This window comes from Alosa sapidissima, chromosome 16 (genome assembly GCF_018492685.1).
Source record: "Alosa sapidissima isolate fAloSap1 chromosome 16, fAloSap1.pri, whole genome shotgun sequence".
Taxonomy (NCBI): Eukaryota; Metazoa; Chordata; class Actinopteri; order Clupeiformes; family Clupeidae; genus Alosa; species Alosa sapidissima.
In genome coordinates, this window is record NC_055972.1 from 21774858 (window position 1) to 21842077 (window position 67220).

General features: G+C 41.6%; 4 protein-coding genes across 10 annotated transcripts in view; 3 read left to right on the plus strand and 1 right to left on the minus strand.

The window, feature by feature from the left end:
* Positions 1-3627, plus strand: part of LOC121685547 (phytanoyl-CoA hydroxylase-interacting protein-like) — a 13686-nt gene extending 10059 nt beyond the window's left edge. The window contains exons 3-5 of the mRNA XM_042066140.1: positions 1-15; positions 134-251; positions 449-3627. The exon at positions 1-15 is cut by the window's left edge and continues 160 nt beyond it. Coding sequence (XP_041922074.1) covers positions 1-15; positions 134-251; positions 449-986 — 671 coding nt within the window. The 3' untranslated portion in view covers positions 987-3627. The remainder of the gene's footprint in view (positions 16-133; positions 252-448) is intronic.
* Positions 3628-6384: 2757 nt separating this feature from the next.
* Positions 6385-17003, plus strand: exo1 (exonuclease 1). Of its 4 annotated transcripts, none has more exons than XM_042066428.1 (14): positions 6385-6485; positions 7040-7235; positions 7325-7444; positions 7547-7670; positions 8279-8416; positions 8621-8833; positions 9149-9336; positions 10644-10746; positions 10920-11145; positions 11488-11719; positions 12405-13032; positions 13781-13921; positions 15561-15754; positions 16733-17003. In XM_042066428.1, the coding sequence occupies exons 2-14, from the start codon at positions 7075-7077 to the stop codon at positions 16818-16820; spliced, it is 2556 nt and encodes an 851-aa protein (XP_041922362.1). In that variant the 5' UTR covers positions 6385-6485; positions 7040-7074; the 3' UTR covers positions 16821-17003. The 4 variants fall into 4 exon arrangements, with proteins under 4 accessions (XP_041922362.1, XP_041922365.1, XP_041922364.1 ...); XM_042066431.1 differs by having other exon boundaries at positions 15564-15754; XM_042066430.1 differs by lacking the exon at positions 6385-6485 and adding an exon at positions 6528-6566.
* An 8956-nt stretch (positions 17004-25959) lies between these two features.
* On the plus strand, positions 25960-36465 carry si:ch211-125o16.4 (neuroblast differentiation-associated protein AHNAK). Of its 2 annotated transcripts, XM_042064951.1 has the most exons (6): positions 25960-26037; positions 28365-28423; positions 30767-30890; positions 31066-31202; positions 31335-32804; positions 33447-36465. In XM_042064951.1, the coding sequence occupies exons 2-6, from the start codon at positions 28421-28423 to the stop codon at positions 36147-36149; spliced, it is 4437 nt and encodes a 1478-aa protein (XP_041920885.1). In that variant the 5' UTR covers positions 25960-26037; positions 28365-28420; the 3' UTR covers positions 36150-36465. The 2 variants fall into 2 exon arrangements, with proteins under 2 accessions (XP_041920885.1, XP_041920883.1); XM_042064949.1 differs by having other exon boundaries at positions 25961-26037; positions 31335-36465.
* A 327-nt stretch (positions 36466-36792) lies between these two features.
* Positions 36793-53085, minus strand: edaradd (EDAR-associated death domain). 3 transcript variants are annotated; one of them, XM_042064954.1, is made up of 6 exons: positions 52731-53085; positions 42735-42793; positions 42105-42147; positions 41069-41139; positions 39719-39770; positions 36793-38659 (listed from the first exon to the last, which is right to left on the minus strand). In XM_042064954.1, the coding sequence occupies exons 1-6, from the start codon at positions 52786-52788 to the stop codon at positions 38271-38273; spliced, it is 672 nt and encodes a 223-aa protein (XP_041920888.1). In that variant the 5' UTR covers positions 52789-53085; the 3' UTR covers positions 36793-38270. The 3 variants fall into 3 exon arrangements, with proteins under 3 accessions (XP_041920888.1, XP_041920889.1, XP_041920890.1); XM_042064955.1 differs by having other exon boundaries at positions 41069-41133; positions 52731-53081; XM_042064956.1 differs by lacking the exons at positions 42105-42147; positions 42735-42793; positions 52731-53085 and adding exons at positions 41175-41204; positions 41248-41771.
* Between the last annotated feature and the right edge of the window lie 14135 nt (positions 53086-67220).

Genomic DNA, 67220 nt, shown 5'->3' on the forward strand with positions numbered 1-67220 from the left:
AGTTTTGTACTGCTGGTCAGAGACGAAAACAAAATCAACCACACACACACACACACACATGTACTGTAGGTGGACACACATTCAATTTATTAACTGAATCAATTACAGTACGATACTTTGTTCTTGTTTCTAGATTATTCCACAGTGCATCTGAATCAGCTGATGCAGAAAGCGGAGGCCATCGCTGGAAGAATGCTTAAATTCTCAGTGTTCTACAGGAACCAACACAAAGAGTACTTCGACCATGTTAAGTATGTTATGCTCAGCCCATTTCAAAACAGTGTGTAACCCAAGGCAACAAGCACATTGCTGTAGTTAAATATTGAGTCATTATAATCATATTATAGTTTCAAAATGAATATTGAATTTTCATAAACAAATAGTATTGCTTAGGTCTACAGTCTAATGCCATTTCTTTACCCATTCTCAATTGTTTCCCTGTCATCAGGGAGGTACAGGGGAGTCGTATGCTCCCATCAGTGAAGGACAACAGTGGCAGCCACGGCTCCCCCATCAGTGGCAAGCTGGAGGGCATCTTATTCAGCTGCAACACAGAGTTCAATACGGGCCAGCCTCCCCAGGACTCCCCCTACGGCCGTCTGCGCTTTACTGTCCCCGCCCAGACCCTGTTCGGCCCGCACACTCGCCTTTACTTCGGTGACTTCTACTGTATGTACACGGCTTACCACTATGTCATCCTGGTGGTGGCCCCCAGGGGGTCACCTGGCGACATCTTCTGCCAGGACCGGCTGCCAGAGCTCAACGTGGCTGACAACCGCTTCCTGACGCGCGTGGCAACTGAGGACGGGCAGCTGGAGTTCCGACATGCCCAGGACGTGATCCTGGAGGTCATCTACACTGAGCCTGTGGAGCTGGCTCAGGGGACTGTAGCCGAGATCAGCGGACACCAGCTCAGTAGCCTGTCCACTCTCAACGCCAAGAAGGACCCAAGCTGCAAGACGTGCAACATTAGTGTGGGTCGCTAGTGCTAACGCTAAAGCTAAGCTAACTCCGCTAACGCTTAGCTAAAGCTAAACCTCCGTGGTTTCAAAACCTTCATTCTTGATCCTATGCCCTTATAAACTCAGACATTAGTGTTGGCTGCAAAAGATGGATCCAGCAGTCTCCATGTTGCCCATTCTTGCATTGAAAATGCCAACTGATCTCCCTCAACTCTTGTGTAATGTTGTCGTCAGTGTGGAATGTCTACGCAATTTCAATGACTGCATTGGAATCTACACCCTGAACAGGTCTTAAAATATGATATATGTGAAAAGCTGAACATGCAATCCCCTCTCCTGTTACAAAGCAAAAAATAAAGAAACACCCTCCTGTCTTTTACCTGCAAACACCAAAATGCCACCTGTAAGTTACCCCGTCAGCCCTATCCCTTAGTTGTCCCAGGAATTACAGGAACATGCTTAAATGGTTGACAGACACACACCGCCCCTTTAAACGGATCTTTTGATACCCTTTATGTTTTCCCTGGCTGCTGACTGTGTTAATATTATTGTTTTGTTTTGGAAATCAAAATGCAGCTCTCTGTACTTCTTCGCCTGCTTTATTTTCTCTTCCATTTTTAGAGGGGATTGATATGTTAATGTTTTCATTCCTCTGTACATAGGCCTACCGGTCTGTGTGTGTGTGTGTTTGTGTGTGTGTGTGTGTGTGTGTGTGTGCCTGCTGATCTTGTGTGAGAAACAAGACTGAGAAACAACATTGAGTGAATGTTTAGTCAATTCTCTCTGCCTCAATGTGTGCATTGTCTTTTTGTCTCCCCCAAGTGGCCGTTTGTGTGCTCTGAGTGGTGCAGTCTCATGCTTTATACCAAAGGCTCAAAGACACGGAGACACACCCTAAGAGCCACACTGAGAGCAGCCACATCAAGCTTCTATGATGGCTGATTCTGAGAACTGGGGAGGCCTATTTGTCTGTCCCTGGTGACAGAAGCTGTTATTTCCGGTGTCATGTGATGAAATAGTATGCCCATGTGTTGTCACAAGCATGAACTGTAACCAAATGCAGACATCTATGTCCTTCCATTCAAACTGTATCTCCAAGTCTTAGTCTTAGTCAGTCCACAGGCTTATTTACCAAGGATTAGTTTCATCTTATGCACACTTCAGTTGTTAGTGAACTTAAGGAGTTGATCCCGTTGTCACATTTTGCTTCCTCTCAGCTGCAGTCAATGAGATGAGAAGTACGTTCACAAACTGACATGTTTCTAGGGGTATCCATTTTGTCATCCAAATTACAAGATGATGGAATAAAACATGCCAGTGCTGTTTAAACAACTGCATGTGATTTAAAATGTGATCATATCGTGTCATAATGCTCTTGACAACTTTAAAATGGAAAGAGGTTGCTGTTGAGTGTGCTGAAAAAAATGGGAATATTACATTTGATCTCCAATTCTGACGGAAGGAAATAACTTTATCGTGAGTCTTATAAAGGAATGTGGAAATAAGCAACTGTATCGGCATTACACTTTGCATGTGGTGCAACTTTAGCTTTTTTATATTGTGAACCAAACAAAATTGACTTATGAAAGAAATCAATTGAATCTTTTGGAATTGACACCATCTCATTGTATTGAAAAAAGAAAGGATGTCATGCATTAGTGCGGTAATTATACAAATGTAATTTATGACTGGAGTTCAGACAGAAAAAATGTGAAGAACTAGTCTTCAAGGGTAGCCTGTGTGTTAGGAAATAGACAAGCATTTAACGGCAGAAATTTGCTATTTGCATCTCCATAGAGGCAGTTACTCAGCTACCGAAGACCTTCTGACCTGCCAAAAGGTACCCGCTACGATTACCAGTTATCATATGCAATTAATGGGCAAAGGAAATCATTCATACATTTATTTGGACAGTTTCTGACCGTCACTGTGATTATTGTGTTGTCAAAAAACATTATAGATGGCTTTACAAAGTCTACCCCCGTGAGACACAAGGACACACGTCTGAGTTTTTTTTGACATCTGGTTATAGGCACAATGAAATATTACAATTGCTGCAATTTGATATTTAGTGATAAGTACTAGGACAAAATGGAGTTTGCTGTGTCTAAAGTCTAGAGAAGGCTGAAAAAGGGGCAAATTAGACGGAAGTGTTGCAGATTCTTCTTTAAATTAGTTCTGTAAAGACCTTGTTACTCTATCATATTGAAGTGTCTCAAAAAGCCTTATTTCTAAGAGTAGGTTTCTGGTCATATGTTGTGCAGAGTGTGTTGAATTGACTTAGCAAGGCCTATTGTAGTGCACATTTGGCTTTGAAGCTTCCGAACCAGCTGTGCTGTTGTCACATTTCACTTCACCAACAGTGAACAGAAGCTGCACGAATCCAGACAGCCCGCCCTTCCAAGGACGCTCCCCTGCCTTACTTGAAATGTTTTGTACAGTACCTGTTCTATTGTCGTTTTAACCTCAATACGTGAACATATCACAGAGGAAAGCAGTCATTCTCTAACCTTTCTTCTTTTTGTTGCTCTCAGCTTCCCTTTATCATTCATCCTGTGTGTATCATGCTGTTGTGCTCTCTCTCTACTTTTTCTTTATCTGACAGCAGTGGTGATCAACACCAAATGTGACTGTTTATTAAAAGACCATTCAGGTGTGTACCTACTTTGTGTTGGGTTTGCTCTTTAAAAACTATGTGTGTGTGTGTTTCAGATGGGGGGTGGTCTCTGTTTAAGTGGTGCTAAAAACATTTTGCATTTTAAAAATGTATACTGTAACAAACCTCCAAGTTACTTAGGCATACTTAATCATTTGATATTTCACAGTTTTTCACTGTTTAACAAGACATACACAATATGTCATCTTTGAGAACACTGATGGGGAATATTCAAGCAAGCCTAATGACTATATCCAAGCATAAATCACATTTAATCAAAAATCATCCAGAGAGAGCGACAAAAGCAGGTGACGTGGTATGCACTGAGCAGATCATTTGTCACTTTTATGTCAGTTTGCTTGAGCAGCTTTTGGCGCTTGGACTATAAATTGACCTCAGAGAATCAGAGAACACAAACGAGACCTCACTCGCCATGTATCTTAATCTGCCAGCATGTGGGGTGAAACTGTTGTGGATGACAGGCTGTTGCAAGCATGCTTGGTCTTAGATCAGCCAGAGTGGACACATGTTAACCCCTCTGCTAGTCACCATTCATGGTAACACTCTGATGGTAATTTTGATACCATAGATTTAAGAGACCCAGTCAGACCAATAGTATGAAAAATCAGGAACAGAGTTTATTTACAATGATGCGCATCAAGGGAGAGACAGCATGACTTCACCTAAAGATCCATCAGCTGCTCTAACTAGACAAGGAAATATAGGGTTTAAGTATCCTTCCAGGCTGACGGGAGATGGCGTTGGTCATCCCATCTCACGTGGACTACACTGAATCAGACCCTGATTAGTGGCAGCCTGGCAATCCGGAGCAGATACTGACGCAGCCATGCAGAACAGTGAAACACTGCAAAGTCATAATATTCCCGCTTATCTAAATACATAGTCACACACAGATATACACAGGGACAGTACAGATATTATTCAGTCATTACATAGAATCATACTTTTAGTATCAAAGTGACCTACTAATGAGAAATGCAGAACATTAAACCACATATTGGAATATTGGAAATAATGCAGAACATTAAACCATATATTGGAATATTGGACATAATGTTCTATTCCACTTTCTCTCAACTCTTTACAATTATGATACAAAAATACTTAAGTAATGTATTAACAAATGATTTACAGTAAGCAGAAAAGCTGCTCTGGAGTTCTGTCAAAATGTTTTCATTTGCAATTGGTAGCAATTGGAACTGTCAATATGCAGTCCAAAGAGGTGTTGCGAATGAAACTAGGGTTATCAGACAGATAACAGAACATTAGGAGTGACAAAGTCAACAATTTGGGTACATTCTTGGAATGCAGAAGGAATGCAGTGCACTGGCGAGTTCAGTAACTCACGTGGCCTGGAAGACCACAGAAGACAAGTAGAGTGGATGATCAGGGAATTCTGTCATTGTTAAAAAAAGCATTCACAACATTGGGCTAAGTCAAGGACAGCTCTCAAGGGGGTATGCGTATCCTCATCATCATAGTCAACAATCAGCAATATACACCTGCATGAATATACGTAAATACAAAGGGTTTATGACAGGATGCAAACCACTGGCATCAAAGAACAGGAAGGCCAGACTATAAAACGTCTTCAAACGATGGTCCAGTACTGAAGCAAAATTCTTTAGACAGAGGAAACCAAAATGAATTTATACCAGAGTGAAAACAGAAAATGGAAGGAACAGCTCCAAAACAGCTGTGTCAAACATGGTCGAGGTGATGTTATGGCAGGGAAATATAGTTGCCAATGGGACTGGGTCACTAGTATTTATCATTGATATGGCTGCTGATAAAAGTAGCAGGATGAATTTGGATACTTTGCTCAGATTCAGCTAAATGCCACAAAACGGCACTTCACAGTATATATAATGGCCCAAAACATACTGCAAAAGCAACCCAAGGGTTACTCAGGGCACAAAAATAGAGTATTCTTCAATTCTTCAAGTCAGTCACCTGACCTTAACCCAACTGAGCATGCTTTTCACTTTCTGGAGACTAAACTATAGACTGAAAGACCCAAGAACAAGCAGCAACAGAAGGAAGCTGCAGTAAAGTTTTGGCAAAGCATCCCAAGGGAGGAAGCTCAGCATACGGTGATACATGAACTCAGACTCCAGGAAGTAAATATAGCATAATCCTTATAATTATGGTTATGTCATGCTTCTCCGATTACGTTTGAACCTCTGAAATGAGGTACAGTGTAGAAATGGCTGTGATTCCTAAATTATGAATGCTATATTTTTGTTCAACCCCTTGAATTAAAATGGAAAGACTACACTAACACCTCTTGGTTACTTCATTCCAAATCCATGATCCACCTTACTCATGGACTTGAATGTAGGCTGACTGTTGACTGTTGGCTCTTGGCATATTTGTATATCCACAATTTGATGCAGGGCAATATCAAGTGAAGTGTCATTTATCTTTGTAATTAATGATTATGGGAATGCCATTTTAGGACTTTTGCACCATATATGTGACCTACATATGGTGTGAAAGCTTGAGCTGGAATATACAAACATAGTTCTTGATTAGCTTTGATTGGACACACTCTTTGGCCTGTTTGGCTATCCTAGACCTAAATTATGACATGCACCATTCTATAATGTTCACATAGACATCCACATCCTGCAGGCAAGAACAACTCCTGCATTATTCCCAGTCGCTGGGTAATTCTTAAAAACAACATATCCCACAATCCTTCTTATGTTACGAATCTAGTGCTTGTTTAGTGATTGGCCTGCGTAAAATTACTCCATCCAATCACAGGCGTACGCAATGAAGCTCCAATTTTGCCGCTAAAGTTGAAGACTCGCAGGGTTTTGTTGCAGGACAGTAGACTTTATGTAAGTACTATAAAGTAAAAATGTTTTATCTTTCGTATAGGCTACATTTCACTCACGTACCAAATGTTTCAGCAACGATAGGTATTGATATTATTCGGCTAGTTAGTTATGTTAAGAACGTTACCTTGCGTCGTTATTTTCAACCTTTCATAAACGTTCGAACATAGCATAACCTGGGTAACGTTAACGTTAGTTAAATATCACCGCCTTGTTGCAAAGTTAACTGAAACAACGTTGTCACTGTTTAGCTAGAATAATTAACTAGAACCTAGGATAGCGGACTTAGTTGGCGGTAAAAGCTTAAGTCGTCATTATTAAATTGTTAGCTGGCGAAGTAAGTTGTAACTTTAGCTAACGCTAGCTAACGTTTAAGTTACAACTGAAAAGGGCTTTCCCACAAATCCACCCAGCTAGAACTAGGTTTACCTTACCGTTCAGTCCTACAACACATGAAGTTGTAGAAATGGATGTAATGCAGTGTTTTTTTAGCTGGATAATAGTTAACGTGAATGTTACCTTTTGCTGATTCCTTGTGCGTCTCTATTTTTCTTCAGAATTGTGACACTGGATTCACCCCTCTACTGTGAAAATGGGAATTCAGGGCCTGTTACAGTTTCTAAAGGATGCTACAGAGCCCATAAACGTCAAAAAATACAAAGGCCAGACAGTGGCCGTGGATACATATTGCTGGCTGCATAAAGGAGCATTCGCATGTGCTGAAAAACTAGCCAAAGGAGAACCTACGGATCAGTAAGCAACACTTGAGACCCTTTTTTTGTCAATAATGTGATGTAGTTTGCATTTGACAGGTTGACTGATTCATGTTTTGTCATCTACAGATATGTAACATATTGCATGAAATTTGTGGACATGCTCTTGTCCTTCGGTGTCAAGCCTATCCTGGTGTTTGATGGCCGTAACCTACCATCGAAGCAGGAGGTTGACAAGGCACGTGGAGAGTGAGTATAAAATCCACTCCACATGATGCAAATATGTGCACACCTTTGTTTTGTTATTCTCTCGTCATTGTTTGTTTACTCCACTTGTCTGTCTTGATTAAGGCGTCGACAGGCCAATTTACAGCGGGGCAAACAGCTCCTTCGTGAGGGAAAGGTATCTGAAGCACGAGAATGCTTCACTCGATGTGTTAGTGTCACTCCCTCCATGGCTCATGAAGTAATCAAGGTAAATTGACACTGTTATTGATTGTATACATACTCAATCCTTTCATCTTTGTCCAGCTGTGGTCACAGTGTTGTTCCTGTCTTTACACCACCACTCCTTTCCTCCATCCAGTGCGCTTTAATGGTGCATTCATGAGGGAGTGGGAGAATTCTAGAGTTTAGAGGGTGTACGTCACACCTGAACTGGGCACTTCCCAGCTTGAAGTGGGGGCTTTGGGAGAGCTCCCAGGAGTATGTTTTGACGCCACTCAACATAGTAAACGCTCACACTTCGGAAGTTGGGACCTTCCCACTTCCCAACCGCATGAACGCACTATAACTCAAGTTTTCCACCAGTTGTCACACATATTGGCTAATGTTAACTGTTATGTAGACATACTTTTCTGGCTCACCAGTGAATTTTGATGTTTGGGGGTAGAGATCTCTAATCACAGTTTTCTTAAAGCACTTTGCTTTAAAACACAATACAATGTCATGGTTACCTGTAGAAATCAAAGTGTTTATTGGAAATGTAGATATATTTGGGTAAGTTGGGCTGTTTACAGTGTTAAGATACACTTTTCACACAGACTTTGGTGTCATTAATTTTGCACTGTGTTTGTTTTCAAGGCTGCCAGGATAAGGTGTGTGGACTGTATAGTGGCTCCATATGAGGCTGATGCCCAGCTGGCCTTCCTGAACAAAGCAGACATTGCCCAGGCCATCATCACAGAGGATTCAGACCTGCTAGCGTTTGGCTGTAAGAAGGTACTGTGCCTACAGAGGTATCAAGCAGAGCTAGCAGTCAAATAAGTGGACATGGGAGTGGCTAAACCTTTGAAGTAGAAGCTTCAAGGTGTTAATGGCACATGCCAGTTTTTTTAATAGTTTTTATAGTTGAATTCACTGTCATTTTCCTGTTCATTTATCAACCTTGAATATTATTGTATGTAAAGAAAATGTCTCCCTTAGGTTGTATTAAAGATGGACAAGCAGGGCAATGGTTTGGAGATCGACCAGAACCACCTGGGGCGCTGCCACACCCTGGGGAACGTCTTCACGGAGGAGAAGTTCCGCCACATGTGCATCCTCTCAGGCTGTGACTACCTGGCCTCTCTCTATGGCATCGGCCTGGGCAAGGCCTGCAAGCTCCTCCGCATGGCCAACAACCCTGACATCCTCAAGGTGAGGCCTTTTTCCACCTCTATGTATATTTTTATATTATTTCTATCTGTGTGCTACTCTATGTGACTGTACAAAAATGGCCCCTTTGGGGTAAATAAAGTGTTTTGAAATTAATTAAATCGAAGAGAATCTCTCAATCACATTTCTATAGCAGTAATGGTCTAGGAAGCGAACAAAGCGTTAGCGCTGCCAACATCTCTTCCTTGTATGCTTCAATCACTTAGAGGCTAACTGGGTGGTAGATTGGTTTGTACTAGCGCGTGTGTTTATTTCTCTGGTGTTTAATCCCTGCTGTGTTCATGCTTCCTCTTACAGGTGATTAAGAAAATGGGCCAGTACTTGAAAATGAACATAACAGTTCCAGATGAATATATAGAGGGATTCATCAAGGCCAACAACACCTTCCTCTACCAGCTCGTGTTTGACCCCATCAACAGGAAGGTGGTTCCACTAAACCCTTATGCAGATGCAATTGATCCAGCAACCCTTGGCTATGCAGGAGTGTATCCTTTTCTCACAAATTATAAGCACCCCTGCTGTACAAGCTCTTTCTAAGACTTGTCATAGAATGTAGTCGGGAATGCTAGCCAGCCGTAGAGAACACTATTTGTAATATTTGTTTATTAGCTGGTATGTAGCAGAAGTTTTTTTTATCCAAAGCGACACAGGACACCTTGTGAATCAAGCTTGGGTCGACAAACCATCAGGCGGTGACGTTACCACTGCGGTATTTTCATGTTTGTAAATACAGCTAGGAAGGCAAACAAACTGGGTCATTCCACGTCAATTCAACCAGGGCCCACGCACTTAGGTCTCGAAAAAATTACCAGGTGTACCTATGTTACCCAGGAGACACACTATAAAATTACTCTTATGTAAGATCAATACTTTCCAATATACTGCCAGTTTTACAGGGGGAGGGGGGTGTCGATTTTGTTCGGCCTCTTTTTTTTGTCAAAGTTCACAAGCCCACAGCGCAAGAACTAAACCATGTAGGAGGCTCAAATTTCGCATGCTGGTACATAAATGGGAATAGTATGTAGCAAAATCGTCACGTTTGGTCTGGATAATCCTGCATGGTCATAGCTGTCCCTCAAAGGAAACATATTTAAAAAATCTTTGTATATTCCCACAAGGTGTTTGGGTGCTCTGAAAATAATAACCAAAATTATTTTTCAGACTTGTGAGGTCTGCTGTTCAGACCCTAAAGGGATTTGTTTTCTGTCCATTGCTTTTTGTGAGAGTGTTTCTACTTATCTCAGTAAGGAAAATAAATCAAGAGCCTATGTTGAGTACAAATATGTCTTCTGAAGGCTTAAACAGAGCCCAGCCAAAAACTCCAATAAAATTTGTATCAACTTTGAGGGACAGCTATGACCATGCAGGATTATCCAGACCAAACGTGACGATTTTGCTACATACTATTCCTATTTATGTACCAGCATGCAAAATTTGAGCCTCCTACATGGTTTAGTTCTTGCGCTGTGGGCTTGTGAACTTTGACAAAAAAAGAGGCCGAACAAAATCGACACCCCCCTCCCCCTGTAAAACTGGCTGTATCTTGGAAAGTATTGATCTTACATAAGAGTCATTTTACAGTGTGTCCCTGGGTAACATGGGTACACCTGGTAATTTTTTCAGAATTTTTTGAGACCTAAGTGCGTGGGCCCTGGTTGAACTGACGTGGAATGACCCAACTCACTATGGTGCCTGTGATCTCCCAACTTCTGGTAGATGAAAGGAAACAAAGTTTTTGGTCCAACTGTTTCAGAAGTTCAGGGAAAAAATGTCCTTAATGATATGACCTTAGAAATGTGGGCGATAAGAAAGGTTTGCAGATGGCCCTGGGAAATGTTGATATTCACACGATGGAAAAGATAGATGACTTTGATCCTGATAAAACATCTGTACAGGTACATATGTATTCAACTCCATAGTTTTAAGAAAATTTTAATTTAATTCTAATTTATTCTTATACTATTAGCTCTGTTTATATCGTGCAATGTGCATATTACAATAATTTCACAATGCTTTCAGGTTTGTGTCAAACTGTACGTCATTCACTGTCCTTGTTCTTTCCTGTCAGCCCACCAAACCTCGCAGTCGAGGTTGGAATGATCGGCAAGATCGTAAGGCCCTCCAGCACACCAGTATATGGAGCAAAGGCTATGTCCCAGGCCTGACCACCGCTCCCAGTGCCTCCTCATCTGTCCGGGAGAAGCTCTCTCCCACCAAGGGGAAGGAAAGAGTGGTCAGCATGAAGGGCCTGAAACTCTCTCTTAAAGAACCACAGGTCAAGAGACCCAGACAAGGTAACTTTGGACAACACAAGCTCAATGTGTCCTTTAGGAGAGTTTGTGCATGAGGGCACAAGAGGTGGCCTGCTCCTTAGCTGGTATTGTTCATTTCAAGGTTAAATGTAATTGATAATTAATTGATTTCATTGTAATAGTTCTAGGTATACTACAATTATTTCTTAATGTATCTTACTATCTTCTCTGTGAGTTCTTAAATCATGGACTTACTTTCTAAATCACCCTCAGTCACCGTGCTGAGTTTCTGAACTGCAGATAGTGGTTAGGAGTTATGTCCAAAGATGGCTGATTATGGAAAGTACTTCTAGCAGTAAGGTGCTCCTTGGTTCTCCCTTGCAGACTCCAGTATTTCAGAAGATGACTTGCTGCATCAGTACTCTACCTCAGACCAGAAACGGCAACGCACAGAGACCTCACCCCGTGCCAGCGCACCTGTCACGCCAGAGACCAGGGGCTGCAAGGAGAACCGCGCTCCCGCTGAGAACAAACCACGGAACCGGTTTGCTACATTACTGCAAAGGAGGAACCAAACAGAGAGTGGAGACAAAGAACATCATGGAACAGTCAGCAGGTAAAGCCTTCTAGCCCAGACTCCTAATCTACTACTTAAGAAGGCCATTACGTTTTCTTTACAGGGTTCCCACGGGTCATGGAATTTCTGGAATGTCATGGAATTTTGGAAAGTCTATTTAGAATTTTTTTATGTTTGGGTCAAAGTCATGGAATATCAGGGAATTTTGTTGTAGAAGTTTAAAATTTATTTGCCAAAATACATTAATACAAATATTTCTACGCAGAACTGGTGTATATCTGGTTATTTGCTTTACTGCTTCCTTAAGTATCCCAACTTTGTTTATTCAATGGCCATTTATTCATCTTCCACTCTAAAAAGTAAAATATTCTTTAAGGCTATACGTTAGTTAATAGTATAGTAAGTCATGGAAATTCCGTTTTTTGTCAGGGAAAAGTCATGGAATTTTACATTTGACTTAGAGTGGGAACCCTGTCTTTAATAGTGTATGTGAGCTATGTGATGTTCACATTCAGTTAGTGAGAAATGTATGCTTACGTGCTGTAATCGGTCGTCTTGGTGTTATGGCAGTTAATCCAGTTACCATGGCTAACATCTATGCACCATTACCCAGCAGAGATTTTCTGTTAACGTTTATTTGTCAAATATGTCAATCTATTTTCACACTGGGTTTTATTCTTGTGTAACAATACCCGCTGTGCCAACTACTGTGTGTCTGCTCCAGGTTCTTCCGCAGCAGCAGCAGCAGCTGCACAGCAGTAGAGAGTCCTGGTCCTTCAGCACAGGATTGTTCTTCTCAGGCTGGATCCGCAGAGAGAGAGAGAGAGTGCTCCAACCTGGTCTGCTCCGAGGGAGACTCCACGCCAAAGACAGAGGCTGACGACCCGCTTCTGGTCTGTGAGGAGTCCTGCAGCCCGCCAGCTTCTCCCCCCGCCCAGCGACCCAGCCAGGGCCTGGGGGTGTTCAGCTGGTCTGGCAGCTCTTCCTCCTCTACCTCCTCCTTTTCCTCACGCCAGCCCAGCACCCCAGCCTTGTCGGGGATCGCCGCCCTGCAGCAGTTCCAGCGGAAGAAGGAGATCTGGTCCCGGTCCGGCATCGTCCAGGGGCACCAGGTCCAGCGACAGACCTCCCGCGTGTCAGACGCAGATGAGGAAGAGGAGGAGAGGGCGGACATGTCTGAGAGGGAGCGGTCCCCCAACTCACCGCCCTCCCAGGACAGCGCCTACTTCTCCCAGCCCAATAGCACCTTTGGCAGCCTGGAGGAGACCCCCACATCCTCCTTCACACAGCTCCTGGACACGTCCACTCCCACGGAGATAAAGGGCTCCTCACAAGGCTACTCAGCATATTGGGTAATGTTGGAAATTGTAGTTTTTAGAGGTCAAGCAAAGGAGCTTCACAATTGACGTAAACCCACCTGCATGTCACCTACACATAAGTGCCTTTATCTGTATTGGACTTCACCACTGTCATAACATAAGTCCTGCTTGTATCATACTCCTTGAGGTATTTATGAATGTGTGTGTAGAGTCTTAATTGATGATTACCAACTGCACAGCCCTAACTTTCAGGGTCAAAAGTTAAAATGGTGCATTATATTGTGAAGTGACAATGTTTGCAATGTTTTAGAAATTTGTTCAGGCAAGTTACTTTTTAAAGGCACCCTTAACATAACTTGCTCTCAGGGTCCCCCCCACAGTTGAGAAGTGCAATAATAAACAAACTAAATATGCGTCTTGCAACTAAGCAACTAAATAACTCCTAATAATGTAGAGGGAATGCACCTACAGCAATCTGTAGAAAAATAAAAGGGGGCGGGGGGCAGACAGAGGGCCGCTCAGACGATGGCAGAAGTGCCATTCGTCATGTTACGAGGTTATGTGCCATCAAAATTATTTTGGAAACCTTATGTTAAGGTCGAAAAGGGTGCCTTTAATCTTCATCATCATGCCCTTTGGTTTGTGATTGAAGTGGGTCAAAGTCATTGATGTGTTTTTGGTTTCGGTTGGTGATGCGTTACAATACCTCAGCATTGACCCACTGATCCTCCTTAATTCGGCTCGGTGCTTTAATAATTGGTTTGGCCCTTCTGTCTCTCAGGAATCGTCTTCCCGGCTGAGCCCCGAGGGGAGTCCCACAGACACCTGCAGTCCCACAGACACCTGCAGTCCCACAGACACCTGCAGTCCCACAGACACCTGCAGTCCAGAGAAGGTCAGGTCCACTCCCATGAGACCAAAGGTGGGTTAAAAAGAACTTCCTTCTGTCTTTTACTCTTGTTACTGGACAAGTTACTCTTGTTACTGAGGGCTGAAGGACACCCAGGAGAGACTGGAGTTTAAGACCTTATTTAAACGTATCTAGATATTTTTTAAAACGGATATTTTTTATGTGTTTTTTGTTTGTTTACACGGCATTCAATTAAAAACACATCCCCGTACACACTAGAGCACAACAGTTCCAAACAACTCGTCTACTCATCTGCTTTGGCAGAATTGATCACAACGCAGTATGATAGGCCTACGATATGAGATGGAGATGAATTATCAGTTATGCAAAGAAAGCTGACAGAATGGGTGATCTTGCTGCCCAGTCTCATTAATAGGCCTATATGCCAAAGTCACAAAGAGTTTTACGTTACATCAGACTCTCGCAGGTGTGTGATGAGGTGTGTCGCAAGAGTGCGAACTCCACCACAGACAGCTTTCCACCTACCACCTTCCGATCATTTTGCTCTCATTGCAACAGTGAACAGAGAACTTATTGTTGCACAGTTGTGCATGAAAAGAAAGAAAAATTGACATTTTATTCACGGAAATGGAAGTTGTGCATTACATTAGTTTAGAATATGCCATTTAGGCATTTGAACCCATAGGATGCACTGCATGGTAATATAACCCATCATACTTTTATATATAGGCTATACTGCTGACAACGGGATTATGTCCAGGGTCATCATAATATAGCACAAGTAGCATAGGCAATGGAAGATGACCGTATCGCTTTCATTACCCTCGCACCTCTCAAGCCAAAATGCACCCCATGGATGAACAAAGGCTAGTCTGCTTTAAATCTTGGTGATTTTATGAGCTCTCCTTGTTGTTTTCTCTTATATCAGGCTTAGTTTACCCAAAGTTAGCTCTTATAATGCAAAATATTAAAAATAATTGCATCGGACTCGGTGTGTACACTGAATTTTTTTAGGCACGCACTGTAGACACAGGATCAAACACGTCATCATTAAACAAAAACTGCATTTTGCTCTGTTTACACAGATCCAGAGAATCAGCGTTTTAAGAAATCTTCACTTTGTAGTGTGTTTTAAAAAAATATATCTGTTTGAAGGAGCTAAAACTGTTTACGTGTAAACGAAAGGCCCAAACACATAAAAAAAGTTTATAAAAATATCTAGATACTGTAAATGACTGTTTTTATGTTTAACTGGTGTTTAAAAAGTTTACATGTGTATGAGATGATTGTGGATGTGAAGTCCAAGAAGTGAACACTAGCATGTATTTTTGGCTGTTTGCAGTCTTTGTATAGACGTGTGATTAATATAGGCACTCTCAGATCTAACCACTCTAGGGACTCCTTGATAGGAACTGCCTACTGGGCAGCTCTTCTGAGAACTGCATACCCTTTTCTCTGTTTGCATTCACACCATCAGTAGAAACACTGAAGTGACATTACATTGAGTCACTCTGGGTTCGTCTTGTGCTGGGAGAGTACCTTACCTTGGAGCTGTCGATACGATATGATAAAGGGGTTACTGCACTTCCTCCAACAGTTCTAAGAAGTATGAAAAAGTACCTGTGGTGCTGAAGTACCCCAAAGAACTTCCATTTTCTTTGCCAACGCAATGTGAACTGGTTGGTGTCAGCAGGTAGCAGGCCTTCCTCGCGTGCGGACCACTGACGCGGGCAGAGTGGGGAAGATCCGCACCTCTGCTCCGGCGCGGGCCAGCGGCCTACGCAAAAAGCCCGCGGGGTCTGGGAAGAGGTCCAGTAATGACGAGAACCAGCCGGCCGTGCAGGCCACCATCAGTGGCCTGTGGAAGAGCTTTGGATTCAAGAAGTGAGTGACTACACTGTACACACACGCACACACACTAAGCATTTATTTAGTTATTTGAGGATTCAAATCTTAATTTACATTAATATATCAATATTCAAACAGGTAAATAGTAATTAAGCTACAGTATAACAAGCACTGTGTACTGTATGTGTGTAACCAAAGTGTTGGGGCTTCCAGGAACTTTCAGGAACTATTTGTGGTTTACCAAAATAGGTCATGTGAATTGACACAGGAGATGGAAAAACAGATGATCTATAATATCTATCTTGAGAAATGTGTCGTTTTCATCAGTCACACAAAAGCTGGCCTAGAGTCTCTGTAATGTACTCTATTCCAACTGCCTCTGGTGTCTCAGTTGAAGACAACCCAGGAGGGTACACAAGTGTAACTAAATGCTTATGTAGAGAATGCAAGACAGCCTCTGTCTTAGTGCCACAATGTTTGGCTTGAAGGAGCCATTATCTGCCTCTGGTATGAACGGGGATGGGTGTGTGAGTCAACATATGAGTGTTGTGAGTTGCTACTTCTACGTCTGTCTGTCTCTGTCTGTCTGTCTGTCTGTCTAAGAGTGAATAGAGGCTAAGGGATTCTACATGCATCACAGAATATCTACATAGCAAGGCCATTGTGTTTGCCATGCATCAGGGTTCATGTGTTTTATACAATTTCATAGAGCCATGTGCTGTCATAGGGCTTTCCCTGAGGCCTTTTTCCTTGAACTGTGTGTTTTGCTGCTCGGATTTGCTGCCGCCTGTTCGTAGCCAAGTGGCCAAGTTCGACAGAACACCGCCACACCAGTACACCCACAGCCTGGCTTCCGCAGAGCAGGAAACAACCTTGAGAGATTCGCCATGTGCAAGTGCGTCACTGCATCAGCCCCAGACGCTTCCGCAGACAGACAGACGTAGTCCTCAGTGGTTTTGCAGGAACAAACACAACTCCGTCGTCTGTGATCTAATTGCGTCTTTTTGTACACAGAGAAACCACAAAGATTGCTCCATGTAAGAAAGTGGAACCCATGTCACCGGTGAAGGAGAATGTGCCTGCATCATGCTCCCCCCACTAGCACCACCACCTACCTCTGTCTTGGAGAAGCCTCTGGACCAGCAATATGGCTTTTCTCCAAGGGCCTCACTCTCCTTAACTACTATACTATACATACTATGTATGTTAAAGCTGAAGGGATGAAATGTTATGGGAGCTTTCCTGTTCTTTTTTTTATGTAAATAATAAAGTGAAATTTTTTTAATGGCTTTGCATTACATTGTTCTTTTGAATTTGAATTGAGTTATTGCAGTGTGAAAAGTAATTCCAAAATTAATTCATAGCCCAGCTCAGCAAAACTGAGACTGATGGTGTGAGGAACAGATAGCTCACAACTGATACTGATTTGTTGTTGATTTAATGATTGGTTTAATATTCAGACCTTCCCTTACAAAAATTAAATGTTTGTGGCAGTTTTGCAGCAAAGTTATGGGTGATTTGTGGGAAATGAGTTCATTAGAACATATTGCCAGAAGTTTGCCAAGTTCTGGCAACAATGAGAAGTTTGCCACTAGTGGCAAATGTGTTTGCCAATGATTTTCCACCATACTTAGCCAATAATGGCAAACTCTCAGTGAACTGACAATTAGGTGACAAACCTAATTTACATGACATTGCCAAAAGTTAACCACAACTGGTTGCCAGAAACCTAATTTGCATGTGAAAATATGACCTTTGCCAGAAACCTGAAATTTCTGTAAGGGTTGAGCAACACCAGTTAGAGGGTAAAACTGATGAATGTGATGACTCGATGTTAAGGATCTCAGGGCGCATTCCATTAAATTCCAGTCTATTATTCATCAGTGGTCCCTTCACATCCTGAAGCTATGGTGCCACACATGCTATACATTTTGGAAGGAACCAGGCCTAGCCAGCTCTTTTAGGTTAGCTGAAGTATGAGTGTTTCATTGTGTGTTTACTCAAGCGCTGTCCTATCTTATGTGCATACTGGCCAGGTATGCATTTGAAGTCAGAGCACATGAATGCATGAGGAACCTTCCATGTTGGGTTGTGGTTGGAGTTCTTGTTTCCTTCCTTGTTTCCTTTTGCTTTGTGGATATTCAACACATTGCTAACAACTTTGAGCTTGAACTGTAGTTTATCTCAAAATATCCTTGCCCCTGTTGCTCTTGGGTGCTCCTTGTTGGAGCCCCCCACCTAATCCCAATCCTCCCCCACCTTTTTTATGCAGCCCTTGCCACTTAATCTACTAAACCCCTCTTCTACTGCACTTTTTACCCCCCCCCCCCCCCCCCCCCATTAATGCACAAATAGGCTGACACCAGACATAATTTCACTGCATTTCTTACTTCCAGTAACTATATGCATGTGACAATAAACTTCCTTGTATCCTTGTAGTACGAATAGGCTATAGTGTAATCGTAATAATTTCCGCTACCATGACCGTTGTCTGTCTTGTATACTGTGGGCTGAACAGTCTTCATGGATGGCTGATTTAAAAACAATATTTTGTCTTGAAACATTCTAACTATGGTGAACATGAGCTAACCTGTGTTTTGAGTTTGTCATTGTGAAATCAGAGTATGACTGTCTACACGTTGCATGTCGAGAGATTGCTATCGCAGGAATCTTGACTCTTTCCTTAAGCATGGGGAACACTAACTTTTCTGAATGCCAAGCATGTCTTTCTGTCTTTGTCACACTGACTGTAATAAGCAGACCACATTTTCGATGATTTCCAAGTAGGTTGCTACGTGCACCTTCTGTGCATGAATGCATGCACAGTGTGGCCAAACTGGCCCTGTGTTCAGCTAAATTGGTTTTGTTGTGCACAATGCATATGACAAGTTATGGATCTATGAAGTAAATCTGCGATCAAGGTATACACTTGCCATGTGCCATGGCCTTAACCATCAGGGCTTAAATTTCACTGCGGGATTGCGGGTATTGCGCATAATTTGTTCAAGTCCCGCAACTCTAGCCATCATAATGCGAGAAATTCCCGCATACACTTTTACAGCCTGTCTGATGACGTTAATATAGCCAATCATTAAGTGGCGTGAATGCGGTGCTATTGACCGGACTGATCAACTACCGAGTTGAATTGAACATAGCCTCATGCAGACGCACACACACACGGAGAGAGAGCGAGAGAGAGAACCACTTTGCGCTTACGCAAATAGGCTACGCTACCATGGCAAACTTTTACATCTGGAAAGAGCCCCTTGGTAACTATCCTGCTAGCTCAGGTCACGTCAACACTTGATCCCAGAAAGATTGTCTTCGACATGTTAGTTTTTTGAACATTTATTGTATCTAATGACATAGAAAACATAATGATTTGCATACACATACCGCACTATGCACAACTTTTATTCACTAGCGACTATAGCCTAAAACCGTCAGGTTGAAGGGGGGCTAATTACTCCATAGAATTACTCTCACGTATTATCTTAAAGTGACAGGCACTCAATTACACCTACTCATCAGCAATGTGCACTCAATTGGACCTACACACCACATTAAAGATATGCCTAAGTGTTATAGGTTAAACGTCAATATGAGGCATTCAAATTACTAAATATGTTTAGCTACTAGTAATTACTAGTAAAATGCTATACTTTAAAAAAATGCATTATTAAATAAATACACTCTATATGAATTCAAAAATATATGATAGAAACATATCACATAAGCTATCATTTTCAGTGTGTGTTTGTGTGTGTGGAGAGAGTCAAGCAGAATCTAGGATGTCCACTGTTGTGAATGATCCCACTACAGTATATATTACTGATGACGTCAGGGTGGTGGGGGCCCCAAAATCAAACACTTTTTTTAAAAAAGTATCGAAGTATTGAAATCGCAATTCTTGACTTGGTATCAGAATCGACCCCCCCCCCAAATTGTGTAAATCCCCCCTACATGAATAACCTAAGGGGGGAATTCCCCCCCATTTTGAAAAATGAATTTTAAGCCCTGACCATGTTACTGAGCTATTTTCTTTTTTAGTCAACATGTGGTATCCTAATGGGCTTTAAGACCTTTATTAATATAAGTTAAGACCTCTAGATGCTTGTGAACTTGAGATTTTAATAGCCTACCTACATTGTTATGCCTTCAAACAAGTTGACAGCAACACTATTCCCCTGAAGCGTGTCTCTAAGAGACAGCAATGCAAGAATGTTGTGTAACCGCATTCTCCTTTAGTGTGTTGGTCATGTTCAGCAACTGTAACACACCCTGTTGTTAAATGGTGTCGTCACAGTAACACAGTTAACATTGCTCTGTCTTAGTCACACATTTATAAGCAATGTGTAAATCATACCTTCAATTAACAAGAGACTCCTGAATGTGAAAAGGCACTGTTCCTTCTCTTTCCAGTAAATTGAACCCTCTCCAAGTAACATATTAGTTTGTGTGAAATGGAATATTTTCAGTCTGGGTGTATTTTTCACCTCCAGATCTTTTAAGAATGCTCTTTCTGGAACTTTCCAGATCTCATCGCCCTCCTTGGGCCACTTTTAGGGGCAGCCGTGGCCTACTGGTTAGCACTTCGGACTTGTAACCGGAGGGTTGCCGGTTCGAACCCCAACCCCGTAGGAAGCGGCTGAAGTGCCCTTGAGCAAGCCACTCACTGCTCCCCAAGCGCCGCTGTTGTAGCTGGCAGCTCACTGCGTCGGGATTAGTGTGTGCTTCACCTCACTGTGTTCACTGTGTGCTGAGTAATTCACGGATTGGGATAAATGCAGAGACCAAATTTCCCTCACGGATCAAAAGAGTATATATACATACATACTTATACTATACTTCATTGCTTGGACATCTGAACTATGTTAAACCAGATTCTACACAGGAAACCATTATCTCAACTGTATAATTGTTGGATATATGGACAACAGCATATATACACCAATATAATTTATTGGGAAAAAACTAATTGAGAAGAAATTAAATTGTATTCTGTAACCCCCTAGCACATATGTAGGCCTAGTATTAAATGAAAAAAATGATCAGACAACAATCAAAGATATTCAATACTTTTGACCAAAAAAAAACCCTTGCCATGATGCAATTCTTTCCATAGTTTCCACACTCCATGAAAACTGCCTATGTAATATGAAAATGATCCTACATAACCTCTGGTGCCCCACCCCAATAAGGGATGATGTGGTCCTGACTGATGCCTGTGCACCTGTGGACATCAGACCCAAAGGCCTCAGTGATGAGTGTAGGCTACAGCTGTCCTCATGAATCTTCTCATCACTGCATGGTTACACAAATGCTTTTATTGGTCTGATTCTTACTTGATATTTGGTTGCTTAACATACTATTAACACGTATTGAGCGACCTATGTTTTCCATTAAAGATAAAAGGGATGTGTGCTAGGTTGGCAAAATGTTACACAACATTCCAGTGACCCCACCCCACCTTTCCACAACAGAATAAGGTGAAGTTGTGCAATGGATACAAGAATCTCACTCTGAATTGACAAAACAACCAGCAATGCCAAGAATGTCATTTTGTAAGCTTGTGTTTGAGAGGAAGGGCACTGTCTCCGCCACAGCCATCTTCACACATATTTTCTCCATAATTTGTGAAACATGAGCTACACTATTTTTTCAAAAGTATTGGGTCACCTGCCTTGACTCGCATATGAACTGAAGTGACATCCCATTCTTAATCCATGATGTCGGCACGCTTTGCAGCTATAGCGGCTTCAACTCTTCTGGGAAGGCTTTCCTCAAGCTTTAGGAGTGTGTTTATGGGAATTTTTGACCATTCTTCCAGAAGCGCATTTGTGAGGTCACACACTGTTGGGCGAGGCTCTCAGTCTCCGCTCTAATTCATCCCAAAGGTGTTCTATAGGGTTGAGGTCAGGATTCTGTGCAGGCCAGTCAAGTTCATCCACACCAAACTCCCCTCACACTTAAACCCTATGGATTAAGAATAGGATGTCACTTAAGTTCATATGCAAGTCAAGGCAGGTGACCCAATACTTTTGGCAATATAGTGTATATTGCCTCCTACGTAAAACGGGAGTTGTTCAGTTCAGATATCTTTAGTCCCCAAAGGGGCAATTCGGTTTACAGCCAACCCATCCATGAAGGGGTTAAAAGTTAAAAAGTGCATTAGCATACACCGTATGCAATGTTAAGAATAATAAATAGACAAATAAATAAGTACTGCAGCAGTCGTACATCACCTGTCTACAGCCACACGCAGACACACACACACACACTCACACACACACACACACACACACACATACACATACACACTTCACCTCCCCTCCCAGTGACGGAACAGAGCAGCAGAGTCCAAGAACCAGTATTAGTAGTAGTTACATGCATTCTTTTAACAGTCTTATATGATGTTCATTTAACAGTCTAATAGCAGAGGGAATGAATGAGTTCGCATAGATAATAGTTTTACGTATTGACACATGGTACCGCCGACCTGACTGCATGATAACCAATTCATTACTGAGTACATGATTTGGTTGGCAAGATATTCTCTCTGCTTTCTGAACCACCCATGTTTTCCAGAGAGAACAAAGATCTTCTAACTGGGTACCAGTGATTTTTGAGCATACTTTGACAATGTCGCTCAAGCTCTTTTTGTCCTTCACAGACAGTCCATTAAACCAACATATAAAAGAAAATGTTAATAGACTCTCAATGAAGGCTTGATAAAATGTACATAGAATTTGTTTACAGACACCAAAGAGTTAAGCTTCCTCAGTAAGTATATTCTTTGGTTTGCTCTCTTAATAATGCTATCAGTGTTCTCACTGAATTTCAGTTGCGGGTCAAACACTGTGCCTAAGTACTTATATGTTTGGACTATTTGAACATCTTCATTGTGTATTACACTCGGTTTTGGTTCCTCACTGTGCTTCCTAAAGTCTATGATTAATTCTTTAGTTTTGGACACATTTAGGTCAAGGAAGCTGTCATCGCACCATCTGACAAATGTTGTGCTAGCCTGATTCTCAATTTTGTTCATTTGTGACCCATGTGTCTTTCGACGATTCCAGGCTAGTTTCAAGACTAGTTCCATACTCATGTTCAATTAGCAGGGCAAGCCAAGAAACCCTGCGGCTGGCTGCCACTGCAGTGCTCAGAGCCGTCTTTTGTTTGCTGAGCAGGTTTTGCCTGTGATATCTCATTAAAGGTGATTACAGTATGAGGGGGGCATGTTCAAGCTTGAGCCCTAGACAGCGATACCAAATTGAAACATGAATAAAGACACCCCCACCTGTCTCTCTCTCTCTCTCTCTCTCTCTCTCTCTCTCTCTCTCTCTCTTTCTTTCTCTTCCCTCTCCTCTCTAAAGTCCTTCCTTCAGGCAGGGTATGAAGGCAGAGGGCATGTAGAAACAAATTCATTCAGCTCCATCACTTTCATTTATTAGTGTAAAAACATCTGGCGTTCTCTACAGTTCATCTATATGCTACCTCCTAATACTACTCTACAGAAAATGGCCTAAGTGAGTGTAACTGAAATTGTAACTGATCCTTTACATCAGCGGAATATAAAAATGTTCGGCCTTTCTGAAGTGCTGCATTGACTATAAAAGACTGACAGCTGAATACCCCAATATTCATAATCTTATAGGAACGATGGAGTATTGTATCATGCATGAACTACTGAGTGTCTTTTCAAGCTGTCAGACTCACTATGCTGAATAAATAAACATGATTTCCCTGTGACCCAGGCTAAATTAGTGTCAATTGCTCAGTATCCTGTGGTCGTGAGAAAATCAACTCTTGGCAGATTAAACAGATGCAGTTTCTCTGTCATGATTCACCCAAACAATATATTTCTAAACTTAGACTGTTGAAAATCTCAGGAATATACCTCTAAAAGTCCATGTGGTGTGACGGTGAAATAACGGTGATAATCAAAACTGACGTCTGACATTTCCTCTTATCCATGAAGGTGACTGATATGGTTGAACTGGCCACCTGTAGCACCGCAACACTGTACGTTTGTGGTGTTTGTAATGCATTCCTGACACCTCATCAGACGAGACCAGGGCCTCGAGCGGTACGCAGATGAGAGGGAGGAGGCCTGAACACTTTCATTTAATGCTGAACCCATGAAACTGAACCAGCGCCCTACTGCTGCGTGCCTCTTTGGGGATTATTCCATATCATCATATGGCCAGTGTTAGCATCATCGGTTACACTAGGCTACTTGAAGGTATCTACATAAGAGTGACATGACACTGTCATGAATGTGTCATAAACATTATAAACAAGTCATAAATGTAGACAAGACAACAAGACAACACTTCCGTCACTTGCTTCTGTCAAGTGTCATTCGGTTTTTGTCATGACAAGTTAGGGTTAGGTTTAGAAAAAAGTTACTGCATCATTTTTTAAGTGTATTCTAGACACGAGCACTTTTATTGAAATTTTAGGTGAACCTGAAGAAGCAAACTGCGAAATGCGTTGTTCACGCCAAATAAAGTCAGCAAAAATATATGCTCCAGTGTGCGATGTATACTAGTTTTTGACTTTTCAATTGTTATACTGCACACCATCAGCACCTGGAAAAAGAAGGGCTGTGCACTGAGATTTTGAACGTTTCTTGGTGTTTTATGCCCCCAACGTTGTCTTCAAGGCAGCGCTGCCTGGAAGGCGCTATGGTTAGGCATGGGTTAAGGTTAGGGTTAGGTTTAGGATAAGGTGCCTGTAAGTCGACGGTGGCAGTGCTGCCTGGAAGACGACGTTGGGGGCATAAAACACCATCAAGCAATTTTGAACTAGCACTTTTATTGTCCACTATCTGAAGCAACTGTATCCTGTCAGCACTTTATTGCCATTCTTTCCTATCGATTTAAATGACTGACGTTTTATAATAATAAAAGATAACAATGTACAAGATAATAATAAATGGTATTGCAATAAGTAGGGAAGCCTTCCTAAACCTTATAGTGTATGTGCAAATGGAATTACAGTGATGTCTGAATATAACCCTATTATGTGCATCAACTAGTTTTATGTTAGTTAATGGTCAACCAAACACTGTTATACAAATAAGTTAAATGACTTTCTTACATCAGAAATGCTTAATTTATCTTTTTCTCTCAGGGTTTTAGAGTTACTCAGGACACAGCCACTGACTAATCACACAAATGGGCACTGATGACCGAGTCACTTTATTTTTCCGCATTCCACATTATCTTTCTATGAACACATTGCAAACTGGTTGGCCTGGTGGAGGACTTTGACACACACAGAGCACCTTACCTTACCTTAAGCACAGAGAATCACAGGCTCAGTCCCTGCCTCAGTCATTGCAAGCGCATCTTGTTTGATTAATCACCCACTATGTGGATACTGTTTTTTAGAATTGTGTTATTTAGTATAATTTGTATTTTAGTATATTTAGTATTTAGTATATATTTATCTTCTACTGTCCTTATTGCTTAGTTGTGTTTTTATATTATATACTTTTAATTACTTTCTGCTGTTAGTGAATGTGTGTGTGTGTGTGTGTTGTCTGTATGCTACTGTGACCTTGAATTTCCCCTGGGGATCAATAAAGTATCTATCTATCTATTGTATATGTAGATTGATTCACACTTTGTTAGAGTCACATTTTTATGTGCCTGCTGACAAAAGTAAAAATCCCTTGAAGCCAGGTATGATCAAAGTTGACCATTATTGGGTGATATTAATCATCATAATGACATTATAATGACAATCATGATGATAGTGATTGCTCCTAAATGAGTGCTTCACTGTATACCACATTGAGTTCTATCTTCATTGCTTTCTTTTCAGGTCTTCTATCAGACAGGTCATCATCACAAATACTTGAGAAGCTTGATGATAATCGCAGTGATTTCCAGTAGTTCATGTCATTTTGTCTTGAACACATGTGTCATTGTGCCTGGACATGAATGGCCTTCTCTTATCTGAAGGTTTTGCAACCTCTCATTCAATATGCTTCAGTGTAGAAACCTTGTTTAGCCTGTTGTGAGCAGTCTTACTTTTTTTCTCTACCTCTCACCTCTGTGTGTGTGTGTGTGTGTGTGTCTGTGTCTGATCAGTAGGTTTCGGTGAACAGCAGCTTGTGTGTGTGCGTGTGTGCTATGTGCCTATTTGACAGAGTGTATGACAGGTAGATAGGTGGGCTGGCCCGTTGCTGCCTAACCTGTTTGTTTGGCTCCGGTGGTGTGTGTGAAGGCATTTAACAGTGCGATTCATCAAGAGAGTCAGAATCACTGGAGTTCAGAGGAGACAACAGGCCCCTACAGCATCAGATGGTGAGTCCATGCTTTGAAAGGCTGTGAACCCACTGCCTACAAGCTGCTCAGTAATAAGTCTCAGTGTAACTAATGATGATTTTGTGTAAGTTGACTGAAAGGATCTTTCATGTTAGGCGATTAGTAGTTTATTTTGCCTTTGATATTGCTTCAGAGCTATCAATGTGTGATTTCAAAATTAAATCTGTATTACTATCTGAAATATTCTAAAATGTGTTTCATATGCATGTGTGTTGTTGGCAGAATATACCAGGCCATTTCGTGAGCTTCTTGAAATCCGTGAAATACATTTTGTAACACTTTACATATATAGTCAGCCCATGGAGGCTTAAAAGATCATTTGTTGAGATTCAGTATGTAAAATTGTTGTTGAACAATTACTGAACGTGACCTTAACCAAATCTACTGTAACCCCTAAACTTAACCCTACCTATGAATTGTAGTTAATAGAATATAAACAAACAGATTCTTGATAATCTGAACATCTGTGGATAGTCTATGGGCGGACTATCAAAGTAAAGTTTGATCTAACATTCTTTATGAATTTATGCTTTTATCCAGCGGTTGTAACATTCAGGCTGCGATGGTAGACTGTGGGGTTTCGTGGGAGACACGCTACATATTGTTGTATTTGTTCCTAGCGTTACCATGTTATTTTTGTGACTGGGACATTAGTAAAACTCAGGAAACAGCCTCAGTTTCTAAATCTCAATCCTGAAGTGTACAGTTACACATTGCCATATTTTGTATTAAGTAAAAAAGCAGAAATGGTTAAAGGTTTTGTGGGTGTATGTGAACACACATGTGTGGATATGGTGCATTGATGGATGAAGAAGATCTTTTTCTACAACCCTTTCTTGTCTAGCCTCTTGGGAAATGGAAAATGTGTGGAAATGATTGTCCCTATGGGACAATAAAGACTCTTGTAATTGTAACTAGCTACTGTATGCATTCAACACTAGCAGCTGAAACCCAAGTGAACCTGCTGAACCATTGATGGCTCTTGTGGTATCGATAGTTTTTGTTTTGTTTTTTTGTGCTTGACTTTCAAGCTCCCTGCCAACACGTTGCACCCTGTTTGAGTGTCGAGTGCCTCTTCTCCCTAAACGTAAACATCCTTGCCCAACTTGCCCATCCTCTCTCTGAAAGAGGGTCAGTAACAAAGGCAGGCACTTTAAATCGATACTGTTGATATAGTTTCATCACTCTCACTGCCCTGCCACACCCTTGATTGACATGCAGATGACAGGAGGGGCTCAAGAATATTCGCCTGGCTTGGTGTGTCCTGCAGGCTGGCCACTCAGCCTCTTTGGGTGTGTGATTGTTGTGAGGGTGAGAGAGTGTGTTTCAAAGGAGAGGTATGTATTTGTGTTGAGAGGGCTGCATAGGTAGAGCCCACGTGAGCCACCGAGCATCCTGACTGACTGGTTTCCGGCCATTCTTGTTCTGCCAGAAGGCCATACCATAGATGCCAGAGGCATGATGTGCTGCGTGGGTGTTTGACTATGTTTCTGTGTGTGTGCGTGTGTGTGTGTGTGTTGTGCTTTTGTATGGTTTGTCTGTGTGTATGCAAGCCAAGTTTTGTCTGTGAGTTTTATGGCTGTGTCACATTTGAAATTAGAGATTTGGCCAAGAATTTAGTGTTGGATGCTTTGGTTCTAACCCTTGATAGTTAGTAAGAGGAAACTGCAATTAATTTGGACAACTTACTTTTTACCTTACTTTGGCTTTTTGGAAAACCAGTCCATCAAACAAACAAAACAGTTCTATCAGTGGACAGAAGACACTGCAAGAGGAATATATATATATATATATATATGCATTCAGTCATAAAGCAGATAACCATAAAATGAAGGAGAACGCTGACTTGTCAAGACATAAAGACCTAGTTTAGTTTAGGACAGTTTAAAAAAAGGTTTCTGCCTCAGAAGCTGAACAATGCATACATTACTACAGCACAAACACTCATAGATTGAGTAATCATACAGTACACCCATCCCTGAGCCGCGCCAGTTTCAATTGTTCAGGGATTAAAGCCAACATTTGTGTTGTCGGGTGACAAACCACATGTATAACCACATATTTTGGCAGATTACCTTCATTGATTTCTGGTGACTGTGAGTGGGTCTAAGTATGTGCCTCAAAGAGAGAATGGCTAAAGTACATCCGTTATTATATTGGTTTTGATTGATATGTGGGAACATGATATGTCATGTATGTAGTGCTATCTGGTTGGATAGATATCTATTTACATTTAGTTCTGCTGAATATGTCCAAAGCCATGCAGATGGTCAGAGTGAAATAATCCTTTCCTTCCTCTCTTCCAGGTTTTAATGAATGCGGCCTTTTAATGATATGCAGTTGTAAAAAGCTCTGAGTGAAAATGGTAAGTACAGTAAGAACTGTTGATAATATAGTCTTACATTATAATAATCAAATGTCTATTTGAATAGACACTTTAAAAATATATAATTTTTAGTGGCTTGTGTCCAAGTGTTGTATGCAGGCCTGGAATTTCATTATTTTAGGGGCAAGGCCACTTGGCCTTTGGTTGGGCATATTTGGCGGGGGGCACAAAGGCCACACGTCAGGGCACCAAGGCCAAAGTTAAAGGGACACCAGGCAAGCCTGATGCTTTTTCCCTACGAAACTCCCCCTCGCTCGGTCTGAAGCTCTTTTCCTTTTCTTTGCATCTTCCGTCAACTGTAAACTGTAAACTGATCCTGCTTCGGTCGGCGGGTATGATACACTGAACTTGCAAGCGGGATATTCTTCCTACAGGCAGTAGGGGCGGGTGAGAGTCTTCATTCGCCCTGTAATGAGTCATTTAACCATATACCGACTTACAAAGATGAGTAATTAACACGAAAACGTTGCCTGGTGTCCCTTTAACTATAGCTTACAGTAGGCTACATTATAATGATCAAAGTTGAATTTAGTCTATTAACAGCTGTAGACCTGTATCACTGAATGAAACATTACAAAAACATGAAACCATGAAACATGACATATTAGCCTACATAGAACTGTAAATCATCTGATTTTAATATTTACCGATATTTAAGCTATATTTAACATTTATTTTTATATATATATATATATATATATATATATATATATATATTGCGAATACTTATGACCCCTGTATTTTAAGGAAGAACATTTATTTATTTATGATATATTATTCATTCACAAAGAAAATTGGTGTCCTTAAAGGTTGGATATTTCCTAATTTTTTTACTTAAGGCATTAAGATCAATTTGATGATTTTATATTCCTCTTTTTAGTCAACTTTAGCATGGGTTCAAAAACGTATGAGCCTCACTGTATATATCACCAGTGATGTGAATGATTAAGCATTGACAATATTTAATATTACTGGTGGTGATAAGGTAGTAGGGGGGCCCACAAATCAAATTCCGCTTAGGGCCACATCAGGACTTGGATCGGTTCTGCGCATATTCTGTGTTTTGAATGCGGGCGACTGGCTACATTTAAAAAAAAAATAATCACATTTTTAAATGCGTTCATAACGTGCAGCTCGGGATGAAACTTCCCATACATTTTCAAAAGAAGTAAATAGTTGTACAATATTTCAGTCAAGCTTTAGTTGGTTTAAACCTACAACTGAATGTATGCAAAATGGAAAGTGCCTAAAGTATTAACTTTGATTTGCTGTGCTGCATACTGGACAATAGATGCACGTCGTATATTAGACTTGTATGAAGTATTAAAATGATTGTTTAAAGTAGTCTATGTTCGAAAAAATATTGAAAGGAATCAGGGGGAGCCAGTTCAGTGCCCTACTGTATGTCTTTGGCAAGTAGCCTACTACAGTAGACACAGGTGAAGAACAGTCAGCCTCAGCCATCAGGCTACATCAGCACAATCAGACCCTTACAAAAAAATAACAGTATTACTTCAAGTCTCAAACTGCAGATTTCTGAGTATCAAAACAGTTTGGAGGAAATATTTGTAGTTCTTATGTAGGAAATGCAGTATTTTGGACACAAAAAACTGCATAGTACTGTACTTTACTGTAGAAATGCAGTATTTTGGACATGAAAATACTAGGCTACTGCACTATAGCCTACTGTAGTATAACTGAACTGTACTAAAAAAAAAACAGTTATTTTTTGTACTGGGATATGTACAGCAAGTATCAAAAGCAAGCAGCCCAGACCCTAAAACTGGGCATTTAGCTGTGAAGGTCCTTTATGGGGAAAAACACTATATTTGGTAACTTCCGTAGACATCCAAAATGGGCTGGGATGATTGTATTGGAAGCATTACATTTCGGCCCTCAGAATTTAGGTAGGAGGGCCCCTTAGCGGGATTTAACTTAGGGCCTCTTGGACATCTGAATCGGCACTGCTAATATTTAAATTTCTTGCCTTGTCTTCTGGCTGCTGAATGTTGGATTTTTCTTGCCATGCGCTGTCACTTTCTCCACCACATCAAAAAACTAAATTAATTTGTTAAAATCGCTGCATCAGTCGGATACTAAGCAGAATATGGAAAGAGGGGGAAGTAGTCATACAGGGCACCAAGGCCACAGTGGCCTGTGAACATACGATTTTTAAGGGGCATCACGGCCAACGCAAGGGGCAATGAAATTCCAGCCCTGGTTGTCTTTTAAATCTATGAATATGTACTTACTCAGTGTACAGTGCATATCTTTGTAAATATTAATCTGCAGTGATTGTGTTTTCTTGATTGGTCTCTTCAGAACGGGGAAATGAAAGGGAAAAGCATCTCAGCGGATGTGACCCTAGGAAACATGGACCTTGGAGAAAAGATCATCTCTGTAGGGAAAAACCCTTCCTTTGCCAGGAAGATTGGCCTGAATGAAGGTAGAGTGGAACCTATTTATGCTTTTGAGTGACTCCTTTGGATCCTCCATGTGCAATGTTGCCCATCTTGCCCTTGCTGATGGTGTTAGTCAGTGCCATTCACATGTATTTTTGATATTTTTGATGTTTATTATTATGTTTTAATATCATTCTTGGCTTCTCTATCTCCATATAGATGATCAGATTGTTGCTGCTACCATTCACTTGGACCATCTTGCCAAAGATGATGCTTTAAAGTTGTTGAAGATCCTCGTGCCCTATGATGACAAACTTGAGGTTAAAACCAAATCCAGCATCGTGCTTGATGGTGATGTAAGTGGCTGTATTTTTTCCTCCTCAAGTAATGGGTAGGCCTACATACTCTTCCTAAAACTTGTCAGACATATATTGTTTGTTTTTAAAGGTTTGACTTATTTCCCATTGTCACCCTTTTTGTTTTTGCAGCTCAATGGACCTTCATTGAACGGAATTGATGGTGGTGCAAAATTTACCATGCCAACAATAGGCATGTCGGGACCCCAATTAAAAGGAGCAGGCTTGGATGGTACTGTTCAGAGCCCTGAGCTTAGTGTCTCAGCACCATCAGTTGAATCCCCAGATGTGTCTGTTAATGTGGACCCACCAGAAGTCAACAGCAACGGGCTGAAATATAAGGCCCCTAAGTTTAAAATGCCAAATTTCAAATCGTCAACAAAAAAGCCACAAGTTACAACCCCAGACGCAACTTTGACAGGCCCAAGCATCAGTGCAAATGTCGACACACCAAAGCTCAATCTTCAACCTCCAGATGTTGATGTCACCTTACCAAAAGCTGAACTTGAGGGCCCAAATCTGGATATAGATACCCCAGATGTTGACATTGAGCCCCCATCAGGGAAGTTCAAATGGTTCACACTTCCAAAGCCAAAGTGGGGTCACCCTCGACCTAAGATAGAAACCTCAGACATTGACGTTTCTGGGCCAACAGTTAAAGCTGATTTGGATATACCAGATGCAGAGGTGAATCTGCCCAAAGCTGAAATTGATGGTCCAGATGTTGACATTGATTCACAATCAAGCAAGTTCAAATGGCTAAAAATGAAGAAACCCAAGTTTAGGAAAATTAAAGGACCAGATGTGGATATTGATGCAGATGTTACAACACCAGACTTGGACCTTTCAGCACCAAAGATTAAAGCTGATGTGAACACGCCTGATGTTGATGTGAAATTACCATCAGCTGACATAAATGGTCCAGATGTGGATCTCAAAGCTCCTGATGTTGAGGTAAACGCTCCATCAGGGAAGATAAAATTTCCCACTCTAAAAAAGCCAAACTTCAAAATCAAGCCAAAAGTGACCACTCCTGATATCGATGTTGATGCTGACATTAAAGCTCCAAATCTTGAAACACCAGATGTCAATGTAAGCCTTCCAAATGCAGACATTGATGGCCCTGATGTTGATCTCAACGTGCCTGATGTCAACATTGATCCCCCAAAATCCAAGTGGAACTGGAAGAAGCCTAAACTGAACCTCTTAAAACCCAAAACACCAAGCCTGGAAGTTGATGCTGATGTAAAGGCACCTCATCTTGAAGCGGGACTTGACCTGCCTGATGGAGATATAGCTCTGCCTAAGGCAGACCTTACAGTACCTGATGTGGACCTCAAATCTCCAGACCTCAGCCTCTCTGCACCAAATATTAAAGGTGACCTCAATGCTCCGACCCTGGATGTTAATCTACCTGATGCAAGCCTTGAAGCACCAAAAGTGGATCTAAAAGCACCAGAAGTTGACCTTGATGCCCCATCAGGCAAGTTCAAGCTGCCCCCAATTAAATGGCCAAAATTCAACCTGTCAAAAGTTAAAACACCTGACATTGATGTTGATGCAGATGTAAAGACACCAGATTTGGATGTCTCCCTACCAAAGGTTGAGGCGGGACTTGATGCTCCTGAAGTTGATATACATTTGCCCAAAGCAGATCTTAATGTCCCAGATGTCAATCTCAAAGCACCTGACCTCAACCTTTCTGCACCAAAAATCAAGGGAGATCTAAACGCTCCAGCCCTAAATGTTAACCTACCAGATGCAAGTCTAAAAGCACCAGAGGTAAATCTCAAAGCACCAGAAGCTGACATTGATGTTCCATCAGGGAAATTCAAATTGCCTCAAATTAAATGGCCAAAAGTGTCTGGACCAAAGGCTAATGTAGATGTAGATACACCAGACTTGGATGTCTCCCTACCAAAAGTTGAAGCGAGACTTGATGCTCCTGAAGTTGATATAAATTTGCCCAAAGCAGATCTTAATGTCCCAGATGTCAATCTCAAAGCACCTGACCTCAACCTTTCTGCACCAAAAATCAAGGGAGATCTAAACGCTCCAGCCCTAAATGTTAACCTACCAGATGCAAGTCTGAAAGCACCAGAGGTAAATCTCAAAGCACCAGAAGCTGACATTGATGTTCCATCAGGGAAATTCAAATTGCCTCAAATTAAATGGCCAAAAGTGTCTGGACCAAAGGCTAGTGTAGATGTAAAGACACCAGATTTGGATGTCTCCCTACCAAAGGTTGAAGCGAGACTTGATGCTCCTGAAGTTGATATAAATTTGCCCAAAGCAGATCTTAATGTCCCAGATGTCAATCTCAAAGCACCTGACCTCAACCTTTCTGCACCAAAAATCAAGGGAGATCTAAACGCTCCAGCCCTAAATGTTAACCTACCAGATGCAAGTCTGAAAGCACCAGAGGTAAATCTCAAAGCACCAGAAGCTGACATTGATGTTCCATCAGGGAAATTCAAATTGCCTCAAATTAAATGGCCAAAAGTGTCTGGACCAAAGGCTAGTGTAGATGTAGATACACCAGACTTGGATGTCTCCCTACCAAAAGTTGAAGCGGGACTTGATGCTCCTGAAGTCGATATAAATTTGCCCAAAGCAGATCTTAATGTCCCAGATGTCAATCTCAAAGCACCTGACCTCAACCTTTCTGCACCAAAAATCAAGGGAGATCTAAACGCTCCAGCCCTAAATGTTAACCTACCAGATGCAAGTCTGAAAGCACCAGAGGTAAATCTCAAAGCACCAGAAGCTGACATTGATGTTCCATCAGGGAAATTCAAATTGCCTCAAATTAAATGGCCAAAAGTGTCTGGACCAAAGGCTAGTGTAGATGTAGATACACCAGACTTGGATGTCTCCCTACCAAAAGTTGAAGCGGGACTTGATGCTCCTGAAGTCGATATAAATTTGCCCAAAGCAGATCTTAATGTCCCAGATGTCAATCTCAAAGCACCTGACCTCAACCTTTCTGCACCAAAAATCAAGGGAGATCTAAACGCTCCAGCCCTAAATGTTAACCTACCAGATGCAAGTCTGAAAGCACCAGAGGTAAATCTCAAAGCACCAGAAGCTGACATTGATGTTCCATCAGGGAAATTCAAATTGCCTCAAATTAAATGGCCAAAAGTGTCTGGACCAAAGGCTAGTGTAGATGTAAAGACACCAGATTTGGATGTCTCCCTACCAAAGGTTGAAGCGGGACTTGATGCTCCTGAAGTTGATATAAATTTGCCCAAAGCAGATCTTAATGTCCCAGATGTCAATCTCAAAGCACCTGACCTCAACCTTTCTGCACCAAAAATCAAGGGAGATCTAAACGCTCCAGCCCTAAATGTTAACCTACCAGATGCAAGTCTGAAAGCACCAGAGGTAAATCTCAAAGCACCAGAAGCTGACATTGATGTTCCATCAGGGAAATTCAAATTGCCTCAAATTAAATGGCCAAAAGTGTCTGGACCAAAGGCTAATGTAGATGTAGATACACCAGACTTGGATGTCTCCCTACCAAAAATTGAGGCAGGACTTGATGCCCCTAATGTAGGTTTAACATTACCTAAAGCAGACCTTACTACGCCAGATGTGGATCTAAAAGCACCAGACCTGAATATCTCTGCACCAAAGATTGACAGTAGTGTAAGTGTGCCAAAAGCAGATCTTACAGGACCAGATGTAGATTTGAAGGCTCCAAGTATAGATGTTGAAGCTACTTCAAGTAAAATAAAAATGCCTCACTTTAAGCTACCTAAATTCAATCTAACAGGACCAAAGGTGAAAACACCCAGTGTTAATGTACCAGACATTAATGTTCCATCACTTGATGCCCCAACAGTTACAGCTGATGGGCCTAGTCTTGACTTGACAGCTCCAGATATCACAGCACCCAAACTTGAGGGTAGTATCACTGCTCCAGATGTTCATCTGAACTTGCCAAATATGGATGTCAAAGCCCCTAAAGTAGATCTTAATGTTCCTGATGTCAACGTTGATACAGACTTGAAAACACCAGATTTCAAGGCAGACACTGAGGGTCCAGATGTGGACTTGAAAGTTCCAGACCTGGATGTCGATCCCCCTTCAGGAAAATTCAAAATGCCCCATTTCAAATTGCCTAAATTTGGTTTATCAACCCCAAGGGTGAAACGGCCTGATGTGGATGTGGATGTGAAAGCACCTGAAGTGGATGTTGATGTTCCCAAAGTTGAGGCAGACCTTACTGCTCCAGAAGTCAAAACTGAGGTCAGTGCTGATATCAAGGGCCCTGAGATTGATGTGGATGCACCTGATGTCAGTGTTGATGCATCAAAGCCAAAGTCCAAATTCCACACTCTCAAGAGGCTGTTTAGAAGAGGAGAAGAAGGCCCTGATGTTGAGGTAGATGGAGATGTAGGCACTGACATTAAATTGCCAGAGGGAGATATACCATTGTTCAAAACACACAGACTACCACAATGCACCATTCAGAAAGCATTGGAGTTCCCTGGAGCTGTAGACCTGCACAGTGACCCTGTTAATCCTGAATTGAAAACCCTGATTAGAGGAATCAGTACTCCTAGTCTGAATAGCCAGGGGCAGCAAACCGGACCAATTGACATCAAAGAAAGGTTGAGATTATTTGCTTCACGGTCATCATTAGACAGAAGCCTGGATGATTCATCCCCTGTAGGAGCTCAAGTGAATGCGCCCTCCCTTGAGGTCTCCCCACCAACAGAGGTCAGTTTCAGTGCCCCAGCATTGAACATTGAAGTAAATGGAGATGGTGATAGCCCAACAAAAGTCAAACGAGGAACATTCAAAGTGACAAAGCCCGAATGTGACAAAAGCATCCCTGTGATTAACATGTCTGGAAAGGATGAGAATAAAAAAATATCAATAAGTCTCTCCAATATGCTTGGCCTTCCCACGAAGTATGACTCTGATGGAGATTCCTAAATATCTGTGGAGCTCTTGTATCATATTTAAGTCAACTGATTTATACACTAAGAATAATATAATGATATAACATATTGAAAGCTTACAACAAAGTTAGAGTAGGATGGATTGAGTTTTTAATACTGTAAGTAATGTTATGTAAAGTATATTGTGAATGTGATATCATGTTAATATATGCTACTTCCCATATACTGTGATTATGTGTGTGAAGATATGTATGTATGTCTGTGTGTGTGTGTGTGTGTATGTGTGCGCAATGCGCATGTGTGTCTACATTTGAGTTAGATGAGATAAACTATGAAATCCAGTTTCTACAGCTGCTGAATACTGTGTATTATTCTAATAGGCTATACATACATGTTTATTACAGTTTGGTTTCATAATTACATTAAACTACATGCGAATGACATTTTATTAAATTGTTTTAATACATCTTTCAAAATTAGCAGTCTTGTCTTATTAAATTAATCTGATATTAAATTAATATATCCAGGAGCCAATTAAAAAGCAAAAAGTCTATTAGTTGTTTTTACCAGCCCCATGAATTTGACATTAATATGACAATGGAAGTTGATACTGTAAAGAAGACTTCTACGTAATAACAGAAATAACAAAACAGCCACTTCAATTTCCACTTACCATGTTTCAAGTGTGTAATCATATTTATTACTGGAAAACTAGAAAAACTAAATACAGCAGAAATGACAACATTGCACCACACACCCCATGCAATTATGCAACCAATGCATTAAAATAAATGTAAGAACAGAAGCCACTTTGAACGGATTTCACCAACACTTTAGCCAGGTACTTACAGCCATTGAAAATTATAGGACAATACATTTTGGAAAACACATAGCAAGCTTTCGCACAAGGTGAAATGCACCTCTACATTTGCTGGGTGTTCTAAAATATCAATTCAAGGCTGTAGAGAGAGAGCAGTATTGTAAACTGTCAACTTAGGAACATCAGGACATTTCGGACAGTAGTGTGGTACACACAGTTGAGAAACTTAAGACTGGAAGCCAAATTAACTTACTCCTCACAGAGGAGATGAACAGATTGAAGTTTAGCTTTACACCTAAAACAAGTGTGGTCCTACATAATGTCAACGGTTAATAGCTTTTGTTCGGTTAATAGCTTTTTTGATGTTTCAAGGCTGTTTTAATCATATTTACAGTAGGTTACAACAATTTTCTGAGTCAGATCCTTCTCACCGTTCCTTACAAATTCTCGGCTAGTGTCTCAGGGACTAAAGACTGTGCACTTATCATTATGGTATGAATAGTTTTTTTACAACTTAATATTTCACAGTCAAATCCATAAACTATTTCTCATGTGACCACTTTTTAGCATTGAAACAAGGCTGTCTGCTTAAATAGTCTGTATGAATTATTATGCTCCCATCTGTCTCCCATTTCAGGTGTGTTTACAGTCAACTGTTTTTTCTGTTCCCCTCAAAGACCACAAAAATACATTAAACGCATTGCTTGTAGTAATCTACAGTGTGAGAAAATGTCATTGTCTTTAACTCATCTGCCATCCCCCTAAGAAGTATATTCTTGAGAATTCCATGTAGAATAGTTAAGATTATTAGAATATTGGGATAGTAGTTCAATAAGTATGACTACTAATGGGTTATTGGGTAAAAGCAGATAATATTTTCTATCCATCAGATTAGATTAGATTTAGGTTTTAGAGATCAATAAGAACACTATACCATGACAATGACTTATTCAATCTCATATTTCATTGTTAAGACACCTCATTATATGCCATATGGAAAATTGTGCATTTCTCTTCAGAATGAAATCAGCAGAGTCTGAGCAAGGCGCTCAACACAGGCCCCAAACAATCCCTATCCTGATTAAAACTCTACAAGAGTCAGGTACGCTTTTCCAAACTTCCCTTAGCAATCAGTCAAAGATGAGCATTAATAACAATAACAAACATAAACTCAGTGTAGCTATGTGGATCCATCAGAGAAAATTGTACTTGAAGAGGCGGCATCAGTCCTTCAAGACTGATTCCAAAAAAAGTAAACAAAAGTCACATTCTGACGTTTTACATCATCCGTCAGCCAGGGCCACGGGTCCGTCCGTCCCTAACGCCGACCGCTGACTAGTGGGCGTGCTGCCAGCGCGAGGGCCAGTCGTTCTCCATCCAGCGCTGCAGCAGGCGCAGCACGTCGATGCGCTGGTACAAGCGGCAGAGTTCAGTGAGCTCGCGCACGCTCTTCTGGTTGTTGCGCAGCAGGAACTCCTGCGTGGGGCTGTGCTGTGGCGAGCCCTGTGTGCGGTGCTCCAGCAGTGTCAGCTCGTCGTAGCTCATGCCCCAGCGGCTGGCAAAGTTTTTCCAGTTCTTGACCGTGCAGTGGGCCGGGTCCAGCTTCTGCTGCAGCCGCTGCAGCAGGTCACCGTCGTTCATCAGGTCGCTGATCATGGGCGCCGGAGCAGGACAGCAGCACTTGTCACACGAGCTGTTCAGGTACTCCAGGTCCTTTGTGAAACCTGGATGTCAGATAGGCGAGGTTTATATAGTTTATAAGTTTATATAGTGCATTTCATACAGAGGGTTATTTCATTGTGCTTTACATAAAAAAAAGCAAATAATAATAGTAAATAAAAGGGTAATAGTTTAAAATATATATATAGTTTAAAAAGTAAAGTACATAAAATAGAATAATTCAAATACACAATAAACACAAAGTGGAATAATTGAAACAGCGTGCATAACAACTTCTGATTACTGGAACAACTAAACCTTATGCTTCACATTTTGGCATAATCAGTAAAAGGAATAATGAACACTTTAAAGGTGCCATGTGTAATGTCCGCCACAAAATCAATTCATACTCCACATTCCATAAAAGATGGGGGCAGTATATCTCCAGAGTATATCTCCTCGCCCTAATTTCTTCTCATTCTTTTGATGCGTGTAGCTCATTTCTTGGATATTTTTACCTCAATTCTTACACATTAACTTAATTAATTAACAGAAAATGCATTTAATGAGTTATCAGAAAGCATCTGAAAACAGTTTGGTCTTAAGTCTAGATGTGAAACTGGCACGGGCATGTCATCCGGAAGTTGGTTCCAGAGCTGAACCAAATAGCCGCAATATATTTAGTTCTACCAGCAGGTTTTACCACAAGTATTTATCCGGAAACCTGAGATGTCTACAAGATGTTCACTGCTGAAACATGCATGATGGGTAATTAGGCCTTGTTCAATTTGATCATTTACAAGATGTTAGACAGGGGTCAAGGGGACCGCTTGTCTTTTCTTTTGTCACTATACACAGCATTGCATATCATGTGATACATTATACCTTACTTATTATACGGCCCCCTCATAATGCTGCAGAATACATTATCCCTTACCTAATGCTTGATATTCTTGGTATGGTTGTTTTTGAACACATAATGTGTTACTCATATAATCTAATATAGCAGTACAGTGCAATAAACAGAAATTTAACTAGGAAAACCTGTGACAGTACATTTTAATTTGCATTTCCTAAAGCATTCTTTTATAATGTCATTGTTAGGATAAGAGAATGGAGTTTACCTGAAGAGATTGATGGGTGGCAAATGCATTCACTTCCATTGTTTTCCACTGGCTAGGAGGAGAACAGATAGTTTCAATTATTATTTTTTAGGTCTAATACTAATACACAACATGTGCAGCTTTAATATGAGTAATTTTATCAGCGTTAATATATGTATATAAAAAAGTGTGCTTCTTGGGAAGTGTAGGAGGAAATGAGGTAGGCGTAGCTGCCCACAGCATATCTTTACAGGAAGGATGACTCCACTGTCAAATGGAACAATGCTACTTTTAGATTAGCAAGTGTGATGAGTTGAAATCTAACTGTTTCCCTCTGCCCACTGCAATGAGTGCTACTGACATAGTCTAGGATGTGTCATTTATACAAACGCTGCAACCATCCAACATTTGATCTACAACCCGAATTCTGAAAAAGTTGGGACGCTTTGTAAAATGTGAATAAAAAAAAAAGAATGCTGTGATTTACAAATCATGTCAACTCTACATTTAATTGAGAATAGTTCAAAGACAACATATTAACTGTTGAGAGAATTGTTTACTGTTTTTTGGAAAAAATATGTTTATTTTGAATTTACCTTGGGGCAGCCGTGGCCTACTGGTTATTGCTTCGGACTTGTAACCAGAAAGTTGCCAGTTCAAACCCCGACCAGTAGGAACGCCTGAAGTGCCCTTGAGCAAGGCACCTAACCCCTCACTGCTCCCTGAGCATCGCTGTAGCAGGCAACTCACTGCATTGGGATTAGTGTGTGCTTCACCTCACTGTGTGTTCACTGTGTGCTGAGTGTGTTTCACTAATTGACGGATTGGGATAAATGCAGAGACCAAATTTCCCTCACGGGATTAAAAGAGTATATGTACTTACTTATACTTATACTTTAATGCCAACAATACAAAAGTCTCGGAGACTGACTACAGACAGCATGCTTTCTATGGGCATGACCACATTGTAAAGAAGAAGATAGATAGATACTTTATTTATCCCCGAGGGGAAATTCAAGAAGGTTGAGTAAATGTAATATTTGCTTTTAAATGTCCAACTACCTGCAGCATGGCCAACATCACCGCAAGGAAACATGATTATCCCAAGTTGGAACCTTACGTCACACTAAGTACTATGTAGTAGACCATGTTTTATAAATCTGAACTTTGGTGTGGATTTCAGTATATACACTACACAAATGCCTAAAAACCAGTATGCCTAAGAACATAAGAACATTTTTAGACATGAGGCCACAAGGATTGACCTATTTCCACCCCCCACCCCCAACATTTTTATCAAACTTTCCTCACAAAACTGTTACACTGATTATTATGGTGTACACCAGCAGTCTGGTTTTAAGTGACACTCACCTGTTGTATTCTGCTTGTTGGGCTTGTTATACATCCAGGGGTCATGGATGGGAACTGTAATGTCACTGTATCTGAACAAAGAGAAATACACAGGCCATCTTACAATCACAATAAAGTAAACATGCAGGTGGTAATATGATCAGATTTACTGGATGTCATGAGTGCTGCAATACAAACAGAGTGTGAAAAATTGAACATTGTAAATGGGATGGTTACAATTCACACTCTGCTAGTGAAATAATAATAGAAGCAATATGTTCTTATGAAGATAATTGCTCTGAGATGGCTTGCCTCAGCCTGGTATGAGTTGCAAGGCAAACAAATCACCACTGCACAGCCTCATCTAGTGGCAATTTAGTGTAGATGAAGAGCAGAGGATGTGAGATACAAGAAATGTCTCCTGTACAGCACCATAATCAATGGGAATAAATCATAAATTATTTGAAGGCAGTTTGCATTTATGATAAATAACAATTTGATTAGGAAGTGGTGTCAGTGTTTTGACACGCAAACATATTCTGAACTGAAAATCAAACTCAAAATTCTGAGAATCAGTCACAATCAGGAAACACGTGAATTACCACTAAACCACAACTTTGCCTGTCAATGGTGTTTGTCATAATACATAAAAAAACCTACTGTCTGTAAATCAGTCATAATAAAATCATAATAAATAAATACAAATATACAGTATAAAAATATATCAAAATAATAATATAAACATTAATATAAAATATAAAACAGCCTTGTCAAGTTTAACTAAGGTTCTAGATTTATTTACAGAGAAAAGTTCAAAATAATTGAAGTGCTTGACGTTGGGCAGCAGTCAAAGTTATAGAAATAAGCTTCTATGTTATAAAAAAACATAGCACTGTTAATCTTAAACACAAAATTATGTTCTATGGAACATGACACTTACAGTGTAGTACACTGATGACATGACAAAACCCTAAAGCTAAAAGATGTTTGTTTTTTGTATCATGACAATGATGTACAGTTTTGCATGGCTTATTTCAGTTAGCACTTGAATACATACCTTGGGGCTCTGTGACTTGAACTGGATAGGTGGACTTTAATGACTGCAAGTGATGAAACGTGAAAATGTACACATGAGGAAGACAAGTCTGTAAGGCTTATGAGCACATAAACTAATGCAAGCTAAGGCTGCACCAGCTACCCAATCCAACAGGGCCCATCAAAGGGTGTGCAGCGTGGTGAGCTCAAATAATACCTTCAGATGAACATGAAAATAAGTGAGAGTCTAGTCGCAACATGCCTCTGAGACAACTTTGCAAACTCAGGACTTCACAAAGACAGTGGGAGCATTCATAATGTTTGCAACGATTCACAGTTAGCTTTCAATGAAACAAAACCCCATAGCAGTAATGTTTGAAATCATTATATAACAACATAACTCTACTAGATATATTTAATGAAACAGTTTAGTATCATTTTACTGAAAGTATCCTTTGAATCATGATATGCGTCTACAGGTTAATGTAAGGCTCTGGTACATTGTTATTCTCACATAAGTAAACAGAGTTACAAAGTAGAAGCCCCAAACCTAATCCCAAGCCAAATCGTGTAACATTTGCTTAGATAAGAAATACATTGTACTAATCATCGCACATATATAGTACCAAAGAACATAACGTAAATGCCGTACCATGCTTCCCATGAAGCTACTTGTGTCTGTGTCCTCCACAGGCTCTGAAGCAATCCTCTCTGAAAAAACACAAAGAGGCACAAAACGTGGCATTTCAGTGCGGGTGGCGCCACTAATGAAAGTAAATAGAACAAAATGAGACAGAGAAAGGAAGAGTGTGGTGACACAGGCTCTGAGTCACTCTATTTCCTCATCTGGGACCTGTCCAATGAGAAGACTCCACTATTAGTGCATCTGACACCTTTGGCACAGTTCACACCTTAGCTGTGGTTGGAGATGTATGTTTGATAAATTCCGGACAAGTAACTTAATTTACAACAGGAAATATTAGGTGGGCCCTATCCTCTGCTACAAACAAAGGATGGTTAACTTGAAGCTAAGTAGGCCAACTGTTGCCATTTCTGATGCAAGAGAAGACGTATTGACATCATTCTGCTCAAGGTTTCTTCCTGGAACAGTGTTTTTTCCTTGCCATATGGCGTGCTTTCAGGGGGTTAAGGGTTAAGGCTGCCACTGTTGCTATATGACGTGCTTTTAGGGAGTTAAGGGTTAAGGCTGCCACTGTTGCCATATAGCGTGCTTTTAGGGGGTTAAGGGTTAAGGCTGCCAGTCTTCCGGTTGTTGTGTTGCTTAAACGTCTGTATATAAAGCCATATAATCACAACACATACTAAGAACATATAAAGCTAACCGCTTAGAGTCCACATCAACGGGGCCTAAGCATTTGTTAGCCTAAGCATTTGTTAGCAAAGCCTATATACATATACAAGGATACAAGGATACAAGGACGTTTATTGTCACATGTAAGAAATGCAGTGAAATGATGTCTGGTGTCAGCCTATTTGTGGTAATATGTGGGGTAAAAAGTGCAGTAGAAGAGGGGTTTAGTAGATTAAGTGTCAAGGGCTGCATAAGAAAGGTGGGGGAGGATTGGGATGGGGCGGGGGGGCACCAACAAGGAGCACCCAAGAGCAACAGGGGCAAGGAAAAACTCCCTTACCAAGGAAGAAACCTTGGGCAGATCCACAGCTCAAGGGGCTAACCCAACTACCAGGGGTCTTGGTGTGTGTGTGTTGGGGGGATGACAAGGGAGATGGGATAGTGTGCTGTGTATGTGGGGAGAGGGCAGTGTGGGGGGCGGGGGGGGGGGGGGCAGTGTGCTGTAAGTATGTTGGGGATGTGTGTTGGAGAAGCTTCCTGATGAAATAATGTGCTGTGTATGTAGGGGAGAGGGGGGGGGGGGCAGTGTACTGCAAGTATGGTGAAGGGACTTACTATTGCAAGCAGAGTACTGTATGTATGATGTATGTGAGTGATGACAGTGAAGATGTGTGTGTGGGCGGGAGGGGAGTGGAGCAGTGACTGTGTGTGTGTGTGTAGTGTGTAGGTGGGGGCAGTGTGCTGTAAGTATGTAGAGGATGTGTGTTGGAGAAGATCCTGAAGACAATGTGCTGTGTATGTAGGGGGGGGGGGGAGGGGGGCAGTGTGCAGCAAGTATGTAGAGGAGGCTTACTGTAGCAAGCAGTGTGCTGTATGTACAGTATGTGAGGTGATGACAGTGTTGATGTAAGTGTGTGTGTTTTGTGTGTGTGTGTGTGTGTTGGGGATAGGGGTGGGGGGGCATAAAGGCTAGGGAATCAAGGACATGGGTAGATAGATGGAGGAGAAATCAAAAATAATAAATAAAAAGTTCTATGGAGATGTGCAAAAGTTGGAGAAAGTCAGATATGTGTGTGTGTGTGTGTGTGTGTGTGTGTGTGTGTGTGTGTGTGTGTGTGTGTGTGTGTGTGTTTTGACATGTGATGAAATAAGAAAAAAAAAAAAAATATATATATATATACATATACAAAAATATATATACTACTAAGTATTTCTGATATGTTGCTGATTGGATCATAAATGGCCACATCAACGAAGAGGACTGACTGATTCTTCTTTATTATTGTGTTACATGTTCCAAATGTAAAGCACTTTGAGCTGCATTCTGTATATATATTGGGTGCTATACAAATAGGGTGAATCTGGGTAATCTGGGACATTAGGTAATGTGGGACACTTAACATTCAGCGAGTTTAATTTCTGTTCTAACTAAATGTAGTCATCAAAACTCTTACTATTTCACCATAGATGTCATGTAGGCAATTAGCCTATATAATATTAGATATTCAAAAATAGCTGATAGCCTAACTTCAAGTACAGAAAATGTCCTTGCTTTAAGCCCTATAATAGCCTATGTGTGGTGTTACCAACTGCATGACACTGGGCCTAGATATAGTGTCTCTGGTAACCTATGTTATTTCACATAATGTTTAGGCTACATACTTGGAAAAGGCAGTTAGATAGTGTTGGATATGAAAATCCATAATAGGCCTATTATACAGGGGAGACACTGATTAATTTAATCTGACTAAATTCATCCTATAAGAGGTCTGGAGAACACTTTGTGGGCAGGTGACTTTGTGAGCCTATGGACTTTTGAATAATATTCAAAGAAAGGTTAATTGGAACGATAAATACCGTTATTACTGTAACCGGTTAACTAAAATGGAAAAATAGCGTACAAGTGAAATCGGTTTTGTTATCATTTTCTGTTACGTTTATCCAAAAATTGTGTTCGATCCCGGTTTTCATTTTCGTTCTTTGAACCGTTTCTAATCCCTGGTTCTTAGATATGCACACTTCCGCTATGACCTAGCTGGGTTGGAGTGGACATCAGAAACTAATGAAGGCCGTTTTTCGCCATCAGTGTAAGGTAATAGATAGATATTATTCATCCCAAGGGAGATTCTTCCTCTACCTCCCTCTTCCTTTGCATTTCATTAGTGAACCCACACACACACACACACAATAGAAATTAACCCACTGTGAGTAGCGAGCACACACAAACACCCAAAGCAGTGGTAAGCCATTGCAGTGGCACCCGGGTCAAGGACCCTTGCTTAAGGGCACCTTGGCCGTGGATAGCAGAGCACCTATTAATCACTCCCGCTGCCCACATTTTTCGGGGATCGAACAAGCCACGCAATCACCAGTCTGATTCCCTAACCAGTATGACATGGCTGCCCTGTAAAAACAAAAACAATGCTTGAACGTTCTATTTGGGCCCCAATCTACTTCCTCTGCATTAAGATAACATATGGAATGTTAAAAAGGAAGTCTTGTGGGGCCAACTATGATGCTGATAATGGAACTCTCTTGAAAGGATCCATATGGTTCCTCTAGGGTTACTCTCACGATATAGCCCTCGCTGCAAATGCTGTTTCTGACCAACAGTACTCGATCTACAATGCAATGTGTTTGGCACCATTACATCCGTATTGTGGTCTAATGAGAAGCGGTAGCCTACTTATTTTTTCTTTGAGGCAGCTAGCACCTCGGCATCTTCTTAGAGGTGCTACTTGCTCTCTCTCTGTCGATTTAGGGCTGATTTGTGGTATATAGATACAGAAAATGTACTGTAGTTGTAGGTATATGGAAAATATACTTGAGTAGAACATTACTGGCTCAAACACCTACATGAGTAATAATGAGTAAAAGTACAGTAACAAGTACAATAAAAAGTACTCGTTCCTTGAAAAAACAACCTGTTTACTTATGTGTGTTACAAGTAGTTGCGTTACTACCCACCCCTGCAACTACATCATTATGATATGCAGATATGTATATGTATTTGAAAATCTTGTTAGGTAGGCTGTTGCTAAGATACTAAATCTGGCTGGTAAACATAAACAATAGATATGTTTGAGCTGAGTCATGATCACTGATTATGTCAAATGGCAATATGGACTGCAGATGACGTCATGGCAGACAGAGCCTAACTGTGTCCTTTATTCAAAGGCTGAGGATGTATGGAGAGTTATGGGCCTGTACATGTTGCATCCTGGGAGGGTTAGGCTTCATGTTTTGAAGTATGGAGGCATAAACCCCAGAATACACATTGAAGCATGAATGTGCGTGTGCGCAGACACAAACACACACACACACACACACACACACACACACACACACACACACACACACACACACACACACACATGCACACACGTGCACAGCAGTCTTCAATTATTTGTCTCCTACATGCACCAACAAGACTCCTTGCTCTACAACAGGTCTTTCTAACACACACACACACACACACACACACACACACACACACACACACACACCTCAGGCTCTCTGGGGGAACTTGTCAAAAGTGTCACTCGGTAGGAAAAGCCACAGTGGAGACGACATGTACCAGACACACACCAAGTAGACACCGTCCCTAACCACAAAAAGCCCAGGAGGAAAAAATGGCTCCTTTCTCAGGCCTACATGGCCCCAACATGACCTTGCATTTATAAACACTCCATCTGACCAATGGTAATGCAACGCAACAGTCTTACTACTGCAGACATCCCCATTTGTAGAATTCACACGCAATATGCGCACAGAGAGAAAGGTGATTCACACAGTGGAAAAAGAAAAAAAACAGTCATCAGAGTTTTGCCTGTCAGTCAGTCCATTCTTATTCATATAAGAGAGTAATACACTGTATCAACATACATACGTCAACATACTAATTGACTAAATGGTGTCCAGCTGTTTATTTGAAGCACACTCCCCGTATGGACATCAAAAAGAGCGTGAGGAGAATTTTGGGTTACACTTTACTTGAATCGAGTATCGTCATAAGAGTGACATGACACTGTCATGAACGTGTCATAAACAAGTCATAAACTTTATGACATAACGCTTCTATTATTAAGTGACATTTGGTTTTTGTCATAACAAAAGGGTTAGGATTAGGGTTAGAGTTAGGGTTCATGAATCATGTGTCATAACATATGTTCATGACAGTGTCATGTCACTCTTCGTCTGTATGTCAAGTAAAGTGAATTTTGATACATTTACCACAATGGGCAAAGGATATTATAATCAAGGACCTGGGGCCGTATTCACAAAGCCTTTTATCTTACCACTAGGAGTACTCCTAAATCGCACTAAAAGATTTTAGCTAGGAGTTTTCTCTTAAAAGTTATTCACAAAGCCTTTCAGACCTACTCTTAGTAAGGAAAAATGACAACTCCTATACTAAGAGTGAGTCTTCGTTGCTATGGATGACGTCATTACTCATGCACGAGTTTGACTGAAGTGACCACCTTGATTGGCTGATGATTGTAACGCGGGAATGATTCCAAACACCTCCCTTACGATGATGAGTGACAGGTGACAGGTCTGAGAATGCGTGCGCTACACAAGTAGTGCGAAGGACGGAAGATCATGAATAACTGAATAAAAAGGCCTAGCCTAAATGAAAAGAGTAAGGCAAAACAAATAGCCTAGTAGCCTAATAAAACATAGGCCTACGGATTGATGCAGTAGGCTAGGCTATCTTTGCAACATTATTAAATTAATCTGTCACCATATGCCTACGTTTGCAAAGAGGAGAACATTTTAATTTGATTCACAATGAAACGTTACATTTAATTTACATGTTGACAATGAGTAGTTTTGGTTGTTGTTGGTGGCGTTATAGCATCCCTTTTATGCCTACAATGCAAAATTGTTCCCTCGCGATTGGAAGCTCCTGTTGCGCATACCCATTTCAAAACATCGCAACGTGAAATGCCACAAAAAGCTGTTTGTGAATAGGTCTTAGTGAGTTAGGAGTCCTCTCGACTTCTTTTAGGCTGTCCCAGACTTAGGTGCTACTTTTAGGTCTAAAATGCTTCGTGAATTACTTTTAGTGAAAAAAATTAGGAGTCCTAAAGTTAGGAGTGACACGCCCATTATTTTTAGGAGTTGCTCCTAAATTCGCCACTTAGGAGCTACTTTTAGCCTTAAAATTCTTTGTGAATACGGCCTCTGACCTCTAAAAGTACATATGTACAAACATTTAGTAAATATATAATTATGGCATTTTTATTAAAGATCCATCTCTTAATCATCATTTAGATCTCACTTCTCACTTTCACTGCCATTTCGGCCGGGGGAATGTAGGGGAAGTACCATGATCCTCTGCTTGATGCTTGATGTTGGTGATGATGCACAATTGGAAACTGTACTTTGGAAACTGTTATAGTGTGTCCTCACAAATAAAACTGCCAAGCAAAGGATACTGTTAAAAATCTTGGTGACATACAGCCGTTAGGGCTTCGGCCTTGAAATCAAAGGGTTGCCGGTTCGATCCCCGACCAGTAGGAAAAATGTGGGCGGGTAAGTGGTTGAGCACTATTCTCCCATGTCCACATCCACGGCTGAAGTACCCTTAAGCAAGGCACCTAACCCCTCACTGCTGTAGCAGGCAGCTCACTGCTCTGGGTTAGTGTGTGCTTCACCTCACTGTGTGTTCACTGTGTGCTCTGTGTGTTCACTAATTCACGGATGGGATAAATGCAGAGACCAAACTCCTTGTATACGCAAGTACTTGGCCTAGAAACCTGATTTACATTTACATTTACATGTACAGTGATCTAAATTTAAACAGTCACATGAAAGCAATAACTAAATCAGCTTTTCACCACCTCAAAAACACTGCCAAATTTAGTGGGCTAATGTCAAAACATAATCTAGAAAAACGCATTCATGCATTCATCTCCAGTAGGGTTGATTACTGCAATGGGCTTTTCACAGGTCTTCCAAAAAACTACAAAATACTAGACTATCAAACAGCTTCAAATTATACAAAATGCAGCGGCTAGGATTCTCGTGAAAACCAGAACAGACCACATTACTCCATAAGTCCCTGCATTGGCTACCAGTATGTCGCAGAATTGACCTTAAATCGCTTATGCTTGTTTATAAATCACTAAATGGAACGGGACCAAATTACCTAGCAGACATGCTTCAGCAGTACATACTTTCCAGACCTCTCAGGTCTCGGGAGACATACTTGTTAGTAAAACCTTCTGTTATAACTAAACATGGTGAAGCAGCTTTTACTGTAGTTGCTAGCAGTTCAGCTCTAGAACCAACTTTCAGATGAGGTCAAAGTTGCCCCAACTGTTGCTAATTTCAAATATAGACTTAAGACCAAACTTTTCTCAGATGCTTTCTGCGAAATTCATTGCCCAGTTCACAGAGCACTCTTCAGGTAAGTACTATTGCTCCTTGTAGTACTATTGCTGTCCTTAATTGGGCAAAGGGGGATTCTGTGAAGTAGTTGTCCTGTCATTTAAACAGAATAGAGAGATCGGGCATAGTCAGTGTAACGGCTCGTTCTTTACGGCTCGAGAGTTACAGCTCTACCGGTTTTCTCTGAAACTCTGAGTGTTAACTATGTGGGTGTTAATACTCCACGAGGGGGACTAGTCCTATGGTCGGGCATTTAGGCCCTGAAAGGAAACATATGTGTGCGCACACAATTCGGGACTACTTCAAGAATCTCCATAGAGTGCTGCTGTTCACTGGGTGTTTGACTAGGATCATTATCACTGAGTTACACATTTTTGAATCTGGGAAAGTCTTTCAGCTAAAATGTTTATCTTTTCTCACCCATGGGTTATGTGTCACGTCATCCTGGATGTGATTTTGTACTGCTTTGTGATTGTCTGTTAAAGGCACTCTTTGTAACATGTCTGAGTGTGGTTTGTGGTAAGATCCTCATTACTCAGTTCACAGAGCACTCTTCGGGGTGAGTATTGTTCCTTAGTTGGGCAAAGGGGGATTCTCTGAAGTAGTTGTCCTGTCTTTCAAACAGAATAGACAGATCGGGTAGCCTGGCGGGCCATCCTATATCATTGAAATGCATAGTCTGGAATCGACCCATTCACCTCGCTTAATCCAAGGGGCGGGCAGAGAATTGTCTTTCAAACTGCCTAGGCATGCAATAGGCCAGCGCTACGACCATATCCGTATCCGGTCGGCAAAATGGCAAATACATCCTTCTTCGAAAGGAATGACTTAAGTGCATTGTGTTGCTCAACTTTCAAAGAAAAGCACAAGTCCAACTCCTCCAAAGTTGACGCCAACGCCGATTCAAACAACCGCTCTTCGTTCGCCATAGCCATCTTCCTTGTTGTTCACCGTCGCAGGACTGTAGTCATTCTGTTAAGCCCGCCTTAAGACTCTCTAACAAAATAGAGCGCTGTGATTGGATGACGTCCACGGCGTCAGCCAACAGAAATCCCTATGGTTTGCTACTAGACGTACAGGCTGAGCAAATTCATTTGCCGCCGCTAGGGTGCGTCTAGATTTCTAGGCTACAGATCGGGCATAGTCAGAGTGTAACTGCTTGGTCTTTACGGCTCGAGAGGTACAGCTCTACTGACTTTCTCTGGGTGTTAATACTCCACAAGGGACTATCGAGCCCTGTGGTCGGGCATTTTGGCCCTGAAAGGAAATATATGTGTGCGTGCCGCGCACAGTTTGGGACTACTTCAAGAATCCCCATAGAGCGCTTCTGTTCAATGGGTGCTTGACTAGTATAATCATGCTATATTGTTTTTTATGTGTTTTAATTATTACTTTTTGCCCTTTATGCTTTTATGTACTATTACCTTGCGTGTTTTATGTTTTATTTTTTATTCTTTAATTTTTAAACTATTCTTTGACTATTGCCCTTCTATGCTTTTATTAGCTATTCCTGTTTGCTTTTGTAAAGCACATTGAATGACCTTTGTGTATGAAATGCGCTATATAGATAAAGTTGACTTGACTTGACTTCACAACATTAGTGCTTTCCAAGGCCTTGTCCCTGAATGTGCACCAACTGTAGTCTAGTACACTAGTCGTGATGAACACATGTTGGATACTCAGTCCAGCTCTTCATGTGCACAGAAATAGATCCAGGTTCATCAAGCCCCCTCCCCCATAACTTCCAAGGTGCATCTCCAAAAGCCTGCAGACTGTTCGGATTCATCAACCGCGAGAAAATCTCTGAATCAACCCATCATTGTCTCAGCACAGCGCCGGAATGCAAGGGCATGTAGCGACGCGCCCTGGACAGAGACTTGGAGATGAAATACACACCGCATAATAATATATGGCCCAGGGACACGATTCTACAAGAAGGAGCCCAGATTCTCCAGTGCATGGCCACCCAGACATCTACTCCACACAAACAGTACCAGTAAGCATATTTTTTTCATATTCATGGACACTGGAGAGCATGCACATACACACACACACACACACACACACACACACACACACACACACACACAATATATAAATACTACTAATAATAACACTAACATGCTCCTCAAATGCTGTTGAAAAGTTTTAAGCTTTTGAAAGGCGCAAGCCACAGGAGATATTCTGAGGCATATTTTGAAAATGAACCTGACTTGTTAACCTGAAATGGCTGATTTGGGCATCAGTGATGATACACCATTGTGGCTGATGCTGTATTATCAGCCTGCCTGGTATAGAATCTATGAAAGGCCACAGTGGATTATGCAAGCATGCCTCAAAAGTGAAACTATATGAATTGCTTAACTAAACCATGCTGCTCTTGTAAAGCATTATGTTTGAGCATGGTTGTAAAGGAAAAGGTAAGGAGCGTGGACCAGCTTCTTTTCCAAGAGAGCATACCCTAATGTTATGTGTAATGACTTTTAATAAATAATAAATAAATAAATAAATAAATAAACACCTGGACTTATAGTTAATAGACAGAAAATAAACGACTCATCCCAGTCCTCGTAACCCTATTTTCATAAACTGGACTAAACATCATATCCAATTTTAAGTGAGACTATAATGATAACCAACTAGGCTATAATCGGTTGTTAATTATTGCATTGTTGTGTTGGCTTGGTTGAAATTGTCAATGCAGCTACTAGCTTACAGTTACAATCATGACATAAACTTGAAAATGTAGCCCACCTCAGTAAAGCTCAAACGCGCTTTACATACAAGTAGTAGGCCTACTGAAAAAAGAGTTCAAACTGAGAAGCTTTCCCCAGCTGAAACAATCGGAGACGGTCTCTACCAAGCTGAAAGACCAAGTGATCACAAAGACTACACGAACTGAGTCAACATCTCGCGGAAAAGGAGAAAAGTGTAACTTACCAATTGGCTCACTGAACGCTCTCAGGCTGGCCATGGTGACAACAAACGCTTCACACATAGAAACACCTGAGCGCGAAATAAGCAATTTGCAGAAAACCACAGAAAGTTCTGATTCCAGACTAATAACCTTCGCCTGCGCTGCACCCACGGGTGAGAAAGTCTACCAGAGTAGCCAGCAGCGCGGCGCTACAGATACACCCGTGATAGTCTGCAGGTCCTCTCACGTTCAAGTTCAACGAGTGTTACATCCACTGCTTCTAACTCTTTTCACTGCCTGTGGTAGAGCTTCTTGTTAAAAAAAAAACAGATTGCCTCCAGATTGCTCACACGAAAACTAGGAAACGACCCACGCAAACGACAAAAATAACATCAAATGTGGCAAGTGCAGTAGCCTAGGCTAAAAACCACATCACAACCCCCCTCCTCACATGTTACGGTAATCCCACTGTCAGATATGCACGCACGATTATCAATTTGCGTCAAAATTCAATTAACCAACTAAATGCAATCAATAGGCCTGTTCTACTACATAGTCTATAAATAAATGTCAACTGACAGACTTCTGTCCTGCTGCATAGGGGTCAATGTTAAAGGAAACTTTAACATAGGCTACCTAAACCACAAAAGTATGAAAAAAGTGAGTCATGGTGATGTGAGTCATGTATATAGCCCACGATCCATCGGAAAGTCAAACTCAAGACTGCGTCATGTGGTCTGGTCATAGTAGGCTTTGGGGTCCGTCGGAAAGTCTGTCTTATGTCTACCTGTCTGTCTTGTCCAAGCTGGTCCTGTCCTCTCTGTCAGAGATCCATCCATATATGACTATGTGAAAGATGTTGTCTCACACACATATTGTAAAGCTGGAAAAGCATTTAAGTGAAGCTGAAAATCAGCAGTCCTTTGTCTGGCTATATCAATGCCTAAGTGCACTAATTAGGACCTGCCACTGACACAGGATATCACACTCACTGTTTCATAGTTGTTTATTCCTGTTGATAACATTCAACAGTCTATACGACCTGTTTGCATGATGTGCGATAACCTACCTCTACAAGGCCTTGCCTTGCATTTCTCTATGTCTCTTTAAAAGCTAATATGCTGCAGGTTTCCCTTCATCAGTGCAGGTTATTGGATGTATCCATGTAGAAAGGGGACATTAATACTCTTTTTACCGGCTGCCACAAGAAATAATTAGCTGTTATGGAGGCACTAAATCCAGCATTGTTAAAGTTGGAGAATCTGGAATTATATATTGTCCCACGTTAGCTTGTTTATACTCCTTGGCCTATAAAATGGCAGAAGAATGGCACAGCTTGTGGGTTTTATCTAAACACACAGGACCGTTAAAACGGACCAACACAATTACCCAACTCAACCAGCACAACTAATTACATTAAATTGGCAATCAGTGAGGCAGATGAGTGAAGCAAAGCAAGTATTACAGACTTCTCACTTAGATGTGAGAACACACACACACGCACACACACACGCACACACACACACACACGCACGCACGCACGCACGCACGCACGCACGCACGCACGCACACACACACACACACACACACACACACACACACACACACACACACACACACACACACACACACACACACACACACACACACAATGATGCAAGTGTATTTACCCTCTCTGTGTCTGTGCTTCCTTTTTCATTGGTTTGCCCAGCAGGGGGCACTCTGAGACTGGAGGAGTCTCATATTTCATTAGTGTGCTGTTTTGAAAGAGCCTAATTTGTCACTAATCCACTGCATGATCCATAGGGAATTCATGTATTATATAATCACAGGCATTTCGTTCATATCCCAAGTGTACATTTAAGTGGGTGCCTATCAATGATTGTCAACATGTCTACTTTTGTAATTGCTAACAGATCACTGACCCTGATGATACATTTATCATGGTTGCATACAGTAAAATTAAGTGTGTGCTTTTATTTGTTACTTTAGCTCTTGTTGTCCTTCTAGCTCTGTATTTGTGTACGTTTGTGAATGTGTATGAGTATGAGTATGAGTATGAGTATGAGTGTGTGTGTGTGTGTGTGTGTGAGAGAGAGAGAGAGAGAGAGAGAGAGAGGGAGGGAGGGGGGGGAGAGTTTGTGTGTGTGTGTCTCTCTCACTTTCTCTCTCTGTGCCTCTATGTGTGTGTGTGTGTATATGCCGTGAGTCTGTAATAGAGATTATCAGCTTTGCTTGCTTCCCTGGCTCAGCGCGCTTTCAGGCCCCTCTGTGTTTCCGCCGTTGTGTCTCCGATCCCCTTTAGATGGTAATGAGACCTTTCCTGGCGCAGGGGGCTCACTGAGAGCACCCAGACAAGCACACGGAGCCAAGAGAAAAGCTGCCAGCCATTTAAATCCGCCTTTGACAAAATGTCCGTCTCTGTAGCTCTTGATGTCTCCATGTCTTTTTGTTTCGACTCTCTCTCTCTCTTTCTCTCATCCTCTCATTTGTCCCTCTCTTTCTGTTTATCTATTTATTTCTCCTTCTGTCCATCAGTAGTCTCTCTTTTGTCCATTTCTCTCTCGTCTTCTTCTTATTTCTCTCCCATGCCCCTCTTTATCCTCACGGTTAGACTGACGGCATGTTTGGTAGACAGTGTGTAGATCTCAGTGTATTGGGAGTCTTTCGTGTCTGCTGCTGGACATGTCTGTCTGTCTATGAGTGTGCGTCTGAATGAAGGTATGTGGGGCTACTGTATGTGTGTTTGCAGGAGAGCGCCACCACACTGTACATTTAGGCAACACAACTCTGTGCAGCCAAAGCTCTCTCATCTGTTGCCATGGCGCTCCAGGCTCTGTGACCCTACAGGCAGAGGATGAGTGGAACTCTGGGCCTGTGTGAGCGACAGGCAGGGCCGTGGGAAGTGAGTTTTGGTTGGGGGTGCTGTAGTGGGTCATCACTGTCAAGAACATTATGGCTACACTACAGAAAAAATGCGACAAAATGTCGCAAACCACAGATTGATACTAACGCAAACAAAGTAACCGTCTGCTATCTGACGCTACACTAGTAAGGTAACAAAGTTGCTGTAGCCTTACACCGAAATCGACGGTGAACACGAGAAATATAAAACTGTTGAACACCAACATTAATAAAACGTAATAATTATTGACGCTTCTGACATGGGTGTCAAAACAGGCTAAAGACCCTATCGCACAGCATATTAGACAGAACACATTGGCTCAAAACATATGCATAACATAGGCCTACACAACGCAATATTCATAGGCTAGCCTACATTAAATTGATCCACATATCACAAATATAGCCTACAACAAATGCTGACATCATAAACGCACAGTGTAGCCTTTAACCTACACTTTCAAAAAGAAGAGAAAGAACGCTCTGAGGAGGCCACTGAAACAGGCACGCAAAAACACAGATGAATAAGTTCATCTACCTCGCTGAAGAGAGCTCTTGTTTGTGGATGGAGCTTACTCAATATCCATGCCACCTTTCACCGTGGTGCACCGAGACTCCCCGATAACACTATGCATCATTTTAAGCTGAAGATTGAGGCGGCCCGTGTTCAGCTCCTTGGGAAACTCACGGTAATATTCAGCTAGCCTACTTAATATGGCATATTGTCGTACCATAAAGCTAGCATCATAGGATATCTCCCTCAGGTTTGTTTTGTTAATTTGTTTAGTTTTTGTTTAGATCTCCCAGGTCTAATGTAGGCCTAACATTTTTTAGTGCATAATAGAATAATAGACAGGGGGACGGAGAGCTTATTTTTTTCTGATCGTGAGTGGTATGACATATAAATACGCGTGCTTTCCTGCAGGGGGTGCTGCCGCACCCCCAGCACCCCCACTTCCCACGGCTATGGCTACAGGTAGCCACCTGCTCCCCACAGCTAACATCATCAGCGTATTAGAGGAGGTCTTATCATGGAGGCCGTGGGTAATTTAGAAGTGATTATAAAACAATTAGAGAGTAATTTACAAGACTGAGAGAAGTGGTGACGATGAAACTAGAATAGAGGGGGAGGAAAGAAGTGGAATGGATGAAAACAGAAGATGAGAGAGAGAGAGAGAGAGAGAGAGAAAAGGATAAAAAGACATCGTAATGTAAACAAGCAAACAATGCATGCCACTGACTTAGAGACTAACACCAGTCTACCACGCTCATGAAAGTCATCAGTTCACATCAATAAAAGGGAAGTCCTCTAAATGCCTCACACAATGAAGCAACAGAAAGGACTCGGCCTGTTCTGAAAGCTTCTCTTGGTCATGCTCCTGAAAGCCCTGACGCACTGCGACAGTAGTCATCATACATCACGGAGGACTGTCTGCAGACGCCACACCACACTCCTCCATAGTCACCACAGTCCCTTTCAATGAAATGGCTGCATGCCAAAGAAAGGCAAAAGTGGATCCTAAAGAAAGAGACAAAGGGGTGGGGGAACAGAGAGAGATAGATAGAGAGATAAATTAATAAAAAAGAAAAAACATCTTGCCCATAGTTCTGAAGTCTACAGAAATACTGCAGAAGTGATTTGCTCAAAGGCTTGTTCTACACAGCTCCTCAGTATGATTGGAAGAGAACAGTAGGCTGAGAGCCTGGTGCCCATCAAGCGCTGGTTAATAAAGGCTGTATCTGGGAAGCCCACTGGACAGAATTAGTGTGTAAAAGAAAGAGGGATAGAGAGAAGGGTTGGGGACGGAGGGAGAGAGGGCTATTGAGTCGCTAGCTTATATCCCCACACCCTAAGGACAGAATAAATCCACACTATCCATATGAACAAATAGCTCAGATATTCACAATATCATAATGCTTTCAGCACATTGCCCTGGCCTATGTTGCTTTGCAACACCACACCACACTATGTCAATACAGAGCAGGGAAAAGCTCAAAGCCGCAGAGAGGGTCACACAAAAGCTTAACCAGAGAGGCTATCTGGTTGTTTGTTTTCATCATGCTCAGGTCTCAGGTCTCGGGCATCAGGCGTAGATCCCCTGGGGACCGAGAGAGAGCTCACGCATTAACACAAGCCATGGATCAGACTCCTATTCTCTTTCACTCTCTCCATGGTCATTTCTACTGACGTCAGCACTCTCCAAGCACTCTCCATGTAGTTTGAGGGTTCATTTAATCTCCCTTTCTCTCTTGCACACACACACATACAACACACACACACACACACACACACAAATACACACACGCACACACCAGCAAGCATGCACACACATCCACAGTCAGATGTGTAATCACACACACACACACACACACACACACACACACACACACACACACACACACTACACTGACACTTGATAACAGTCATGTAGAAAAACAGAGGTTTCAGAAAGAGACAGTATTAATTCTCAGAATGTTCAGGTTGCACTAAATGGCTGTTTGGGATGACACAAGGAGAACAGAGGAGTAGAGAAAGAGAGAGAAGAAAAAGAACAAGAGAAAGAGAGAATGGAAGGTTGAAGCAGACGAGTGGTAGAAAAGCGAGGGATGTAAAAGAAAAGGGTGTGTTCCAGGGAAGGGACGGACGTGAGGACAGCCAGCAGGTTAATCCACTCAGTATAAATCTCCCACCGCCTCCCGCTCCAACACCTCTTTATTGTCTCCCTCTCTCCCTCCCTCCCTCCTCATTCATTCATCACTCACATCCTCGCTCCCTCCCTCTTCTCTCTCTTTCCCCATATCTGTCTCTCTCTCTCTGCCCCCCCCTCCCTCCATCCCTCTCTCTCTTTGTAAATGATTATCATTTGACGCTGCATTATAAGAGAAAAAAGATGAGGCTGCACTGTGGGCTAAAGCACTGTGGCTGGAGTCGGCACCCTTCTGGAATCTTCCTTGAAGCGTGCCACCAAATCATCCGCGCCTCCTTCATTAGCTACATCCATCTTCCTCTCTATTTTCCTCCCCCCCCCCCCCCCCCCCAACCCTTTTTATTAGCTTTGCCCTGCTGGTCAGTGAGGGGAACTGCACCCATGAGGCTATGCTGTCACATGCTAGTTTTATTGTCTGTGCAGAGTGGGCATGTTTCAACTAGATGCACCGCAAAGCGGTACAGAATATGACCGCTGCTCAGTCCTGCACATTCTCTCCGCAAAAATAAATCACGCTTGTCAATTTGTCTCCATCTCCTACTACAGCCCCTTTTTGTATCTCTTACAACTTCTGTGTATGTAAATGAGTGTGTGCATAGTGTGTTTGTTTTTGTGCATGTGTGTGCTTCTCAGTGTTCAGTTCGCTTGTGAGTGTGTATGTGGGGGTAATGGGGTGTGCATGTGCATGTGTACTGTGTGTGTGCCTGTATCTTTATGTGTGTGTGTTTGTGTGCTGTGTCTTGGGTGTGTTTTTTTGTGTGTGTAAAAGCACTTGATAAAAGCATCACCAGTCTGGGCATTTCTCTGGCATTCTCCATTTCAGGAAAACAAAACTGTTTCCAGAGATTGGCTCACATACTTTTACAGGTCCTTCAATTTATAATACTCAGCACATTATGGATAAACAAAACACACACACACACACACACACACACACACACACACACACAAACAAACACACACACACAAACACAGTGAGAGACAGGTCTAGTCTGACAACGTTTCACCAGGTCTCTCTCTCTCACTGATTGTGGCTATGAAAGCCCTCTGTCTTTGATATGTTAACTGCATAGGGATTGTTGTGAGAACATTTGTGATCCTCGATCGATAAAGCTAAATGTGGTTAGCTTCTGCTTGCCTTGTGACACATTTAGCCAATGTCCTCCCTAACGTCTTTGGGCAGTTACTTGCTGAAATCTGAATTGAAGATTGTAAATATCTCCCCCAAATGTTCTCAAATAAGGCCAAAAAATACCCTCTTTGTGTTAATGTGATTGGCTACTTACATTACAGGGCAGGACTTCCAGTTCAACTCCGCCATGTTTTTTTTTTTTTTATTCCACCATGTTTAGTGTTACGAATAGTACTCTTCATCGAGTCCCCTTCAATTTCCTGTTAATGATTGGTCTCCTCCTCTATGAAGTCTCTTGTAGTTCGGTGCATTTTCACTGGCAGTGATGTAGCAACATAACATATTTTAGAAATATAACGGGTCTAAAGTCCACAAAGAGATTAATACACGTTGATTTTATTGAAAGGAAATGGATGTGGGGTCTCACAAGCTGGTAATTAACTCTATTTTTTGCAAAATGCAAAAATGCTAATCCATTGCATACAAAATGACAGTGGTCACTTCCTCACTCTATTGTCAAACAGACGATAAAAAAAGAGAGAGAGAGAGAGAGAGAGAGAATGAGAGAGAGAGGTTTATCATAGCGTGACACATCCAGCGGAACAGCTTTGGTCATATTTCTGATTGATTGGCAGCTTTAATGTGACTCTTGGGCCTGCTCTGACTCTATTGTAAGTCAGTGAGAGGGAAGAGAACTGAGAGAAATCTGCCGCATATGCAGTAAGTGTGTGTGTGTGTGTCTGTGTGTGTGTGTGTGTATGTGTGCATTGTCATCTGTTCTTGTTGTTGGCTGTGACATTTGAAGGTGTCTCCTCTGTCCCTAGATGAAAACGTCTGTCACTTCTCTCTGAAGGCTGACAGCTGAGCAGATGCTGCTTTGTGTTTTCCGCAAAGAAGTGGCACAGCCAGGAGCAAACGCTCACATTCCCTAAAACAATCTCTTATTCTGGCCTCACTCACAATATGGCAAAGCCTGTTTTGTAGACAAAAGCTGTCTGTAAGCTAATTCCACACCCTTAGCTTTTTGTTTATTCTTTTAGCTTACAATTATATAAAAGTAAGTTGTGTGTATATTTGTACAATATTTGTGTCCTTAGGATTACCAATCCATTGTTACCAATGTCCTCAATCAGTTGGGCTACAGCATGTGGATGCATTAATGCTGCTATCTCTGAGAGAAAGAGCCCATATTAGGGTCATGTTAGAATTCAAATTATGACCCTAAAGCAGTGTTTCTCAAACTTTTTTTCTGGGGACCCACTTTTTAAAAATGACAGACTATCGCGACCCAACTCGTGACTGTGGTAGTTAACAAACTAGATCAGTGGTTCTCAAACTTTTTCTTTCATTCCCCACTTTGATCAAGGGGGCATTCTCAAGCCCCACCTGTCCCTCATCGCTCTAAGAAAGTGGTAGGTCAAGCTTAAAATTGTCAAATTTATTAAAATAATGACAAGTTCTAAATATATCCTCTTCAACAGAGTTATATTAGGAAGCATTGGCCATTTTACAGCATTGTACAATATATTCAATGAAATACCAACATGCTGCATTACAGTAAATGGATCCATAATCCAGTCATACTGAGCACTGCTGGTTGGGAAATATTTTTGAAATAAACTTTGCAGGGATGTGATGTAGGCCTACTGTTTAATACATGGGATCACAAGAGTGCCTCCCAATCAGACGTTTCAGCGATTTCGCTCAGAAATCTCAAAGGCATAATACTGTCGCGATCGAGGCGCCTGTCCCATACTCAAGTTTGTTTGGTGAATGCAGTAATCTTATTTGCTAGGTGAGGTAGGTGCTTGTCTTTGCCTTGTAACTGGACATTTAACTCAAATGTAAGATATATCAAATATATCGCTAAGATAGGCCAGCTTCGTCAAGAAATGTTCATTAGTGAACGTGCTTGCAGATTCAAACATGCGCTCTTCCTCCAAGAAGAGGCGACTCGAAGCTCAAACACGCGCGACAGCACTTTACCTCGGGAAAGCCACCTTGCCTCGCTGTGAAACAGTACAGCCTTTTGGTCAGCTACCATCTCTTCGCAAAGTGCGGAGGATAGACGCGCTTTTAAGGACCGGGTTTTGATGAAATTCACCACTCTCACAACAACGTTCAAAATCTCATGTAGGTCGGGACTAACTAAGCTGCCTTGACACGAGCGCTTCCCTGTGAATAACACAGTGCGTCCATTGCGCATCGTGCTACCTGGGCCCAGGCTACAGATAAAAAATAAATTTAAAAAACTCCTGTTTTTCACGTCAGTTCGCGCCCCACCTGGCATGTCTCCGCGACCCAGTAGTGTTTGAGAAACGCTGCCCTAAAGGTCCGTTTCTGTTATTGAGCTCTCTTAAAGTCATCCCTTGTCCTTTCTTGGACGCCATAAAACTATAGCCTTCGTTTCTGGTATAGGGTTGTTGATGTCTGAGTTCAACATCAAACACAATCACACCCGCTCTCTTTGGCTCCGACAGCAGTATATTGGGTGTATTATTATTTACAGTATTGTTGAGCCACTTTAGTAGTTTCCCTCTCCCAGAACAGTGACCGCAGAAAAAAAAAACACACACACTGGACACAGAGTTGGGGTGGGGGGTGTTGAATTCTGGCTCATCATTAGGAATTGCTCCTAGAGGGTTTCCGGTTGAAACATTCAAAACCAGCGCAGATACTTTGAAATGACAATGAATCTGACTTTAGTGTAATGCTCTACAAAATGTCGACTCTAAAACCTCCTTTTTTTACATTTTTGTTTGTCTCCAGGTTACCATTAGCTCAATGTCTGTTTCTGTGCCGGAAATGCCGAACACACCTGTTTGCATATCCAGTTGAGAGGGTCTAGCAGGGTCGGCGCCAGGAGGGGGCATGAGCACTGACAGGGGCACCTCACCTCACTTTTATTAGTTATTTTTCCAAAATTGCCATATAATAAAGAGCATCCTTCGAGCCTTTTGGATAACTGGAGCAATATGATCATGGGTGATCCTAAGCCCCCCCCCCCCCTCCAACGCCAACACTGGTCTATAGGGTACATTGTCATTGTTCTTGCTGTTGTGGAGGTCTTATGTAGGGGTCCAGACTCCCTGGTGAATGCTGGGTAAAACTCAGGGAGTGGGGTGTGTCTCATATGAGTGATGGGGCATCTGTCTGGCCCAGGGAAAGGGTGCAGCTCTCAATTTCACACTCCGTTTGGTTAATGGCCGGGGTGTTTAACTCACTCTGATGTCTCATCAACCCCCGGAGAGCTCCATCCCCTACCACACAAATGCATGCGTACACACACACACACTTGGATGTGTACACATGCACACATAAAAAGTTTTTATGACTGAGTCTCAGAAGTTTTTGAGTAGTTTTTCAGCATATTATTTCAGATTTTATGGGTGTTATACATACATATATATATATATATACACATGTCTGTGTCCATCAATAGATATGTGTGTCCAGTCCCTCCTACTCTTTGTGCATGTTTGCCCAATGGCATAATTGTGTATGTACTGTATTTTAATGTGGATGCAGTAGAGTCAAAGACAGAAGCTACTTACACAGTCTATAAACAGGATATCCCAAACTTTATTTCCTGTGTAGAAGTGTACCATGGAGAGCAATCACAGTTAGTGGACTTTCCTTCTTATTAGTTTGAGTGCAACACAAGGAGAAAATAAAAACAGCAAGGACTTCAACAAAACCATGATACTCCAAAACTCATTGTTAAATAAAAACAAACTAACCAACGACAAATGAAAAAAAACAACAACAAAAAAAAACAACCGACCTGTGAAACAAGAGGAAACAAATGAGAAAGAGAGGAGAGAAAGTAAAAAGGCAGAAAAAAGACAAAGAAAGAAAGAAAGAAGAGAAAATACAGGATAATGAACAGAAGAAGAGTCAGATAGGATAGGATAGGAAAGTTGGATTGGTCAGGAAGCTGAACACACACACACACACACACACACACACACACACACACACACACACAGAGAGAATGAGAGAGTGAGGAGGGGTAAGACTGCAACATGAAATTGAGAAAGACAGGAAAAATCGAAAGAGACACAGGTTAATGTGTAACCCCACATCCTGCTCATATCAACACCACAAATTATTTACCCACGCACACACACAAACACACACACAGAGACACTTACGCCAATACACACACACACACACACACACACACACACACACACACACACACACACACACACACACACACACACACAGACACACACACACACACTGCTAAGCGCAGGAAAGAGAACAAAAACAAGCTTCAAGCAACTACATCTCCAAAAGGCAATATTTGTCATTCTTGAATTTCCTATGGGTTTAAAATAAATATGTTGAATTCTCTGTGATAAGCACAGGTTTTCACCTTGCTCTGATTACACTGTACAGTATATACACATATGAACTCTTCAATGACAAAATATCCTTTGATGTACAATATTCTCTTATATTGTCAAATAATACAACCATGGCATTGAGCAAGCAGAGCCTTTTTGTACAAGTACCCATGCACCCCCATGTAGTGAAAGATTTCTGCATTCACAAGAACAACAGATACTGCCTTTTCCATTTACATGTGCAAGTTAACCAATAAAATATGAGCTTATTCAAATTTAAACTTCAACAGGAGAACCAACAAAAAGCAAAACAAAAGCAAACAACAACTAAACAAATGAACAAACAAACAAACAAAATAAAACAGTCCAAGTCTATACAACATTCAAACCTCCGTTGACATAAATGAATGGGATACTGCTTACTATATACAGACAGGTTAGCTTCCATGCATGTGAACAAGTAGCACATTAACATTCCAAATATGGACATGGCAAAGGGGGTTTTGGGGGGAGGGATGGGGGAGACAGGGATGGTTACAAGTGGGGTGGGGATAAAGTAGAAGGGGGGTGTCACACGGGAAAAGTGCAAGACACACCCACAGATAAATACCGCAGAGTGCAAGACACGCCCACAGACAACGACTGCAGCGCATGGTCGCGCAGAAAATGTTCTGGACAGACAGGGGCCTTAGCGGTGAGAGCTTGGCCAGCAGACAGACGCACTCTGCAGATGATGTTCCAGGGAGGGTGGGTGGGAATGGGGCGGTGGGGGGGGGGGGGGGGGGGGGGGAGAGACTGCACAGAGGAAGTCCTTTTTTTTTGTTTGTTTTAGAAAACAGCTTCAGTGCAGCAGAACAGAGTATGGCTGAACTTCACGCAATGCTGTCTCCCCCCTCTGCCTTCTCCTTCACTTCTTAGTCTTGTGCCGAGTCTGTCACGCTCAGCTTCAGGGTTAAGTCCCTTTTTTTCTTTTTTTTTTCCTTTTCTCGCTCATATTTTATTTGTCAAAAAGCTCTCTCTATGTGTAGAAGAGAGAGAGAGAAAGAGAGAGAGTTTGAAAAAATTACGCAACAGCGGGTCTTCGTAGTACAGTCGCTTATGGTAACCAGTGCAGAACGCTTCTTTCATTTTAAAGAGAAAAAACAAAAACAAAACAAAAAATGACAGATGGTTAGAATAGTATGTTGGATTTTACCCCCTTCATAATCAATCTATAGGCTACTACAAACCCCATAACCCCTTCCCAGATTGTTTTTTATGGATTAAAAATGCTATTTAAGATATGCATCCTTCCACGAAAAAGTTAAAGTCAGTTACATGGAGAGAGGGCACAACCATTAGCCCTCAGTCCTGGAAATGCGAACACCTGGTACAAATACTTTTTTTATTATTATTAATAAAGATCCTTTTTCAGGCAAAACTATAGCAAGGCTTCTTATTTCTGGGAGGGACATTTGGTGTTGGTACGGTACAAAATGCCACTTTCACATAGAAAACAAGCTGGAGTGACTGGGGTGGCAATAGAATCTCCATTTGAAAGATTTTCCCTTTGGCAAACTTAGAGCAGGCTACACTACCGTGGACCAACATAACAGGCTTTTTTTTTTTTGCAGATTTTTTTTTGCAGTTCTAACCATTTTTAAAAAATCTTATGTCAATTTCTATGGTGATCTAGTGTCTCTTGGATTTCTATGACAAGTGTTTAGCATCATCTTACACATCGGCACTATAATACAGCTTCATTTGGAGCTAAAACAAATCTGGATTTCGCATTACACAACAAGTCTACCTCTAGAGTATTTTCAAATTTGTAACCAACCACCAGATGACGAGTCACTGCACTTATAACGATGGACTGAGGTGAGCTGAGCTCTCGATTCTGAACTGATGAGCATGTTCATATGCCAGAGACAAAGGCGTCCAGGTGTCAACTGTCGACACGCACAGGATTTGCATGTGTCGGGGTGCAGAGTAGTAACAGTCGTCAGTGTAAACCTTTAGTCTTGGTATCGGCAGTAAGACAATTTAGACACATACAGAACACACGCCACGCTGTATAAAAAAAAACACCTGCCTCCTCAACCTCCTTCATGAGCCAAGGGCCCCAATGGGAACCGACTCTAGCCCCGTAAAGATCCACACAGGTTGAAGTCCTTCACAAAAAGGCCTTCTACTGCATTATAGGAGTTATACTAATTCTACTCTTCAGTCTAAGTTATTTTTTAAAAATCTTATTCAATTATGAGGATATCTAATGAGCAACACAGTCGCTGCATTTGTTTTCACACAACTGCAGCTCTGGCCCAGAACTATGGATAATTATGTGTGTTTCTGTGTGTGTGTGTGTCTGTGTGTGTGTGTGTGTGTGTGTGTGAGCGTTTGACTGTGACCAGGTAAACTCTGACTGCAGCTGGTGACGGACTTGTAATCGGACACTCTGAAATGGCACTTGCAGGACATAGAAAAGCTTGTTTTGAGACAGCTTCGACCATCTGTCTACTTTATCTATCCACCCTTACAATTTTGCAGGAAAACCCTGACGCTACCAGAGGTCATACAATTCCATAGGGTCATAGTGGTTATATGGCTATTCTGGACCATCTCTGTTAATGTCCTTTTGGTCTATGTCAGTCCCATGTCTTGCAATCTCCAATTCAACTTCTCAACTATCCTGACCATCAGCAGATCTCAGAAGCCCTACAATTAGACAACAAATTCCATAGTTTCTAACCATCAGGAATTCCATTAGTGAACGCACTGGACTCAATGATATTACGTCCCTGTGCCAAATGGAACTACAATTTCCACAATCCTCTGCTCTTTAGACTTCTGATGGGCATTTCCTAGTTTGGCTGTCAGCATGTTCAGATTACTTTATTAAGGGTCTATTTTGGATGAAATCTAGTGCGGAGCCCGTGACAGACAACAGGATTTCACCCAAGCAAAGCATCCCCACCAATCACGGCCAGTCCTTTACATAAACGCGGCGAACACAGGGGCGGGGCATAGCATGAGAACAAGCACAACGGAGGAGCTATGATCAGAAATGTCCAAACAAAACAGGATGACGATGAACTTAAGTTTTTGCCGCTGTTGCTTCTGTCTCCTCCCACAAGTCAGATTTTTTTTTTTGTCATAGTGTTAAATTTTGCGTGCATGTCTGACTGTTGTACATGTACATCAGTTGTGTGTTGACTGTATGTACGCATCTGCACATGTATGTGAATCTGTACGTCCATGTAGACTTAGAGTGCATGTGTGTATGTGTGAGTGTGTATGTGTTTATGTAAATGTGTATGTCAATTTCTGTCACACTTCTTGTGTGTGTGTGTGTGTGTGTGTGTGTGTGTGTGTGTGTGTGGGCACATGTGTAGCTGTTTGCTTGCTATGTGTGTGAGTGTGTCCTTGTGTAGGTGA

Excerpts from the sequence above, each read along its gene's own strand:
- edaradd (XM_042064954.1), bottom strand. The coding sequence starts at position 52,788 with ATGTGTGAAGCGTTTGTTGTCACCATGGCCAGCCTGAGAGCGTTCAGT. Across the intron at positions 42,794-52,730 it reads AGCGTTCAGTGAGCCAATTG|AGAGGATTGCTTCAGAGCCT; the intron begins GTAAGTTACACT and ends GTGTTTTTTCAG. Across the intron at positions 39,771-41,068 it reads CAACAAGCAGAATACAACAG|CCAGTGGAAAACAATGGAAG; the intron begins GTGAGTGTCACT and ends TTCTCCTCCTAG.
- si:ch211-125o16.4 (XM_042064949.1), top strand. Across the intron at positions 30,891-31,065 it reads GAAGATTGGCCTGAATGAAG|ATGATCAGATTGTTGCTGCT; the intron begins GTAGAGTGGAAC and ends ATCTCCATATAG. Across the intron at positions 31,203-31,334 it reads GCATCGTGCTTGATGGTGAT|CTCAATGGACCTTCATTGAA; the intron begins GTAAGTGGCTGT and ends TTGTTTTTGCAG.
- exo1 (XM_042066428.1), top strand. The coding sequence starts at position 7,075 with ATGGGAATTCAGGGCCTGTTACAGTTTCTAAAGGATGCTACAGAGCCC. Across the intron at positions 7,445-7,546 it reads GTTGACAAGGCACGTGGAGA|GCGTCGACAGGCCAATTTAC; the intron begins GTGAGTATAAAA and ends GTCTTGATTAAG. Across the intron at positions 11,720-12,404 it reads CATCATGGAACAGTCAGCAG|GTTCTTCCGCAGCAGCAGCA; the intron begins GTAAAGCCTTCT and ends TGTCTGCTCCAG.